Here is a 72,089-nt window from a genome sequence, read left to right as displayed (position 1 = left end):
CCCTTCTATCACCTCCCCTATTACCTCTTTGGTTTCCACCTTGGTTACCCCTTTGATTTCCTCCTCCCACGAAACGAGGAATCCGGTTAGGGTTAGCATTGTTGTTATTATTGTTATAAAACCCTTCATTCCGGTTCCTTTGGTTGTTGTTTTGTGGTTGACGGTTGTTCTCGTAACCGTCATTTCTCACATTCCCATTCCCATACCCATAATCATCGTTCCCCACAAAGTTAGCGTTTTGATAGCCAAGCTCATCATCTTCCAAACCTCTAGCATTGTAGACGTTACCCCTATTCAAATATCCCCAATCTTCATCATCATTGGCCCGATCATCGTAATATCCCCCATCATCCGAATATTCCGTATTAAACTCACATGTTCCAGCGATTGATAACCGGGAACACTATACGGTTCGTCATCGGGGATAGCGTTTCTCAAATCGTCAAAGTTAAAGAACAGGTCTTCATTCGCGGGATTGCCACGATCTCGATTGCCTCTACAGTTGGAATTAACGTTCCGATCATCAAGGTGAATGGGTAAGGAGTTTTGTCGGTGGAGGTTTTGTTGTTGGGGTGTTCGTTGGGTGTTGTTGGGATTTTGGTTTCGGAAAGGTGGTGTGGGTGGTCTAGAGTTGTTATTGCCACCCGGTTGCTCTTGAGGTATAGGTTGGACATTTTGAGCGGGATTGAAATTGCTTCGGTATTGGAATTGGTTTGGGTTTTGGTTTTGGTTTGAGTTTTGGTTTGCCATTGAATCGGTTTCAATAGTTGGTGTGAGTTGTGGTGTTTGGTTGGTTTGATTAGAAGCAAGAGTTGCTTCCAACCGGCTTGCTAGGTTTCTTCTTGCTACTCTTTCGATTCCCGGTTTGTAGACTAATGGTGAAGTCCTCCCGGAGCTTTGCGTATGCATGCACTACCTGTAACCTGCACAAGTAACACACCCCGTGTAACAAGGAAAAAGACAAAGTACAAAAAGAAACTAAACAAATTAAACAGATAATCACACAAATTCAAACAATAATCTAAACACAAAGCGCACGCACTCCCCGGCAACGGCGCCAAAATTTGATCGAAGTGTCGCGCTCCGGTCAAAGATAATATTTATAAGCCCAAATTACCCTTAACAAATAGTTAGTGGTAGCAAGGGGTCGAACCACGAAGAGTATGTGGTTTGCGTGTGGATTAGATTGAATTAGAACAATTGTCACAATTTATGAAGCTTGCCAGATATTTTTGTATTTTTGTTTAGTTGAAAGATGTGAATTTAAACTAATGGAATTGGTTCAATTGATTAACAACTACTAATTAACGAATGCAAGAAAGATTGATTACTAAACAATAATAAGAAAAAGGGATCACACCCGGTTTCGGTAATTGCCAACCTAGGGTTTCTACAAGTTTTAACATTCAACTCAATTGTATACGATTAGCGGATTTAGTGTACCGTGACTTAGGTGCCAATAACTATCAACGTTTCAAAGAACGGACAAAAATGCACTTTGTAATCAACACAAGTAAAACTTAACCAAGACAATGCATAACTACACATAATCATTTCGTAAAGTCATAACTTTTAACATCGTTCGACAATTTACGAATACGAAACAAATGTAAACTATTGTCAAAGGTTTCAAAAATCAATACAAGTTGTCACAAAGTTGAATCAAGAACAATTCAAAACCCTAAATTTAACAACTACCTACACCGGGGTGAAACCAAGGTGATTAGCCGCTCATGATTGAAGAAACTTGATCACCGGATGATTGAAACATGGATTGGACCATCTTGAAGCTTGAATGATGGAGAAATGGTGAATGGTTAGGGCTTTGGTGAATGATGACGGTGGAGGAATAATGGTGGAAGGATTAGGGTTATGGATGGATTGATGATTGTGAATGATGGAGATGATGTTCTTGATGATTTGATTCTTGTTGTACGTTGTAGATCAATTGGTGATGATTGGTGAATGAGAATTGGCTCCAAGGTGAGGATTCAAAACTCACCTAAGTTGTAACTTCCGAATTGAATGCCTCCCGACCAATTAGAATCATTCCACATAACAAAATACCCAAAAATCCCGTTTTGGTGAGTCCCTACCCGTCGCCGACGGCCCTCAACCCATCGGCGACGGGCTCTGAATCATTCACAGCCGTCCGACGGCTTATGTTGCTGGATACGGCGATTCTGGCCTACGGGCATTTCTAAAGGGCGTCGCCGACGGCTTGGGACCCGTCGGTGACGGGCTCTCCAAACTTCATTCTTTGACTTTCCATTTTTCGCTCCCGTTTGATCCGTAATGCGTTCAGGTGCTCCGGTTTTCGACCCGGTGACTCGTAAAACTCCCGAAAAGCTCCTTAAACTTCATTAAACCTGCAAAAACACAAATATAATTAAAAGTAGGCTATTCAAGATTAAAACTCATGTAAAAATATAAAGTTACAAGATTACGAACACCGGTTTTCAACCACGTATCACCACCCGATCGATAGACTATCCGATCGAGTGACAACACTGCTGTGAACCTGTTCTCTGAGAATTACCTAGCCGAACGAACCGTCGTCCGATCGAACCACCGTTCGATCGACCGACCTGAAAGGTAGAGATACTTCTCTGTTTTCAAAATGCTACAACAAAAACTTCAAAAGGCAAACCATCATACACAAACACATCCTTACCAAACGAGATGACAATCCAATCGAATGGCCATTCGATCGGATTGCCATCTCACACTTTTCACTGTGCACCGTTTTACGCGCCGTTTATCGTTTATGCTATCGTTCTGATCAGGCTAAACTCACTCTACCGCTCCCTTCAATCCATCATCGTTGTGAGTATACTCGAACCCTTTTTGCTTTACGCACTTTTGGGTGTTACATACGACTTGTGCACACCCTGTGGGGGTTTTGTACGAGCTTACTTGCTATATCTCGCAGTTCTCGCTTACACTACACTATCACTGCACTCTAATTTTCGAAAATGAACAAGCGATTAGGTCGAGATTAGGTGTGAAAACCGCAAACTCTCGACTAAATTGCTTATTCGACCCGCATTTTTATCTATAAACATGAGAATTTGCGTTGAATCAAGAGTGAAATCCATACTTTGACGCATAATTCTTCCTTATTTTATCAAAACAAGTACGAAGTTGTTAAGTCAGGGGTGAAACCCGAACCTTAACGACTTGTTCTGGTCTCTATTGTGGTTTTTATAAAACTCTCACCAAAGTCTCGACGGACTCCAACGACTTGAAGTTGCACTGTAGCTGTAAGGATGCGTGCCAATCGCCCAAATTCGAGGCGAGAGCACAGTCCAAAGGTTAAAGTGTGTACGAAAAGTCCTTGCGAATAGTCGAACTACTTTGGATAGTCGACGTCTAACAGGCGCAGACAATCCATTCTCGATTTTCATGTGTTTCGATTCTGAGCTCGCAACTGCCGACTCTGATATTCGTCGCTTTTATGTGGATTTTATGTGTTTTATGTGATTTTATCTGTTTATGTGTTACGATTTTTGGTGATTTATTCGCTTTTTGCTATCGCTTTGATCGACACACACGACTCGCACTGCACATCTACCTCAACACGCTACCAAATCGCTACTTGTGGACGATCGCATGCTATGTTACTCGCTTGTGCTATACTACTCGTTGTGTACTCGCTAATCACAATTGCTATTCTTGAACGCTCGCGGACTTCGAATGATAGGTTTCTGTATTCTGACTGCTTCTGTGTTTCTGTGCTTTACGTGCTTACGTGCCTCTGTGCCTATGTGAATCTGTGATTATGTGACCTAAGTGTTTATGTTACGTGATTGTGTTCCTGAGCTTTAGTAGTATTAGGCGTGTGAGGTGAGATTCGATTATATTGTGTCTGAGTCCTATGGCGATGTCTGTTGCAGACAATGTCGTCATCTGGATCCAGTCACTCGCGCGCTGCTCACCAAAACCAGAAAGAGAAACGCCTTGCTGCTCTCGTCGCTAAACAGATAGCGAAGGTGATTCCTCAGATCGTTAGCAACCTACACGAGAATGCTAGCAAGTCGTCTGAAGAGTCCAGGACTGAAACCCCTAAAGCTGCTTTCAGCTTCAAGCAGTTTAAAGCTTGCGGACCAAAAGAATTCACTGGTGAAGTTGGCCCTATGGCCTTGTTTCAATGGTTTGATTCGATCGAGGTCACCCTGCGCCAGAGTGGTTGTCCTGACAATCTCCGCACTCTGAATGCTACCGGCGTCTTCCAGTCCCGCGCTTTAGACTGATGGACGGCCGATAGGAACAAACGCGGAAATGATGCAGCTTTTGGTCTGACGTGGGATGAGTTGAAGAACGTCATGTTGGAAGAGTTCTGCCCTCCCCATGAGCGCCAAAAGTTGGAGGACGAATTCTGGCATATCAAGAAGAAGGATGGTGACAATGCTGCTTTAACTGCTCGCTTCAAGCAGCTTAGCATAATCTATCCTGATCAAGTCAAGACTGCTGATGTGACGATCAAGAAGTATATCCGAGCCCTGCCGGATTGTGTCGCAGATTTTGTGCAAGCTGCAAAACCAGCAACAATCGAAGAAGCTTATCTGCTCACCGCTGAAATCAACGACAAGTGAGTCAAGGCTAGTGTCTGGGACAAAGCCTCGAAGAACTTGCATCAAGCTACCACCGCTGCAACTGCTGAAACCGCCGCCGCTCCTCAGTCTTCAAAGTCCTCTCGTCGCAAGAGGAAAAACAGCAAGTCCAGCAACAAGAACTGTGCTGTCACCACTGCTGCCAGCTCCAAGCTGTACCAGCTCAGCAGCAACCTCAACACCGATCAGCTGCAGCACCAGTTACCCAAGCACCGCCTGCAAAGCGTGCTTACACTGGTCCTTACCCTGCTTGCCCGACAAGTACTTATCATCATCCAGTGGGAATCGCCTGCCGATTTTGTGTGCATTGCAACATGTACGGCCACTTCACCGCCGACTGCCGTAAAGGTCCTCGACAAGCTACAACTCCAGCTACTGCTCAACAAAATCTACTTCCCGCTCCTCAAGGCAAGCAAGCAGCTCAGGCACCCGCGATCAATGATAGAGTTTGCTTTGCGTGTGGTGATCCCAACCACTTCGCAAATATGTGCCCAAACCGAGTTGTGAAGCAAGAGCCACAGCAGCAGCCCCAGCAACAGCAACAACAGCCTCAGCAGCAACAACAACAAGCAGCTCGCGCCCGAACTTTCAACATCAATGTGCGCCAGGATCAGGCTGACAACAATGTGGTTAATGGTACGTTTCTCGTGAATGGTATTTATGCTTCGTGTTTGTTTGATACTGGAGCCGATAACTGTTTTGTATCGTTTGAGTTCGAAAAGCTCCTTAATCGTAAACGCTCCCATCTCCCCTCGACATTCGATGTTGAAGTTACCACCGGAAGAACCGTCGCCGTCAATTCTGTTCTTCGTGATTGTACTCTCGAACTCAACAATCACATCTTTCCTATCGAACTTATTCCGATGCAGCTTGGTAGTTTTGACATCATAGTAGGCATGGACTTTCGTCGTGAAAACCATGCTGAAGTTATGTGCTTTGATAAGATGATTCGATTCTCACTCACGAATGGTGATCAACTTTGTGTGTATGGCAAAACTCCCTCGAAAGGTCTCAAGCTCATGTCATGTGTCCAAGCTAGCAAGTATCTCCGCCAGGAATACAGAGCTTTCTTGGCAAACATTGTAGTAGCGGAGAAGGAAAAGAAAGGTAATCCGGGAGTAAGCGATGTCCCTGTTGTTCGTGAATTTCTGAATGTATTCCCTGATGATCTTCCAGGACTGCCTCCAAGTCGTGATATCGACTTTCGTATCGACCTCGTTCCTGGATCAAATCCTATTGCTAGAGCTCCTTATCGACTCGCTCCGTCCGAAATGCGTGAACTCTCGAGTCAGCTCCAGGAATTGCTTGATAAAGGCTTCATTCGCCCAAGCACCTCTCCTTGGGGCGCACCAGTCCTTTTCGTTAAAAAGAAGGATGGGTCGTTCCGCATGTGCGTCGACTACCGGGAACTGAATAAGCTGACAATCAAGAATCGTTATCCCCTGCCTCAAATCGATGAATTGTTTAACTAGCTACAAGGTGCTACGTGTTTCTCGAAGATCGATTTACGCTCAGGCTATCACCAACTACGCATTCAAGAGGAGGATATACCCAAAATCGCTTTTCGCACTCGTTACGGCCATTATGAGTTCATTGTTATGCCTTTTGGTCTAACCAACGCACCCGCGGTTTTCATGGATCTGATGAATCGCGTGTGTAAACCATTTCTTGACCGCTTCGTCATCGTGTTCATCGATGATATCCTGATCTATTCCAAGTCGAAAACCGAACACGCGCAACATCTACGTTCGGTTCTCGAACTGCTCCAAGGGAATCGACTCTATGCCAAGTTCTCCATGTGCGAATCTTGGCTGGAGGAGGTTCAATTCCTCGGTCATATTGTCAATAGTCAAGGTATTCATGTCGACCCCGCGGATATCGAAGCTGTTAAGAGTTGGGTTACGCTGAAGAACCCGTCTGAAGTCCGTTCTTTCTCGGACTAGCGGGCTATTATCGCCGATTTCTCGAAGGATTCTCTAAAATCGTTGTGCCGCTTACCTCCCTCACGAATAAAGACAAGCCTTTTGTTTGGGGAACTGAACAAGAGACTGCCTTTCAAACCCTCAAGCATATGCTTTGCAACGCTCCCATCCTCACTTTACCCGACGGAAACGACGACTTTATCGTCTATTGTGATGCCTCGAACCTTAGTCTTGGTTGTGTTCTCATGCAACGAGACAAGGTTATCGCTTACGCATCTCGTCAGCTCAAGATCCATGAGAAGAACTATACAACCCACGACCTCGAGCTAGGCGTAGTTATTTTTGCGTTGAAGATTTGGCGACACTACCTGTATGGTACGAAGTGTACGATCTTCACAGATCATAGGAGCCTACAACACATCTTCAGCCAGAAAGAGCTTAATATGCGCCAATGCCGATGGGTGGAAATTCTCAACGATTACGACTGTGAGATCCGTTATCATCCAGGCAAAGCAAATGTCATTGCCGACGCTCTAAGCCGACGAAGCTATTTGCATAGCGCTCGTAATATTGCCGCCCAGCATCATCTCGAAACCCTCATTTGCGAAGCCCAACATGCTTGCTTTACCGAACACACTTTGAAGAAGGAAAGGATTCTCAATGATGGAGCCCAGCTAGTGAATAAGTTGAATGGGATATTCCATTATCTGGACCGAATTTGGATCCTTAAGCGGACCGATTTACGACAGATTTTGATAGACGAAGCCCACAAGTCTCGATATTCCATTCATCCTGGTGCCGATAAAGTGTACCAGGACCTTCGCTACAAGTACTGGTGGCCGGGCATGAAGAAAGATATCGCTCTCTATGTTTCTAAGTGCCTGACTTGCTCGAAAGTCAAGGCCGATCATCAAAGACCCTCTGGCTTAATCGTCCATCCCGAGATTCTCATGCGGCAATGGGAGAGCATAGCTATGGACTTTATAACGAAACTTCCGCGCACGTCATCAAGTCACGGCAGCATCTGGGTTGTCGTTGACCGTTTGACCAAATCTGCTCATTTTCTGCCGATACGAGAAGACTACAAGGTAGAAAGATTAGCCCGAATCTACACCAATGAGATCATTTGTCGACATGCAACGCCTCGCGACATCATATCTGACCGTGATGCTCGGTTTACCTCGCGCCTATGGGAAACGTTTCAAACAGCTCTCGATACTATGCTTAATCTAAGTACCGCTTTTCATCCCCAAACCGACGGTTAGACTGAAAGAACGATTCGTACCCTTGAAGACACGCTCCGTTCATGTGTCATAGATTTCGGTAGTAATTGGGACGCATACCTACCTTCAGTCAAATTCTCGTACAATAACAGTTATCATTCCAACATTCAAAGGGCACCGTTTGAGGCATTATACGGAAGAAAATGTCGATCGCCTATTGTGTGGCACGAGATCGGACACTCGCAATTAACCGGTCCTGAGCTATTGCAAGAAACGACTGACAAAATCCTCCAAATTCGAGACAATCTGCTGAAAGCTCGGAGTCGTCAGAAAAGTTACGCCGATAGACGACGCAAGCCCCTTGAATTTGACGTTGGCGATCACGTACTCATAAAGGTGTCACCTTGGAAGGGTGTGGTCAGATTCTACAAGAAAGGGAAACTCGCGCCTCGATATGTTGGACCCTTTAAGATTCTGGAAAGGATCGGAAAGGTGGCCTACAGACTCGAACTACCGGAGGAACTTAGCAACGTCCACCCGACTTTCCATGTGTCAAACCTCAGAAAGTGCCTGGCTGAACATGATTTGTACGTGCCACTTGAGGAACTTCAAGTGAACGAAACACTACACTTCGTGGAAAAGCATGTCGAGATCATGGACTGACAAACCAAGCAGCTCAGGCGCTCACGCATTCCCATTGTGAAGGTCTGATGGGAAGGCAAACGAGGCGCAGAGTTCACTTGGGAACTCGAAACCGACATGAAGGAAAAGTACCCGCAGTTGTTTGTTATGGCTTCGACCTAATTTCGGGATGAAATTCCCTTAAGTGGGGGAGGTTGTAACACCCCGTGTTTCGAAAGTCAAAGTCAACATTGAAGTCAAAGGAAGAAAAGATTGCTAATTGTGATCTGTCACTCCTTGCTCAATTCCTGTTTTGACTTCTTTTGACTTGTAGATAGTCTTTTTGTGTTGTTACATTAGTTGTATTATGTGGAGTACTTGTTAATGAACGAGGTTTAATCGATGTTTATCGCATGTTTTATCACCTTATCGCTTATCGCATCGCAATCGCAACCCGAATTTATGCGTTCTGGATATTGTTTTACGTGTGTGTGCTTTTTTTGTGTTACTTGTGCGTGTTTACCTATGTTTATGTTGTGGTGATTAATCGAAACGCAATCGCAACTCCATCGCAATCGAATCGCAAACGCTAAACGCAAGTTAATTAGGATGATTGTATATTAGATATAGTAGTTGGGATTAATGGATAACTCTATCGCATCGCAACGCTCAACACGCGAATCGAAACAGCAAAACTCGTCGCGCCGAACACTCAGATCGAGTGGCCAACCGATCGAGTGGCCATCCGATCGGATTGCCATCCGATCGGGTTGACCTCCAATCGAGTTGCCACCCGATCGACCAGCCACTTTCCCACTTTCCTTTTTGGGAAACCCTATAAATACCCTTCATATGTCACATCACTTGATGTGACAGCTCTCACTCGACTCAACTCGCTCCAGCCACTCTTTCTCTCAATTTCTCACGATTCTTGTAAGTTTTCAACTTAAATCTTGTACTTTCACGATCTACACGCACTCCTACCCCTTTCTATCTTTTGAATCAACTTTTAACCGTGAAATCACTAGATTTGAGGTGTTCTAGGATGATGTCATCATGGAGTTCTTATGAACTTCATGTTTTGGTTTCAATCCACCAAGAACAACTTAGATCTGGACGATTTCCACATAAATAGACAAAGTTCTTGCATAGATCTGAACATATTCATGGTGAAAAGGATTGAAAGATGGTTTTCAAGCTTTCTTTCAACTCTTCTACACTCAATGCACACAAAACCGATAGAATCGGAGCTTTTTCTGATCTTCTACTCATTCTTAGTAGTGTGTTAGTTCCAGATCTGAATTCTATCCAAGAGACTACAGATTTCGGGTTAAGCATGAACCACCAGCTCGAACCACGGACAGACCGGACTAGGGTGATTCCTGTCTGATCGGATCACTTGGGGCTTGACGAGGTTCTATTGCTTAGCACGTATCACATCGTCTCGATCAAAACTATAAACTATCAAAAACAACCAAGTGTCAAGGTGGTCAGGCCATCGGAACGGATTGTCGTCCGATCGGATTACCATTCGATCGGACTGCCATCCGATCGGACAGTCGTTCGATCGGCTAGCACCTTAGTCCCACACTTAGACTTTTGTTTTAACTTTTGAGGATCTGAACGTCGAACGGATTACCGTCCGATCGGATTGCCATCCGATCCTATGATGTTTGGGACTTCAACACTTAAACAATTTTCAACATGTACAATGCATATTCAGTTCCAACGGATTGCCACCCGATCGATAGACTATCCGATCGAGTGACAACACTGCTGTGAACTTGTTCTCTGAGAATTACCTCGCCGAACGAATCGCCGTCCGATCGAACGGTTCGATCGACCGACCTGAAAGGTATAGATACTTCTTTGTTTTCAAAATGCTACAACGAAAACTTCAAAAGGCAAACCATCATACACAAACACATCCTCACCAAATGAGATGACAATCCAATCGAATGGCCATCCGATCGGATGACCATCTGTAACACCCTTGCTTGTTTTATACAATATTTTATATAAGTTTCGTATAAATACATGTTTATACGATTACACATACGTATGACAATACGAGTTTACTAAAACTTTTACAATTTAAAAAAAAATTGTAGTACAACATAATGTAATTGAGTTCGTCGTTTAAAAGTTATGACGTAACGCCGTTCGGAAGCTTTAATCTCGTGTGTACGGTTCTTCTTCGAGCTTGATCTTCATCCGGGCACTCTTGGTTATCACCTATAATCAAAACCAACTTAAAAGTTAGCTTTGATAGTCAAATAACAAGTTTAAGCAAGTTATATGGGTCAAACAAACAAAAATTAAACAATTTTCGGAATCAGGAGGGGCTAGACGCTACACCTAGCCCCTTTTTTAACAGCAAGTTGCTTAATTGCTGCTGCATTTGCCCAGCTCCATTTTCGGTCGAAATTCTAACTTCAAAGCTTCATAACTTTTGATCTAGATGTCCGTTTTACGCGATTCTTTTTCCTACGCGTTCGTAATTTAATTCTCCATCTCATGGAGTAAAGACCCGACATCTGAATTCTCAAAATTTTAGATTTCAAGCTCTCGGCTTGAAATTCAATTATGACACTTTTTGACCCGTTTAGAGCGAATTATGTACATTTAAGCATCAAACTCTCTCTTCTCTTTCTACACTTCATATTCTCATTTTTAAATAGCCTCTTATATTTCACCACAACTATTTTTGTGGTGGATTTAACATAATGGACCGCTATCCTAATTTTTACCCTTAGGATAGTCATTTTACGTGATTGACCCGTTCATAGGCATTTGACCCCCAAGGTTTATGCCTACAACTCTTACATGTGTCTAAGAGTTACATAATGATAATACTAGTATCTAAACGACCTCTAAGGGTCGTTTGCCCGATTTACCTATCAAGGGCATTTTCGTCAACTTATTTCCTCCTTTTACGACATAGGTCCTTTTGCTAAGGTATTTGACCAACATTGCATTTTTAACTATAAATCTATATATATGCGTACCTGGCTCGAGTCAACATATAGACCCGTTTTATACCTCGCATTAATTAACCAATATTCAATGGCATCGCATCTATCCAAATTGCTATTCGCTCCTGATAACATACGACTTGACAACCACATTAGTCGATATTGTCAAATGGTGTTATCATCACCATTTGACCTGTTTGGACTATAAGACCAAACATTTACATAAATTAGAATAAAAGCATGGTTTTAAATTTCCAAATTCACCCATTTGCCCCATTTACCATAAACCATGGTTTTTATCATTTATACTTGTTCCGACTTGTATCAATCGTGTCGGAACCCTTATTTCGGATATTACGTTATTCGCATTTATAGTTTATAAAATAAACACGTGTCCTACAAAAAGGGTGTAAATTTTACTTACCTCGTATCCGAGCTACGCTTTTCTTTTCCTTCTTGATTCGTTTGACCCATTTCTTCCCAAGCCTCCACCTTGCTCGTTAAGTGTCAAACTATCGTCATCATTCAAAGGTGGTTAGATTAGTCATTAATAATCACGACTATTCCACCTTCCGTATTTTCTATGTCGAAACTACCGTTCGACCTCATTATTTATTAATTCAACTTATCAAAAGTTAACTACTTTTGATCACATGATTTACACAATTAAGTCTAGATTAACTTTATGCTTAGAACCCTTATCACTTCACATTTAACATAATTTGCCATATTATTCAAATGCGCATTTTATTCGAAATTTCAACATTTAGCTTTCTCTTAGGCATTATATCAAACACCTAGTGAGCATTCTTTTATAAAAGTTAACAATCAAACTTATGGCTACCTATCTTGCCAATTTCAACATCTTTTACTAGATAATCATCAAATTCATGGTTCAATGTCAAGATTAACTTCATAGAGTTCAAATAACACTAGTTTGACAATCATGATTCTAGTGTTTATCATGTTTCTACAAAACCCATTAAACACCCATAATGGATGATCATGAACTTTATAATTTAAACACTAATTCAACAAGTTATTGACTAGGGTTTACTCCTAGACATGTTTTCATTACTAATTTCATCTAAGCATCAATCAATCAAGCTCAGCTTTCGATTTCTAACATTCATCAAAATTTCAAGATGTAATCAAAAGACAAAATTTAACATACCTTGTGATCCTTTCACTTAGGTGATCACTAATATGAACTTGGATTTTGATTTGGGACTGATTTGGCCTTTCAATTTGATCAATTTGAGCAATTTAGGGTTTGAAGATGAGAGCTCCTGGTTCCTCTGGAAGTTTCGACCAGAACACACACTTAGTTTGTGTGTTTTAGTGTAGGGTTTTATTTAATTAAAACAAGTTTCCAGTTTTTCATGTTTGGCCCCTCAGCTTTCCTCAAGTTCTCAAGTTTTATAAAGGTTTAACTAACTCATGTTTTCATTGTTGTTTTAACCATACTTAACTAACTAGGTTGATTCCCAGTTACTTAGTGGTTTCGGGAAAGTCATAACCCGTTTTATTTTTAAGTCCCGTTAACTCGGGCCTTCTATATACTTTGTTTTTCCCAAAGTATTTATCCTCCTTTTAATTAACATCAAGTTTATTTATTTAAATCAAAATATTTACCGGATTAACTTTCACCACTAACGGTACTTTACCCGTCTTTTAGTGTTAACGTGGTTTGATTACCAAATCCATTTTCGGGGTGTTACACCATCTGAACGGATTGTCATCCGATCGACTGGCCATCCGATCGGATTGCCATCCGACACTTTTCACTTTGAACCATTTTACGCGCCACTTATCGTTTATGCTATCGTTCTGATCAGGCTAAACTCACTCTAGCGCTCCCTTCAATCCATCATCGCTGTGAGTATACTCGAACCCTTTTTGCTTTACGCACTTTTGGGTGTTACATACGTTACTTATTCTAAATCACATCGAACACACTACGCAATACTTTAACGCTAACCGCTACCGCATGTTATACGTGACTCGATGAATGCTTGTTTGTTATGTTTACACATAGATTGTTGTCTACATGCCTTAGCAACGATAGTACTATAGTTTGGGCTCAGCACCTATTTACTCAGGGGTTGTTAAGGACTATTAATGTCACACCCCCAAATTACCACCTAGGGTATGTCCCTATTGGAGGTGCAACGATCCAACAAAGAGCCACCAATCATATCAAACACAAGTCATAATGTATTGAAATACCCAATTGAAATAAATATAACGTTTGAAAAGTTTAACCAAAACCAAAGTATTGAGCGGAAGCATAAATGTATAAGTGTGTAAATGTATCGAAACCACATCAATGTAATTGTTTATCATGACCACAACCACTCCAGCAGCATCAGACAGCAAGTTCCCAAGTTCCTTCAGTAATTACCTACAAGCATGTAAACAAGTGTGTCAGACTACGCTGGTGAGTTCAAGGTTTTGTTAACGGGTTGAGTTACCAGATGTATGTTAATGCGATTCAATGTTGCGTTACAATGTTGCTCATGTTAGATACCCTAGGGAATGTGCCCATATGTATCCGGGGAGTGGGTACCCCTTAACGACCGTTTGCTATGTTGCCTTCGTTAGATACCCTAGGGAGAGTGCCCATATGTATCCGAGGAGTGTGCCTCTAACAACAATAGCCATACCCAGATAATTAGTTCACGCCCGTCCTTACGGCCCGGTGTGAGGTTTCCCACCTAATAGCGCTATCAACTAATCACCCCCATTGCCCTCCAGGCAATAACCAAAACCGATTAAGTTATTTACCCAATGTTTCCCTTCCAAATGTTTACCAGTTGTCCCAAACCACCGGGACGCATGCTTGAGAAAAGTGCAGTGAACTCACCTTGATTTGCTCGGCAGAATATTTTACTTGTTAATTTATTCAATACTCGCGACCTAGGAGAGTGTTTGGTAATGATCAGTTTTACAGTTTGTTTACACATAGATCACATCAGTGGTTGTCACGTATGGCACGTATAACAGTTAAGCAACAATTCAAGCAAGAACAATGATTATTCAAACAGTTGATCCAATAGTACATAGTATCGAGTAGCCCAATCAAGTTACAAGGTCCGATCCAATCAACAATCCCAATCCCAAATTACCCTAAGTTGCGTGTCGTCATGCCAATATATTTCATTAGGTAGACAGATCCAATTTCCACATACAAGAGCATCATAGCATCATCCAATACACATAATATTTTGACTGTCAATAAACATCATTAATAGAGTATTCATATTATTTCAATCGTTTATAATCATTGGCCTAAATTATGAGCCAAGACACTATCAACTCTTAACTACTAAACATGGTCTTTAAAACAAAGCCCGGCCCAGCACCAACCAGGATGTGTGCTGCCCAAAGCGAGGTGTGTGATTCTAATCGGACCCGTGACCCAACTGTGTGTGAGACCCGGTAACCCCAAGCCCATAGAATGTGCGACCAGGTTAAGATGTGCAGCCCAATTTATACATTCAGATTGCATGCTTGTGTGTTCAACTGTTTTGTACGGCCCAGCTAACGATTTTTATCCAATAAATTCTTTAACAAATAACCAGCCCAAACTATAAGTGGCCCCTTTTTGTTACTGGCCCAAGTCGTTCACCCTCCCCAAATCATACTGTATGTTTTATAAGTCTAATGCATCATGTACCAGAAATCTATATTATTTACATATCAATCGATTGTATCAAATTAAATACCCACTCGGGTCAGATCGATGCATAATTAATATGACAGGTTCTGATCATGTGTAGCACTAGCGGGCATCACGATTATATCACGTTAGATCATACATCAAACATCAAACCCTTATGTCGTCATGTATAACAATCTCACATATATGAAAAGGGTTTCGGTCATTTATCAGTGTCTATGCACAACATCCATGACTCGGTTGCAACCGAAACATTTAAACCATCATCAAATCTGATATCTTATTATTCACACGATACATGCATATCATAGATAATTCACACAATATATGCATATCATACATAATTCACATAAGATCTATGTAACCTGATTCAATTAATCAATTTGCACACAACATGTACAACCTGATCGACGTTAATATCTACATGGTATAAACATCAAATAGTATGCGACTTGATCGATATTAACATCTACAGAATATAAACATCAATTAGCTTGCATAAGGATTCACTAACCTCACTAGTCAAGAGATTATAAGCAGGGGAGATCACAAGAACGAAGAGGAGGGGCTTCCTTTGTTGCCGTCGTCGAGAGGAACAGGGAAGAGAAGTAAGGTTATTTGTTATGTTGTAACTTGTGATATACACACATGATACGTATTGTAGATATAGACTAACTACACCAGCCACCTAGTTCGCGTATTAGGTATACTAGTTGGGCCAAGATCCAATTGAAACAAGTGGGCCGAGAAGTACTAGCTTCAAGTTTAGTTCATGATATAGAAAATACATAGGAAGGTCCATCCATGTAATTCTAGTCTGAATAAGTGGGCCGAGCCCACTTGGATTACGGTGCTATTGGGCTTCGGTCTGGATTGCATTTGACGGCCCAAGGGTTAGTGCGTGACCCAAAAACTTGCGGCCCAAAGGTGTTAATATGTTAATTTAGCAGAATAACACACACGCTTAACAGATTTACCAAAGAAACGAATAGTAAAGATCATCTGATTAACCGTTACAAACATTGGGAGTTCGGGTTGTCACATCATCCCCAACTTGAAAGAAATTTCGTCCCGAAATTTGGCAAGTAAGCATTGAGGAGTGAAGTGAGGAAATCAAGATTGCTGCGGATTTTGCTCAGGTGTGACATCATCCCCAACTTGAAGGAAATTTCGTCCCGAAATTTAGCAAACAGTCGCTGAGGAAGCTAGTTTTGTTAAGCGTTTTCGCGGGGTGTCACAACATCCCCTACTTGAAAGAATTTTCATCCCGAAAATTGATCTAAAACAATGGCTTGAAGTGAGTTCCGACGAACTCGATCTATAGATACTTTACAACGCCTGGGGGCTAATCTTGTGATCGGTGAAAATCATGGTATGGTGGTTAGCGTTTTGTTCTATCGGTTGCCAATCAAAGAAACAGGGAATTAATGAGGTTCGTACGAAGATTCGAGCGAAACAGGGGTCCATTAAACATCCGAAGGGTTTGGCCAGCAAATTTGTTGTCTAGAAATAATTTCCAGTAGTGGTGCATGGCGGCATGGCACAACAGGGAGGTTCGTTACATTGCGGTCGCGCGAGTGTATCATTTGTCCAAAACAGAGTTTGGTGGGTAAAGATTAGTGTTGCAAAACGACAAACGCGTGTAGCTGTGACTGCTTCACTTCTAGCGGCGATGACAAGTGAAAGTGATAAGGTTCGTCTACAGGGATGCGTGGGTATAGTTCTCCTAATCCCGTGTTCGTTCGGAAGTTCCATTTAGCGATGCCATCACATGGTTAGCTCTATTGAAACAAGGGTGCACTGGAGGCCCTTGTTTTCGGTCTAATTGGTGCATTCGGTACCGTCTAAGTAATGCCTCCCACTTAAATCCGACGACCACGGTTTCCACCGGAGATTGTAGGTCGTGCAGTTCCTCTCCGTAACACCATTACGCAATTCATCACTCTCTCGTGTTGCATCGGCGTGTAACTGGGACTCTGAATTAAGCCATCATGGTACATCGCTGGATCATCGGTACTCTCGGATAGAAGTGATGCTCCGCGTGTTGTAGGGTTGGGTTTCAAAAGCTGAAAAGACGTTCCGCGACTTTGTTTTCCTAAGGATTCACAGCTCCCGGCTGTGCTAAGGAGGTTGAAGTTGCGAACCCTTCGAAAATCCTATGATGAAGCTGTGATAGTATCCAGCGAATCCAAGGGATTGCTGTACCCCAGAAGGAAATCAGGATTTGCATAAGGTCAATTCTAAAATTCCACCTAACGATGTGGAGGTAAACCAGGTAACTCTTTGGAAGACATGTCAAAAATTTCACGAATAACATGAAGATACTCGATCTTCCTTTCTTAAAGTGGCGAATCGGCGACAGGAGTTAGTATAACAGAGTAGCCCTTCCGTAGGCACTTCTGGGCTTTCACGACTGTGACAATGCCAACAACGGCACCACTACGATGATCTTAAACAGATAAGAATTCCCCACTGGGGAGAGGGAACGCACGATTTTCTTTTTGCAGGGGATTTCTGCTTGATGCATAGATAACCAAATCCATGTCAACGACCACGTCAAAACTTACAAGAGTATTGGGAAGTAGGTCAATGTCGAACACTTGACCCATGAGATCAAGTTTACAACCAAAAAGAACATGAGAGGCTTCTATATAAGAGAAGGGGACAATCTTAAGGGTTGAAATGAGGTAAAAGTCGAGTATCACATTGAAATCTACAAACTACCAAGTTTACACACAATAGGGCAGAACCCTTCCCACGCTCGTTAAGCCTCACTGGGACTTGCATGCACCTCGCGTTATTATTATGTGTGCACCCATAATAATAAGACGATTTGCATGCTTATCTCAGTGCCTCTTAACTTGCACTAAAAGGTTCCCCCACGTTCAAATAGCAAGCGAAAGGTTCTATAGGATCGAGAATCACAATAGTCGAAGGGAAGTGTCACACTAGCAGTTCACATAACAGGGGTTGGTAATGTAAGGGCTCATGCTGTTGTGCCAAGTGTGCATTCACGTGTAATGTTATACATAAGTGTACACTAGATATACTATGCAATAGTAAATGAGAAACGAACCTTGCAGTCTGGAGCTGAGTGTCATGGTCATCGTTTGGATCAATTCGGTTATAGTCTGGTTTTATGAAAACATTTTAAAACCGAGTTCTCTATAACCAGTGGCTCTGATACCAAACTGTCACACCCCCAAATTACCACCTAGGGTATGTCCCTATTGGAGGTGCAACGATCCAACAAAGAGCCACCAATCATATCAAACACAAGTCATAATGTATTGAAATACCCAATTGAAATAATATAACGTTTGAAAAGTTTAACCAAAACCAAAGTATTGAGCGGAAGCATAAATGTATAAGTGTGTAAATGTATCGAAACCACATCAATGTAATTGTTTATCATGACCACAACCACTCCAGCAGCATCAGACAGCAAGTTCCCAAGTTCCTTCAGTAATTACCTACAAGCATGTAAACAAGTGTGTCAGACTACGCTGGTGAGTTCAAGGTTTTGTTAACGGGTTGAGTTACCAGATGTATGTTAATGCGATTCAATGTTGCGTTACAATGTTGCTCATGTTAGATACCCTAGGGAATGTGCCCATATGTATCCGGGGAGTGGGTACCCCTTAACGACCGTTTGCTATGTTGCCTTCGTTAGATACCCTAGGGAGAGAGCCCATATGTATCCGAGGAGTGTGCCTCTAACAACAATAGCCATACCCAGATAATTAGTTCACGCCCGTCCTTACGGCCCGGTGTGAGGTTTCCCACCTAATAGCGCTATCAACTAATCACCCCCATTGCCCTCCAGGCAATAACCAAAACCGATTAAGTTATTTACCCAATGTTTCCCTTCCAAATGTTTACCAGTTGTCCCAAACCACCGGGACGCATGCTTGAGAAAAGTGCAGTGAACTCACCTTGATTTGCTCGGCAGAATATTTTACTTGTTAATTTATTCAATACTCGCGACCTAGGAGAGTGTTTGGTAATGATCAGTTTTACAGTTTGTTTACACATAGATCACATCAGTGGTTGTCACGTATGGCACGTATAACAGTTAAGCAACAATTCAAGCAAGAACAATGATTATTCAAACAGTTGATCCAATAGTACATAGTATCGAGTAGCCCAATCAAGTTACAAGGTCCGATCCAATCAACAATCCCAATCCCAAATTACCCTAAGTTGCGTGTCGTCATGCCAATATATTTCATTAGGTAGACAGATCCAATTTCCACATACAAGAGCATCATAGCATCATCCAATACACATAATATTTTGACTGTCAATAAACATCATTAATAGAGTATTCATATTATTTCAATCGTTTATAATCATTGGCCTAAATTATGAGCCAAGACACTATCAACTCTTAACTACTAAACATGGTCTTTAAAACAAAGCCCGGCCCAGCACCAACCAGGATGTGTGCTGCCCAAAGCGAGGTGTGTGATTCTAATCGGACCCGTGACCCAACTGTGTGTGAGACCCGGTAACCCCAAGCCCATAGAATGTGCGACCAGGTTAAGATGTGCAGCCCAATTTATACATTCAGATTGCATGCTTGTGTGTTCAACTGTTTTGTACGGCCCAGCTAACGATTTTTATCCAATAAATTCTTTAACAAATAACCAGCCCAAACTATAAGTGGCCCCTTTTTGTTACTGGCCCAAGTCGTTCACCCTCCCCAAATCATACTGTATGTTTTATAAGTCTAATGCATCATGTACCAGAAATCTATATTATTTACATATCAATCGATTGTATCAAATTAAATACCCACTCGGGTCAGATCGATGCACAATTAATATGACAGGTTCTGATCATGTGTAGCACTAGCGGGCATCACGATTATATCACGTTAGATCATACATCAAACATCAAACCCTTATGTCGTCATGTATAACAATCTCACATATATGAAAAGGGTTTCGGTCATTTATCAGTGTCTATGCACAACATCCATGACTCGGTTGCAACCGAAACATTTAAACCATCATCAAATCTGATATCTTATTATTCACACGATACATGCATATCATAGATAATTCACACAATATATGCATATCATACATAATTCACATAAGATCTATGTAACCTGATTCAATTAATCAATTTGCACACAACATGTACAACCTGATCGACGTTAATATCTACATGGTATAAACATCAAATAGTATGCGACTTGATCGATATTAACATCTACAGAATATAAACATCAATTAGCTTGCATAAGGATTCACTAACCTCACTAGTCAAGAGATTATAAGCAGGGGAGATCACAAGAACGAAGAGGAGGGGCTTCCTTTGTTGCCGTCGTCGAGAGGAACAGGGAAGAGAAGTAAGGTTATTTGTTATGTTGTAACTTGTGATATACACACATGATACGTATTGTAGATATAGACTAACTACACCAGCCACCTAGTTCGCGTATTAGGTATACTAGTTGGGCCAAGATCCAATTGAAACAAGTGGGCCGAGAAGTACTAGCTTCAAGTTTAGTTCATGATATAGAAAATACATAGGAAGGTCCATCCATGTAATTCTAGTCTGAATAAGTGGGCCGAGCCCACTTGGATTACGGTGCTATTGGGCTTCGGTCTGGATTGCATTTGACGGCCCAAGGGTTAGTGCGTGACCCAAAAACTTGCGGCCCAAAGGTGTTAATATGTTAATTTAGCAGAATAACACACACGCTTAACAGATTTACCAAAGAAACGAATAGTAAAGATCATCTGATTAACCGTTACAAACATTGGGAGTTCGGGTTGTCACATCATCCCCAACTTGAAAGAAATTTCGTCCCGAAATTTGGCAAGTAAGCATTGAGGAGTGAAGTGAGGAAATCAAGATTGCTGCGGATTTTGCTCAGGTGTGACAATTAATCACATGATTCACAGTGGTGAATATGTGTTACGAACTGCCTTGCCCAGTCAACCCTCAGTCATTGGTATTGATAGGATCATGTCGATAACTTACGTGCTTCACTTCACACGTTGTACGTGCTGGTTATGCGTAAACGATTTCGAACTCTATTATATCTATTAAACTTGTATGCTCACCTTTACACTATGTGTATTGACTTTCACTTTAACGTATGTGGAAGGTGCTTAAGATGTTAAAATGCTTGGCTTGCTGTGAAATCGAGGCTAGGAATGAGTCTAGAAACAAATAAACGAATTGTCTGTTCTTGAAATCTGAGTTGTCGGATCAGTATTTGTTTATGAGACAATTATTTGTAATAACTGTTTTATTTGGATATGTTATGGTATGGGACATGACGTTTTAAGTATCTGGTAATTAATAGTTGTTATGGATACTCATGGACAATCTCTTTCGTTCAGTGTCGCGCCCCGATGATTCCGCCATCGGTCGGGGTGTGACACTTACCCTCCATCTAGATGCTCCTTAAATATTTTGTCAAAAGCATGAAAAAGTTCCAAGATGGTGTATAATTGTGCCTGAAAGATCAATCAGGGGAATTAATGATAACTATATTACCGTTTCTACAAATCACACACAAATTTTAGAAAAAGGTAAAAAAAATACTGACCCTTGCATCTACTACAATTAGCCTCCCAAGACGGTCCAACTCTGCTTCCATCTCCTTGATACATTTGTTGATCATGGAAACAATGCCTAGTAATTTTGATTTGATTACCCATTCCAAATGCTACATAGGAGAAAGAAGCTACAAATATCACACTTACACCTTCGAAGAGAAAACATACAGACTACATATCAGTGAATAATATTACCTCAGATAAAAGTTTTGCCTAATACTCAGAACCCATTTTATTGGCCAAATGATCGTAGTCAGGACTTGTAGCAAAATACTCACTTCTTTGGCATGTTTAATTGCATCCGATGTGGCAATATCCTGATTAGCGGGAGATATTGCCAGTATGATGGAGTTGGCCGGTATTAAGTTTATAAGTTATAAAACAATTTAAAATTCAAATGAAAGGTTTCGTATACAATTTCACTAAAAAAATCACTGCACTAATACTTTTAAAATTAATCATGCGAGTTTAAAGAGGCTAAACAACAAATCGAGAACTAATATCCAATCTTTTACAGAATACAACTTTCCATTAAACATAATCATGCGAGTTTAAAGATGCTAAACAACAAATCGAGAACTAATATAAAAAAAGTTACCTCGATTGGTGATAAACAGATCAAACGTACATCAAAAACGTTCCCTCTTGATTGAAGCGATAAAATCATTATATCATACTCTACAAGAGATAAAATCAGTGTATATTGTGGCTGGTAAAAAGCAAGATCATCAATCAGAATCCCCTTATCTCCTTTGACTACATCATGTCTCGTGAATCCATTAGGGTTGTTTGGAGAAGTCACGAGCTCAATGTAGGGTTCTTTTTTATTAAACTCGTATGCATCACCCGCCCATTTGTGCAACCCTGACTTCAAGAAATTAAAATCGCCATTAGTATCCTGCATATTTAGAACAGAAACGAAATGAAAACCTATAAAATATGAATTTCGAACGAACTAAAAACTTAGGAAGAATCTTTCCTTGTGCATCGATTTCAGCCAGTGTCTTCAGTTTAACCTCTGTCAATTCGAAGATAAGAACACAAAAGCGCATCTATTAATATGAACACCAAAGCCACACTTGATCAATTTATGCAAAAGTCAGAAAAACGAACGCTTAAAAAGTTACAGTGTGATCTTCGTCTACTCACCCAAAAATTGGGTATATATGATATTTCTCAAATACATTTGGCTTGACCAAAATCTGTTTATACCTACCAGCTCTTTTTTCCACATTTGTCAATAACCTGTCAGACTAAAAGAAAACGGGTCGACAATCGCCAAACTTTAATTACTAATGCATAAAATCCCTATGTCGTTTTATTTAAAAGTTTTTATTGCCTTCATTAACTTATTAAAGAACTCAAATTTTTGGACCAGATTCTGGGTCTACCTGGCTGACCCGTTTGAACCGCTGCACAAAAGTTACCTGTTTTGACCCAATTTCCTCTCAAATTTTTTAACCAGAAAGTGAATTTTAGTAGTATATTTAAAACATTTAAATAAAACTTTGGGCAACTTCAACCCATTTGACCTGTTCGACTCGTTTCAATTTTTTGTAACTTTTTATGTCCAAAAAATCCAGTCCATGATAGATTAAATTTAAGCAAAAACGTATTTTCAAGTAAATGAGTATAAATTACCAAAGTCCTATATTAACACCAGTCGGGATGTATCGATTTAGTTCCTTCCTTCTGAAGGTTTGATTATCGATGTCCAAGCATCACCATTTGTTGCTCCTGCAAGGATCAAGGTCTCATATACATTAATAACTTTAATATATTAAAAAAACAAATGCGTGCCGCAACAACTACGACCTCTTTCAAAACAGATGAAAAATGCCATGTGAAAACAGAGTCAAATCAGATCTCCAATATTTCACCTGATAATCCCAATTGCCCTGTGAAGATGCAAAAAAAAATCACATATTGCTTGTTATCTTTTTCAGGCTCAATTTCTTATTGGTGAATATTAGAACCCACTCGACCTATGTGCTCCTTTTTGTTTATGTCAAATTATAATAGCTTATCTTGCAAACTAATAAAAAATTCAAATAATAACCACAAATGCAGAAGCACCATCAGGATCATCTCATGATACCCATAAATAAAATAACAGCATTAATGTTACGAAGAAAAGAAATTATCTAACTAAGAGATTATCTAATTATAAAAACATGGTTATGCAAAAGGCAAAAATAACCAAAGTATAACAAAGACCTTGAACCGAAGCCATCTCCTTCTCAACTTTTGCGTGCGTTACTTGAAACGTGCCTGCTTTTCTTCATATCCTCTCTAAATCCTGACTTCACAAACAAAAAGATACAACAATAGAATAGAAATTAAGTTAAGGCTTTAACTCCCTTCACATAAATGCATTCAATCCACAAACAACAAAAATACACACCTTGATTGAGTGAGAAATCTCATGTATAAAGTTGAACGAAAAAACCCTAAATCTGTTAAAAGATGCATCATAAATTTGATATTTCGAAATTCAAATCTGAGATAGACATATTTGATACAAAACTGAAACTTTTATACTTATCATGATATTTACCTTGAATCGGTACATGGAATTGGTGTTTAAGAAAAACTTGCTGACCATTCTTCTTGTTCCAACAACCTTGTAGAAGTAGTTTCAAAGGATCAACTGATTATATACTCCACCTACTGCAGTTTATAAGCATATAATTAGGGTTCTTCCTACACAGGTAAAATTAATATAAATTATACATTTTCATAATTCAACACAAATCATCAAAAATACTTATGTGGAGAACATTAAAGATCAACGAAAAAGTTACATGGTTTGTTCGGTTTCTTCAATCGCCATCATCTAGGGTTTGTTCAATAGCCATCATCGCTTACACGAATAGGAGATAGATGAAAATTAGGGTTGTGAATGGTTTGGCTGAAACAAAGAACAATCAATTCGAGCTCTAGATCAAGCCTCAACAAAGAACAATCAATTCTAGGGTTTGGAGAAAACAACGGAAGAGAACCAACAGAAAGATCGATGGTGAAATAAGCTTTGATTAGGGTTTTTTTATTGGAATTAAGATGGAAAGAAAACTGATTTCAAATTTATGGAACAAATTAGGCACTCGTGAAAGTGAAGGAGAATGGAGAGAAAGAAAATGCCGCCTAAAACATAATTCTCTGGCCAAAGAGCATTACCACATCAAGGTCAAAAAGTCAACATTATTTTGCTTTAGTATAAGAGATAGATTTTTTATTTTAAATTTCTTTCCATAAATCACTGGCGGTTACAATTCCTATTTCTTAGCAGATTTTACGTGATCTTCTTTGATTATATTCAAATTCTATCATATACTAGACCAATAGTTTCGAGATTCAATACCTGCTATTAGTTTAATTTTTTGTATCAAATCACGACATCGATCATGGAGGATGCTCATAGTAGCGACTTCAACAGACAAGACCCAATACAGCAAGATGACTTGAATCCAGTCTTTTGCATAACCATGAATCGCCCAGGTTTAGTATTTTTATCTGTTTTGTTCGGTAGTCTACGGAATCGTCCAGGTTTTTTTCTGATCAGTTTCGACATGTCAATCGCCCAGTTCTTTGTGACCAGTTTCCGGTTCATGGCATTTAATGATTTTCATTCCGTTTTGTTGATTTATGTTTGGATTGTTAACGTGTACTCAGTTTTTATAGAATTCATGAATGAGATATTGGATGACTTGTTTACAGATATATTGGAGTAACTGAATATTTTAGGTTAATATAACAGTTGCATGTACACATATGTACTGAACATTCCTGAATATTTTAGAATGACTTGTTTACAGATATATTGGAGTAACTGAACATTTTAGGTTTAGATAATAGTTGCATGTACACATATGTACTAATCATTCCTGTTACCACATATCTTATCGATTTCACTATTTATTATTTTTTGTGTAATACAATAACTGATTTGTTTTGTCGGGGAAACTGAAAGCATGTAATTTTTTTGTTGCCAGCTTTTTTTATGATATACCAATTCGTATAACAAGCTTCCTGAAGCTTAATTAATTATACTTGCTTGTTCTATTAATTATCAGAGTCAGTTGCTAGCAAAGTATACGGAACACCTACGGCAGTAGGTAGTGGACGCCAGCTGTTCCGCTCGGTTTCAAACCCTTTGTCAATGCGAGATTTAGTTCGATGGAAGCTGCCATTGCAATGTACGAGGAATATGCACAACTAGCAGGTTTTTGTACACGGTTGGGTACTTCTAAGAAAGAAAAAATTGGCGACAAAAAAATAACAAATTTGCGATATGTCTTGTGTTCTAGAGCAAACAAACCTAAAGGCACCGATGGTCAACCATCTGAGGTTGATACTATTTCCCCCAAACGACGCTCAAACATAAAAGTTATAGACTCTAAAGCCTGTGTAAAATTTAAACATCTGAAAGATACAGGTGAGGTTGAATTATATGACTGGGTAGAACAACACAACCATGGGTTTACGTCTTCTAGAAATTTTGATTTGTCGCTAAAGAAGAGGAAGCTTCGTAATGCTAACATTGGTCCCACGAAATCCCACAAACTTCAGGTGGTCATAAAAGGTGGTCATCATAACGTACAGGGCACGGTTATGGACTATAAAAATTGTGGGAGAGATATTTGAGATTTCATCGACGAAAGAGACACGCCCAAATGTTAGTTGACAAAATGAACGCAAGATAGAAGAACAAAGAAAATTATACTTTTGATACCCAAATTGTTGATACAGAACTCCAGTTGCTATTTTGGTGTGATAATGTTTCGAAAATGAATTACGAAGCATTTAGGTATGTTTTGGCTTTTGATGCAACGTACCACACGAATATGTAAGTTATAAATTCTCATATTCTAGCTCTTTAGTTGTTTACATTGGTTTTTTACAAATTAATTTTTTTACAGGTACGATATGATTTTTGTTCCGCGTTGATCATCACAAAAAATGCACGATATTTGGTGCTGGCTTGCTTCATAACGAGACAATCAAGTCATACACATGGCTTCTACAAAAATTTCTTCAAGCTCATAACGGCAGACAACCTCTTTTGGTTCTAACCGATCAAGATTGTGCCATGAAACAAGCAGTTAGCAACGTATTCGACAAGTCGCATCATCGACTATGTATGTAGCATATAGTTCAAAAGATACCATCTAAGGTATTTATTTCCAAACTTTCTGATTATAATCTATTTGTACACTTGTGTACAAGTAGTATCATACACCGGTGTTCATTTGATGCTTACTTTTTATTTGTCCTCATACGTGTGTGTAACCTAACTTTGATAACTTTTTCATTTTTTTACAAAATACAGATCAAGAGAGACAACTTGACAAATATCGAAATAAAAGAGAAGTTTCACAAGCTTGTTTGGAACGTCTATATCAAACCTGAAACATTTGAGAAAAGGTGGAATTTATTGATCGCCGAATATGGGTTAGAGTCCCATAAATGGTTGACAGAGATGTTTTCAATTCAGGAGCAATGGATTCCAGGATAGGATACTTTCGCGAAATACCCATGTGCACTTTAATGAAAACGACATCCAGATTCGAAAGTGCAAACCATAGGTTTAAAGCCAACTCGAGCGCCCATCATACATTGGTTCAATTCATGTTGGGTTATGATACGTCCATCGATGGGTTAAGAAACAAGCAACAGGAACTTTGTAATCATACTAAGACCACCAACCCAGAAAAATACAAAACAAGATACAGGATTGAACGTCATTTACACAAGGAAATTTTTCTACGAGGTTCAAAAGGAAATTTTCAAGGGTACAGAATGTTGCTACATTGCGGAACGGTCCCTGGTAGATGGCATTCATTGTTTTACAGTTGCTCATCTAGATCATGAAAAGGGAGTTGTTAACGAGTTCAAGGTTAACCAACTATCACTAGTTACTAATCTGGCGTTCATTGGTTTACAGTTGCTCATATAGATCTACCACTTCGTCTTCACTTAATTGTTCGTACTCTTGGTCATCAAATTACAACTCTCTAACATCACCAAGTCCACCCCCCCCCCCCCGGTTCCTTAGCTCTAAGTCCTTCCGCATACTCATCATATCTTTTATCCAAAAGCTGATTGGAGCTTCCAAACGATCTCCTTCGAATCCTGGACACGTGGTGCTATCCAGGTAAAGCAACTACACATACAACAAAAAACACATTATTCAACTTTACCAGATATATACTATGAATTACACAAATGTACAATACAAATTACATAGGTGTATTTCAAGGTTACGCGTCGTACCACCAAAACAGTCAGCGGACCCCGGAAAAACGAATCACGGTCACTTCTGTCCCAATCACTTTTACATACCCTAATAGTGTCCATAATCAACTGGCACCAATCGTGCTCTTTAAGCTCCTTTGAAAGACAGAACCATCCAAGCATTGTATACATCGCGTGCCCGTTCTTCGTGCTTGCTATCATAGTGGCTATAAATAGCATTGCAAAATCCATTTTGAATATCTCCTCATCTACATAACAATTTTCTCTGATCTTGTCGACGATGTTCTTACAACTAATCGGGACCTTAACAAACCGGTTTTTCCATGTCTCCACAAGTTTCTCAACATCAGCACATCCTTCCGCATCCCTCACCACCTGTATCCCTCCGTACGGTACACCCATTATTCTACGGATGCCCTCTTTATCAACTTTTATTTGTTGGTCCCCAAGATTTATTTCCATTTTTTCGGTATCTAGCCTATCGACCACAAAATACGCCAACGATGCATTTATGTCTGATACTTTGAGATTCAGTATCTTTCCAAATCCCATTTTACGAACCGCGTTTCTCTGCCACCTCGTCAAGATACTAACGGCTTCGAACAATTTGTTCGGAGAGATACGCGTCCTTATCGACGGTAACTCTTTACAACGCTTCGCCCTCGCACGTTTCTTGCTGTTACTTTTTCCTTTTTTGGTGGTTCTTGCTTGCATCCTTTTTTTGAACTTGAAAATCTGGTCAACCGCATTCATCTCACAATCTTCCTCGTAATCTAAAAAATTATCAAACCCGATAACAGCGTATTATAACAGCTTTTGTATACATAGAACAAAACAAACAATACCTCCTTTCACGTCTTCTTCTTGGCTGGCCATGCGTTCCGCGTCAGTCGTCTTCATCATCTTTTTCCCACGACCCTCGGTAGCTACATCAAAATCTAATCAAAACACATTTTCCCGTTGTTGTATACATAGACAATCTTGAAAACTGTTGCGTACATATGTCATAATTTCACTTACCTCTACCAAGTTTTTCCTTCCCATTTCGGGATGTGTGTTCCTCATTAAGTTTGTTACTATCACAAACTTTGTTAGTTATTTCCGTCTTGCACCCCTTGTCATTTCCTGAAAAATAATCCACAACCATTAGGACGCTAAATACAACTTCGGGCGCATACGCACTGATTGGTTACAGTCATAAATATCAATGCATATATGTTATACCGTCCTGTATATTGGAGAACGGCACACGAACCGCTTTAAATGATTGACCACTCGGAAGCCTACATGCTTGTCGTTTTCTCCTCTTTCCTAAAACTGTTTCAACCGTTGTTTATCGTTTGTATTAATTGGAAATAGGAGAAAACGACAAGCATGTAGGCTTCCGAGTGGTCAATCATTTAAAGCGGTTCGTGTGCCGTTCTCCAATATACAGGACGGTATAACATATATGCATTGATATTTATGACTATAACCAATCAATGCGTATGCACCCGAAGTTGTATTTAGCGTCCTAATGGTTGTGGATTATTTTTCAGGAAACGACGAGGGGTGCAAGACAGAAACAACTAACAAAGTTTGTGATAGTAACAAACTTAATAAGGAACACACATCCCGAAATGGGAAGGAAAAACTTGGTAGAGGTAAGTGAAATTATGACATATGTACGCAACAGTTATCAAGATTGTCTGTGTATACAACAACGGGAAAATGTGTTTTGATTAGATTTTGATGTAGCTACCGAGGGTCGTGGGAAAAAGATGATGAAGAAGACTGACGCGGAACACATGGCCAGCCAAGAAGAAGACGTGAAAGGAGGTAGTGTTTGTTTTGTTCTATGTATACAAAACCTGTTATAATATGCTGTTATCGGTTTTGATAATTTTTTAGATTACGAGGAAGATTGTGAGATGAATGCGGTTGACCAGATTTTCAAGTTCAAAAAAAGGATGCAAGCAAGAACCACCAAAAAAGGAAAAAGTAACGGCAAGAAACGTGCGAGGGCGAAGCGTTGTAAAGAGTTACCGTCGATAAGGACGCGTACCTCTCCGAACAAATTGTTCGAAGCCGTTAGTATCTTGACGAGGTGGCAGAGAAACGTGGTTCGTAAAATGGGATTTGGAAAGATACTGAATCTCAAAGTATGAGACATAAATGCATCGTTGGCGTATTTTGTGGTCGATAGGCTAGATACCGAAAAAATGGAAATAAATCTTGGGGACCAACAAATAAAAGTTGATAAAGAGGGCATCCGTAGAATAATGGGTGTACCGTACGGAGGGATACGGGTGGTGAGGGATGCGGAAGGATGTGCTGATGCTGAGAAACTTGTGGAGACATGGAAAAACCGGTTTGTTAAGGTCCCGATTAGTTGTAAGAACATCGTCGACAAGATCAGAGAAAATTGTTATGCAGATGAGGAGATGTTCAAAATGGATTTTGCAATGCTATTTATAGCCACTATGATAGCAAGCACGAAGAACGGGCACGCGATGTATACAATGCTTAGATGGTTCTGTCTTTCAAAGGAGTTTAAAGAGCACGATTGGTGCCAGTTGATTATAGACACTATTAGGGTCTGTAAAAGGGATTGGGACAGAAGTGACCGTGATTCGTTTTTCCGGGGTCCGCTGACTGTTTTGGTGGTACGACGCGTAACCTTGAAATCATGGTTGTAAAAGTCCCGCCTAGGCTCCGAGTACTCCCCGAGTACTCGCTACAAGGTAGGCTGCCGAGGCACGAGTACTGTTCTCCCAGGCCAATTACTCCCCGAGTAATCTCCGCCTAAGCCGAGTACTTCCCGAGTACTCCCGAATCCGACTAGGGAGCGCCTAGCGATTTTTGCAACCATGCTTGAAATACACCTATGTAATTTGTATTGTACATTTGTGTAATTCATAGTATATATCTGGTAAAGTTGAATAATGTGTTTTTTGTTGTATGTGTAGTTGCTTTACCTGGATAGCACCACGTGTCCAGGATTCGGAGGAGATCGTTTGGAAGCTCCAATCAGCTTTTGGACAAAAGATATGATGAGAATGCGAAAGGACTTAGAGCTAAGGAACGGGGGGGGGGGGGGGGGGGGGGTTGGACTTGGTGATGTTAGAGAGTTGTACTTTGATGACCAAGAGTACGAACAATTAAGTGAAGACGAAGTGGTAGATCTATATGAGCAACTGTAAAACAATGAACGCCATATTAATAACTAGTGATAGTTGGCTAACCTTGAACTCGTTAACAACTTCCTTTTCGTGATCTAGATGAGCAACTGTAAAACAATGAACGCCATCTACCAGGGACCGTTCCGCAATGTAGCTACATTATGTACCCTTGAAAATTTCCTTTTGAACCCCGTAGAAAATTTTCCTTGTGTAAATGACGTTTGCATAACGTTCAATCCTGTAGCTTGTTTTGTATTTTTCTGGGTTGGTGGTCTCAGTATGATTACAAAGTTCCCGTTGCTTGTTTCTTAACCCATCGATGGACGTATCATAACACAACATGAATTGAACTAATGTATTATGGGCGCTCGAGTCAGCTTTAAACATACGGTTTGCACTTTCGCATCTGGATATCGTTTTCATTAAAGTGCACATGGGTATTTCGCGAAAGTATCCTGGAATCCATTGCTCCCGAATTGAAAACATCTCTGTCAACCATTTATGGGACTCTAACCCATATTCGGCGATCAATAAATTCCACCTTTTCTCAAATGTTTCAGGTTTGATATAGGCGTTCCAAACAAGCTTGTGAAACTTCTCTTTTATTTCGATATTTGTCAAGTTGTCTCCCTTGATCTGTATTTTGTAAAAAAAAAATGAAAAAGTTATCAAAGTTAGGTTACACACACGTATAAGGACAAATAAAAAGTAAGCATCAAATGAACACCAGTGTATGCTACTACTTGTACACAAGTGTACAAATAGCTTATAATCAGAAAGTTTGGAAATAAATACCTTAGATGGTATCTTTTGAACTATATGCCACATACATAGTCGATGATGCGACTTGTCGAATAAGTTGCTAACTGCTTGTTTCATGGCACAATCTTGATCGGTTAGAACCAAAAGAGGTTGTCTGTCGTTATGAGCTTGAAGAAATTTTTGTAGAAGCCATGTGTATGACTCGATTGTCTCGTTATGAAGCAAGCCAACACCAAATATCGTGCATTTTTTGTGATGATCAACGCTAGTGAATGGAACAAAAATCATGTCGTACCTGTAAAAAAATTAATTTGTAAAAAACCAATGTAAATAACTAAAGAGCTAGAATATGAGAATTTATAACTTACATATTCGTGTGGTACGTTGCATCAAAAGCCAAAACATCCCCAAATGCTTCGTAATTCATTTTCGAAACATTATCACACCAAAATAGCAACTGGAGTTCTGTATCAACAATCTGGGTATCAAAAGTATAATTTTCTTTGTTCTTGCATCTTGCGTTCATTTTGTCAACTAACATTTGGGCGTCTCTTTCGCCGATGAAATCTCGAATATCTCTCCCACAATTTTTATAGCCCATAACCGTGCCCTGTACGTTATGATGACCACCTGAAGTTTGTGGGATTTCGTGGGACCAATGTTAGCATTACGAAGCTTCCTCTTCTTTAGCGATAAATCAAGATTTTCAGGAGACGTAAACCCATGGTTGTGTTGTTCTACCCATTCATATAATTCAACCTCATCTGTATCTTTCAGATGTTTAAATTTTACACAGGCTTTACAGTCTGTAACTTTTATGTTTGAGCGTCGTTTGGGGGAAATAGTATCAACCTCAGATGGTTGACCATCAGTGCCTTTAGGTTTGTTGGCTCTAGAACACAAGACATATCGCAGATTTGTTAATTTTTTTTGTCGCCAATTTTTTCTTTCTTAGAAGTACCCAACCCTGTACAAAAACCTGCTAGTTGTGCATATTCCTCGTACATTGCAATGGCAGCTTCCATCGAACTAAATCTCGCATTGACAAAGGGTTTGAAACCGGGCGGAACAACTGGCGTCCAATACCTACTGCCGTTAAGTGTTTCGTATACGTTGCTAGCAGCTAACTCTGATCATTAATAGAACAAGCAAGTATAATTAATTAAGCTTCAGGAAGTTTGTTATACGAATTAGTATATCATAAAAAAAAGCTAGGAACAAAAAGTTTACATGCTTTAAGTTACCCCGACATAACAAATCAGTTATTGTATTACACAAAAAATAATAAATAGTGAAATCAATAAGATATGTGGTAACAGGAATGATCAGTACATATGTGTACATGCAACTGTTATCTAAACCTAAAATATTCAGTTACTCCAATATATCTGTAAACAAGTCATCCAATATCTCATTCATGAATTCTATAAAAACTGAGTACACGTTAACAATCAAAACATAAATCAACAAAACGAAATGAAAATCATTAAATACCATGAATCGGAAACCGATCACAAAGAACTGGGCGATTGACATGTTGAAACTGATCAGAAAAAACCTGGACGATTCTGTAGACTCCCGAACAAAACAGATCAAAATACTAAACCTGGGCGATTTATGGTTGTGTAAAAGACTGGATTCAAGTCATCTTGTTGTATTGGGTCTTGTCGGTTGAAGTTGCTACTATGAGCATCCTCCATGATCGATGTCGTGATTTGATACAAAAAATTAAACTATTAGCAGGGATTGAATCTCGAAATTATTGGACTAGTATATGATAGAATTTAAATATAATCAAAGGAGATCACGTAAAATCTGCTAAGAAATAGAAATTGTAACTGCCAGTGATTTATGGAAAGGAATTTAAAATAAAAAATAAATTGTATAATTACAATCTTGCCCTTTTTCTCAAGTAATAAAACGAATGGTTGAGATTTGTTCACAAGGTTCACAACCAAGGATGATGTTCACTCATGAACCTCATCCTATATATATATATATATATATATATATATATATATATATATATATATATATATATATATATATATATATATATATATATATATATATATATATATATATATATATATATATATATATATATAAGATAAGGATCATGTGAGAAGTAGTAGGCTAATTGAGAAAATTGAGAAGCATTCTAGACAACACATTTTCCCTAAGCAAAAAAAAATGCAAAAAAAAAATATAGAAAAATGCAATTGGGTTTGATGAAAGGTGTAGAAGCCATCGAACATGAAGTGTGTTTTGTAGGGTAAAAGTTTTATTGGGTTTGATGAGAATAGAGTTGGTGGCTGCTTGAAGATGCGCTAATACTGTGAAGATTGATGGCAGATGCGCTAAAACTGAATATGGAAAATGACAGGTGAAAACTGAAGATGATAGATAAGCTAATACATGAATATTGCGTATGTGCGCTAAACTGAAGCGATAACAGGTGGTCTCCGATCAGATTGTGAAAGCCAGCTGTTGTGGAGCGGCGATTAGAATCGTTGTATTATTATATGGAACTAGAATTGATTCCGCTGCGTTGCAGCGGCTTGACGAATACCAAGGAAAAACGTAAAATCAAAACACAAAGTTATAACACCAAGTGATTCACGCGAAGTAAAGCATAGACGATGGCGATCGAACTTATACCGACACATATTAGAAAGTCAAAGAGGATCAAACAGAGAATATATAAAAAATTTAGAAAGCGCAGGGGGAAATATATTTTTGAAAGTTGAGGGAAGGAGGAAACTCTTTCACTAATAGATGGAAAAAAAAAACTTAAAAGGATTTAAGTGACTTTATGGTATCGATACGGTGCTGACACTCAGTATAACAATCGAATGAAAAACTCCGAAAAATAAAGTTGCTATATCGAAAACCATAAAAACAAATAAGCAATAGCAATACCATGATACTTAAATTATTTGGACGGCACCAACTCGATTCCTCAAGTTCTTTCAAATTAACGAAATATAACATAGAAATTATTATTTAAATATATGTTTGTTAAGGTAAATGAATTTTATTACGTTTAATAGTTTCTGTCAAATGCTTGTTCACAAAAATCATCACTTTGCACAAAATGATGTAATCGTTATTTTTTTAGTTCATACGTCTGGCCTTTACGAATACAGTGACATATGTTAAAGAAAGAAAAAAGATATATTTTTCTTAAATTATCAATAATTGTCATTCTAACAGGGATATATTTTGAAAAGAAAAATTATGTTAAGTAAAAAACGGATGGGCTGGTGAAGAGTAATATTTGTTTATTAAAAATGACAAAAAAGAACCCAAGTTTCAAAATATGTGAAAACTGAGAACCCTCTTTTCACCTTTCAAAACTTGCAACCCTTTTCAATATCTATTTTCTCTACACCCACCACCATAACATCACCACCACCGGTCACCACCGTAAAACCGCCACTACAACCACCTAATATATTTAAAAAAACCATCAATTATTAACCTTTTCACCTAACACACATAATTAAGAAATTGGGTGGCAGCTCTTGCTCTTGTGGCTTTTTCCTGCGGCATACAGCGGAGACACGGTGGCACTAAATCGAGGCCACCACTTGGTCCACCCTCTCCGGCAAACATTTTTCTGGCAATCCACAACCACCACTTTGGCAACCTCCTTTTTACCCCACAACTCACCTTCTCCGACGAAACCATCCACAACAGCTTCAAGTCTCTCGTTGTCGTGCTTAGGGACAGTGGCGGAGGCAATGTATAACGAAGGGTAACCTGGGCTACCCCTCAACTCCGTCTTCGTAGTGTAAAAATACCCTTCAACTCTGTCTACGTAGTGTAAATTTTTTTATCTTTTTATATAAATGATACCCCTAATAAAAATAAATGGGATACCCCTGAACTTTTCGGCTAGCTCCGCCACTCCGCCACTGCTTAGGGACACCACCTCGTCGTTCTGCCTTCGCACACCGACTCGTCACCGTAACTCTGCTACACTATTAGTCAAATTCCCATGAAGAAAACCGGGATATTAAGCTGATTTAGAAGTCAGCTTAATCAAATTAGGGAAAACGTTTCATAAAAGGATGTAGGGGGTTTTTTTCCTCATGCAGAACAAAAGATAACTCCATGACAGTCCATGTGGCAAGATATGATTCGTTTGTTAGTCACCTGCAAGTTGTTTTAGCTTTACTGTAGGGTTGCTCTTTTATATATATATATATATATATATATATATATATAATAATAATAATAATAATAATAATAATAATAATTATATAGAATACTATGATTACAATATGGATATATAGAATTCAAATTTACATTTAGGGCCCTCTACTATCTTATAATACATATCTCATCTAATACTAACAATCATAAATTTCATTTAAGAGCAGTGTGTGGGAAACAAACCTTAGGTAGAACTCATCTACAAAGAATCCAATCTAAAGCGTTAGGAAAGCATTGGTTGATGTTTGATGCTACACTTTTGAACTGCGACCAATACCATGAGAAGCCACCTGGCAAGAACGATATCAATGACATTGACAGAAAAATTAAGAATCAAATAATAACTAATTAATCGAAAAATAAAAAAGCACTAAGGTGTCACAAAAAGTCAAAATCTATTTGGTATTCAATTGTTTCACTAACGATATAAGTGGGATAGCGATACCATGTGACTTAAGGCCGCATAGCGTTCTTCATTTAAATATAACGGCTTTCCCCTACGCATTCCAATGTCCTGCAACAGTGGATATGGCATAAATGCATAGTTAATAGAAAAGTTTAAACAATGTCCATTTGCAGAGATGATATAAAACAAGCAAAAATAATTTCTAAAAACATAAAGAGCAGAACTTTATGTTACCTCTTCACCAAACGCATCCAGGTAAGGAGACGGCCAAAATGCTTGATGAGCTGATCTTTGAAGTAATATTCTAGTTTCCTACACAGATAAAGTTTCAACTATATGATTTATATTCACCTTTTATACATAGTTATCAAAAGCGTGCGCTTTTGGCGCCTAGGCGTTTTTTCTGGGCGATTCCTAGTAATTGCGCCTTTGATTCCTAGCTAATTATAGCGCAGCCTAAATCCTATTGATATTTAATATTTTTCTTTATTAAGTCGTAATATCCCCTTTTTCTGCAGTATTTATAGGGATTTTACTAACAAATGATATCACTAAAGATCAAAATCTCGTTTAGTAATATTCAGTTTGTATTAATTCGTAAATTCCACTTTTTCTGCAGTATTTATAGGGCTTTCTGCAGTATTTTTTTGCTTACTCTTTTATTACTTTAATGAACTATTTGTTTTCGAATATTAACATGTTGGTTTTGAGTATTTTGTTATCTGAGACTTTTTAAATGGAGTATGAACATTTTTGTTTAGGTTTTGAGTACTTTATTGCTTTAATGAACTTTTTTATTTTTTTTTATTTAAGTGCGCTTTTTTTTTCTCAGGCCCACGCTTTTTTTGCGCCTATCGCCTAGGCCCTAAGCGCCTTGAGTGCGCTTCACGCCTTTGATAACTATGCTTTTATATGATCAGTTCAAATTGCAAATGTTTCATTTCATGCAAAATAATGTACAAATATACAGTTTCTCTTACCCTAATCAACAGAAATACACCAGTACCAGCACCACAAGACATTGCATGAGTTTGGCATGTGTCATCCCTGAAACAAACAACTCATGTCACATTAAGTTTAAATATTATATAAATAATCAAAAAAGGAACCTGCAGCACGTCTTCCATCTTGGTGAGCACAATAAACCACACAACAAGCATAATGCAGGTTTATCCTGAGCAGCTCCACAGTTAACACACTTCCATTTCATGTATCTAAATAAAAAAAATAATTAAAAAAAACACCGGTGAATTAGATGAAGATCAAAATCATAGTGGAAGCAAAAAAGAGCGTTGTAGAAATTATAAGGAACCTTTGCAAGAGATCTTGGTAGAGATAAGGCAAGACCATTAACTTAACTGGGACTACAGGGGTTAAGTGCAAAACCCCTGAAGGATTATTAACTTTAAAATCCTTTGCAATGTGTTGCAACCATTTCTTAACCAAAGATCGTGACAGCTCATCATTAACTATGTTGTCCAGTGGTGGAATCTTAAACACCTTCTCCAACTCCTCGATTTCAATAGTTTCGTTAAGCGTGCCAGAAGCATGATCCATTCTATCTTCAAATGTTTTTGATGATCTAAGGACCCCACTAAATGGTGATGAAGTTGAAGAGTTCATTAATTTCCACAGGATGGCACACCTTCGTAGAAACGGAAAGCTTAGCCTACGAATAGACTCGTTGATATCACAAGAGTTGTTGATATAGTTGCAAACAAAGTACTGTTTTAAGAATCCATGTTCACCCACGAATTTGAAAATGTCACTGAGAAGAGAATCATGGTGACGGAAATCATGTATAGATTCATTTCTTCCGATATATGTTATTGCGGCCTGCATGCGAGAGAAATCTTATAAGATACACGTGAGATATATAAAATAAGAAATTATATTGTTAAATCAACCTGAGTTATGGAGACAACATAGCATATATGAACAAGAGGAAAGAATGTTTTCTCAGAGTACATAAACGGGACCGGAAGACAAAAAAGGATCCACATTAAAGTTGAAAACGCATCAGATGCAAGTACAGGATACGATGCCATCGCCCAAACTTGAAGATTAGGGAATCGTATGCTCATGTCAGTGCTTCCCAACGTGCTCGTCATATATTCTGAATACAACAATTTTGACACGATTAGTTTCATAAAAACATAAACAGTCCACTAAGACTTGTATAATCACTAGGAATATACCCCCAACTCTATAGGCGTCATTGCGTGGTTCATTGAGAGTGTCAACACAACAAATAGACTTTGCGAACTGCTGAGTACACCATAATCTTAAGGGAATATCAAGAGAACTTTGGACTCGGTTTTTTTGAGCAATTTTCAGTAATAATGATAAAATAAACCCATTCGAAGATCTTAGTTCTTCATACAAGGCACCAGTGCTAAGAATGGTAGCTGAAGAAGTCTTTTCGGATCTAGCAGCTATTTCTGTAGATACAAGGGAATATTTGAGGGTGTCCCACATGATCATCGAGTCACTTACCCGACTCGATCCTGAAACTTTGTCATTTCCCGGGAAATACAATTCACGTAGCAAAGGAACCATATATTCTAGATTTGTGTCTTTTTGTCTTTTTTGTTGCACTGGAATAGCCCTTAAAATTTCATTTCTTCTAGAAACATCAGCTGCAGCTTGCAAAAGAGAAAGTGGTCGTCTAAGGAGAGAAACATTATTAACATCTGAAGGGAATAGATTTTGACTTTTTGATTGCCAGATGTCCTTTGTTTCTTCTCTAGGTAAATCAGGTAAAATAGAATTTGCAAGTCCACGACAAGCAGGACATAAAAACTCCCCCTGATCATTAAAAATTAATACTATCAGTAATAATTGGCATCAAAAAAAAAAAAAAAATTGGATTTAAACAAAACGCACCTGACGTGGATCCACAATATGACCTCCTTCAAGATCAGTTCTTCTAGAATCTCTGCAGATAATTATATTATACAATGATGATATCTTAAAATAATAATTTTAATAATTTTAAAAGATTCTACCTTTCTTTCAGTGACGGTAGATAACGATCAAGGCAACCCTGATGCACAGCATGCCCACAGGAAGAAACATAAATTCCATTGCAATCTGACGGGCCAAAACCATCATATGTCATACCTAAAGTTACTGAACTCGGTGTTGTGTTACTATGGGACCCTCTAGTTTCTGAAGGTGACGGATTATTCGCTATTTCATCATACAAAGAAGCAACGTATTTTCCAAGCAAAAGTGATTCATTTGAACTGCCATATGAACTTGAACTACAACTAGCAGCTGACAGATCCTCGGACTTCATCAAATCATTGTTCAGAATATGTGTATACATACTTTCTTCAAACAGATCACCCAAAGACGTGGCTGCTTGACTGCTATTATCATGTGATGATCGAGGAAAAGCATTAACCTCATGTGGCAGACTGGTGGAAGCAAATTCATTAATTGCATTCTGAACCGAATCCATCAACTGGGATGACGTTAGCGTTTCTACACTACTTGAAGATTGATTATTAAACGTATCATCATTATTTAAAGCTTGCTCCTTCCCAGACCTTTGAACGTCTTTTTCCCATGATGGGAAACCTTTATCAAGTAAACTCGCAACACTGGATTTCTTTTATCAGGTATATATCAATAACATATTGTCAGTTTGAAAAGTCAACAATTAATATGACTAACTGCAAATAAAAAAAAATAAAGGAATAAAAGCGTTCACCAACCTGGAGAAGAATTAGAAAAGACACAGGTGACTTGGAATTGGCATCATGACAAAGAGAACAGATTACTTGCTCATGTCCATCTGAACCGTTTGCAACATCGGAAATTCTTTCTTCAGCATCACTAGAATCATTTAAGCCACTCTCTGCAGTTGAATTTATGTTCTCCATGAATTTTGACTGTTGTGCCTTCATTTTTTCCTGCATGTAACATAGTTAATATAATCTTAATGGCTGTTCCCATTCAGAGAATCAATAATTTAGAAAAGGGGAATTGGCCTGTAATAATCCCACCTAGACCTTATTGGCCATTAATAATCCCACCTCAGAATATTCCCCCCACCAGTCCCACCTTTCACCTATTTTTCCTACAATGGTCCCCCGTTAAAAAAACTTAACGGAGTTAAGCTTTTTTCCAAATTACAAACAGATTTTTTAGGCCTTTTGATCAGAACGATGATACGAGTCCATTGATGTAAAACTTACTTCGAAATGGTGCTCCAAGTGACTTGATTTGGGTTAATTGGAAATTTAAACACCCGAATTGAAGCGCCGTTTTCATCATTTGGAGCACCGTTTCGAGGCAAGTTTTACATCAATGGACTCGTATCGTCGTTCTAATCAAAAGCCCTAAAAAATCTGTTTGTAATTTGGAAAAAAGCTTAACTCCGTTAAGTTTTTTTAACGGGGGACCATTGTAGGAAAAATAGGTGAAAGGTGGGACTGGTGGGGGGAATATTCTGAGGTGGGATTATTAACGGCCAATAAGGTCTAGGTGAGATTATTACAGGCCAATGTAAATGATGAAAACTGACCATTATTGTAGCTTGTCTCTCACGAGCTTTGGCCTTTCGTTTATCACTGTCGGACATGGAAGCGCTATTACTTGTATCGCTACTAGGCTTGGAATGAGATAGCAGATTAACAACCTCAGGTGCTAATATTTGCAATTTTTTTAGGCATCCAGAATCCAGCTCAGCAAATTTCTGAAGAAGATCCTTGATCAAAGAAGAGAGGTCAAACCCACCAGATTCCACAAAACCGTACGTGTTTTCTTTTTGATTTTTTCTCATTAATGACACAAGAAGTGATAATAAGCTTTGATGATCATGTCCATCATTGAACCCCGTAAATATTTCCTCACCAGCATAGCCTAAAAGAGGAATAGAATTATCCATATCACCACCTTGGATCTGCACTTGAGAAATGTCCAATGCTAATGATAGCAAGTGTAAAGATGTTACAAGAACACCGTCCGGAGCACGTGATTCCATCAACTTATCAGTAAAAAGTGCGTAAAAGAGAACAGCCCGAATGATTTGTAGAACCGTTTTACATGTAGCTACTTTAGCTAACCCGTTAAGAGGAGGATAAATCTTTGACCACTTCGGAAGCTGATTTGCCATAGCCGAAGCATTACAAAAACGCAAGTATCTTTCTTCTGCAGCTTGTAAGTCTTGTAAATTCCAACGAGGATGGTACAAATCTAGTTCTTTCCAGTACTCTAAACGCAATTGGTACATACCCTAAACAAAGTAATATATATTAATTCCTGCATATAAATAAAGTTATTTTGGTCTAAGGAATATGCTTATTTTCATAAAGTCTTACCTGTTTGGTTCCAGATGGATACGTGTACTCAGCTACGGTATCCAGAACTTGTTGAAGTTGGTCAACATTAGAAAGGTCACGAGGAAGGGAATTGGCCAGTTCACTGTGAGTAGCGTTGCCGGATGATAACTTATAAATTAACTCACGCTGCAGACATTGAGCTGTAGTCAATCCACAAAATCGTCTTTCTTTCAATATTTGTATGATAAGATTTAGCATCTCCTGCACCAAAGCCGGTTCATACCTGAAAACATCATTCCATATGTCTTAAATTTTGTAATATATTTTTAAATTTTGTAATATATTTACTGCGGTTGCTGGCAGAATCAGGTACACACGTTTTATCTTCTTGTTTCTATTATGTTTGATAAAAAAAATGATCAACAAACAATAAATCCAAACTCAAGTAGAATTAACGAGTTTCCGAAAAGATACGTACTCGTTAGCTCTTTCCATATTCAAAGAAAGGTAATCTGATAGACCAAAACGTTCTACGATTCTAGCAATATAAAAGTCTGCTGGAGCTAATGCAGCACAGCACTGTAGAAGAAATATATCAAGTTCCAAACCCTGCTCTGACCTGCATTAAGCAAAAACAAAAAAAAAAAAAAAAAAAAAGGGTACTCAGACTCAATCCCATAGAAGGATTCCACCAGATAATTAACTGAAACTCTTCTCCTACCATTTAACAAAACGATACCACTCGTAAGATGCTAGTGCTGCATCACCATTCTTCCGCCACATCCCCGCACGAACTTGACTACAGAAAACCCTAATACGCAGAGGATGTTCCATCACAAAAGCAGAGAATCCGTACGGGTGGCAGCCACCTAACACGTGGCCAAAAAAATCACCATAAGCAGATGACTCAGATTCACCATAACACCTCTTCAATGCTCTTTGTAAAGCCAATGAGAGCAAACGATGCAACGGGATATGCACCGATATCTCTTGTGAACTAACATCATATTCAATTTCTGGCCAATCTGCCAAACTTAAAACCTCTAATTCATTTGTATAATCCCCTTCCACCCCATGACCTCCAAAACCTGTAGAAATGGTGTCACGTTGATGAGCACAAACTTAAATAATGTTCTCTTTAATTTAAAGGAATTACTACAGAAGCATTATCAAAAGTATTGCTTGTTGAAGTAAGGAGATTCAGAGTCAGAAGACCTGATGTATTGTTAGCTTTCAACCAGTATTCAATGGCCCGTAAACACTCGAAGATTAACCATGAAACTGAAGTCAAAACTGAAACACGAGCATCATTTCCTTCAACAGCCTTCATTTCATAATCCAACGAAGTTAGACTAGAAAAAGAGTCCTGTTCATTAACTACCTTCACATTTATAGTGGAAACTGATTCCTCTTTGGTGGAAAACGCACCAGCTACTAATAAAACATTAATATTTGCAATGGAACCGACTAAAAGAAAAGGTAAATCGATATTTTCATTTTCTTCTTCTACATGAATATGTATTTCTCTTTTTTCAGGGTTCATTCCCTGCAAAAAACCTAATAGTTTCATCCACGTTCTGGAAATGCCACGCCTCTCACATGTCATGTATTTTGGTATAGTTGAATGGCTCATGACATATTCAATATGTTTAACAACATATTGTGTTGTTTTGTACATATCTTCCCACTCTGAAACCTGAAAGAAATCATCGATGAAACACAAACTGGAAAATTAAAAAAAGAGTAAACTTCCGTTTTGCTCCCTGTGGTTTGGTCACTTTTGTTGGAAATCCGAATTAACATCACGATGAATAACTGGATGAACATCATGATGAATAACCGGATTACCGATATCATTTGCAGCGGAAGTGTTTGTATGGAAAACAGACATCTTGCAAATAATGAAACAACAAACAAACAAGAAATGAATTTGCAGAGAAGAGAGAAATGAAAGAGAATGAGCGGACAAACTTGTCGAATACAAATTGTCTTGATAGTTAAAACAGTTCCCGGCAAAACATATTTAAACATACAGATTTGGCGGTTACTTTTGGCGGGTAACTGTCATATATAATCGATCATCCGCTTATCGTTTGATCTGCATATCTCCCTATCTTAACCGATCTAATAATAAGTACATATCGTTATATATATATATACATGTTCGAATACTTAAATAACATAACCTAAGTTTAATAATGATAATAATAATAATTCTAACATAACCCCCTTAAACTTTGGTTATGTTGTAATTGTTCTGCATAACACTGCGGTTTGCATCATCCACAGCTTTCTTCGCGTGATCGAAGTTGAAACGCTTCCTTTTCTTGTGTATGTTCCAATCATCTTCGCTTCCCTTTCGTGTGAACAATGCATACTGAGTTCCATCTTCATGACTGTGGACTGCTGCTGCTTCCGCACTCTTTGTTCTCCGGTGATGACCTCCATTAACTTCTGTTTCGTCCGTTACCATCTCTTTTGTCTGCACGCTTTCTTGTAAAGATTTGAATTTATAATAGTACTCCAATATATCGAGATACATAGCATAGATAATCCTTATGTAATCTCCATCTTTATAATCAAAACCCAAATCTTTAGCAATGATCGGCCACGTGTTTTCAGTCGTAATTTCTCTATATCCTCCGTCTCTTATGACTAAAATAAACAGACTCAACAAGTCAATCTTCTTCCGGTTCGGAGAATAAGGAGGTATTGGCCTGTGTGTAATCCCCATGTATACTTCCATGAACCACCGAATCATTTCCTCGAATTTCTTTTGGAGATCTACTTGATACTTGAAGACATATTCTCTGTCATCGAGCATGTCTATTAACGCTTTGCAATCGGCAAATTCGTTAAACTTTAATGCCCTCAAGATCAGCAAATTCCAATCATATTCATTCTCATCCGAAACGTTTAGCGTTTCAAAGTAAGAATTCAGGTATTCTTCTTTGAACTGTTCATCTACGGATCCCATTTCCTGCAATCTTCGTTTCTCATATTCACCCAATTCTTCCTCCTTTGTCAATCCAGTTTTATCGTTTATCGAGTTTATTACCGGGGTTGAAAACATGGGGTATATCTTGCATTTATCTCCGGACCTTTTGACCGTAAAGCCTTGTAAAGTAAGTTGATCAAGGCTTAAAACATTTCGATCAATCTCCGGAGAGTAGTAAACACTTTGTATATTAAGTGTTTCGTTCCCAGTTTTCAAAACAACCGACCCTACCCCTCTTATAAACAAGAAATTGTTCATACCCGATCTAGTCTCTACACCCATCATATGTTTCACCCTTTTGAAAGCACTTATGTTACCAGAAAAATGATGATTGAATGTCGGATTAACATACCAAATTCCTGCCCATTGTCCGCCGTCGGTGCCGGAGACAATCATTTCATCGTTGCAGTGAACATCTTCTTCTTTCCGTCTGATCCCAACATTAATAGCCTGTTTTAACAGTTGAGATGTTTCATCATTATCCTTCTCTATGCAGTTGTAGATCTGATGGCCTGGTGTGTGACAATAATAACAGAGTCGAACCCGAGAGTTTCGCTTGTTCCTTTCATTGATTTCATCAATACAATGCTGACAAGGAAGTGTGTCTGCAGTTTCATGAATTTCGGTTCGTTTTCCATGAGTGGCTCTGATACCACTATGTTGAAAATCCGAATTAACATCACGATGAATAACTGGATGAACATCATGATGAATAACCGGATTACCGATATCATTTGCAGCGGAAGTGTTTGTATGGAAAACAGACATCTTGCAAATAATGAAACAACAAACAAACAAGAAATGAATTTGCAGAGAAGAGAGAAATGAAAGAGAATGAGCGGACAAACTTGTCGAATACAAATTGTCTTGATAGTTAAAACAGTTCCCGGCAAAACATATTTAAACATACAGATTTGGCGGTTACTTTTGGCGGGTAACTGTCATATATAATCGATCATCCGCTTATCGTTTGATCTGCATATCTCCCTATCTTAACCGATCTAATAATAAGTACATATCGTTATATATATATATACATGTTCGAATACTTAAATAACATAACCTAAGTTTAATAATGATAATAATAATAATTCTAACAACTTTAACGGTTTTGCCCCAACCTTTCAAAATAGCCATTTTACTCCCTGATCTATGAAGGCCTTCATGATTTTGCTCCCCGCCCTAAACGTCATCCATTTTAACAGTTAGGGTTTTAAGCTGGAATTGTAAAGGGAGGGTTGGGAAAAGACATAATTGCCCCTCAGGTGTTTTGCACGTGACAGACTTTAACTGTTAAAGTGGATGACGTTTAGGGGCGGGGAGCAAAATCATGAAGGCCTTCATAGATCAGGGAGTAAAATGGCTATTTTGAAAGGTTTGGGGCAAAACCGTTAAAGTGACCAAACCACAGGGAGCAAAATGGAAGTTTACTCTTAAAAATAAGTGTATATTAATAAGAGGTTGACTTTACTTCTAGTCGATGATCCTGTCCAGAACAAGAACTGAATATCTTGCTCAAACACTCCAAAAGCATGGTTAAAAGATCCATTTCCTTAACGAGACGTGGAGTCAGGGTAGGGACAGTGAAAATCTGAACCCCGAATGTTGATAGTAGTGGTAGGTTCTGAAAAGTAGCATCTGTACTCTCTTGCAAAACGTCATTTACGACTGTGGGATAATACTTTATAAAAGCCTTTGCAAACTCGTATTTGAAAAAAGGATCACTTAGCAACTTTAAAAGTAGTTTGTGAAGCTTTGAGACAGCATCCAAGCTCAAAAACCGCTCTGCCCTTACGAGAACGTCCAGCAAATCAACCTCATAGCATAATCTTCCGGAAACAAAACCAAGCAAGCTTTCACTGCACTTACAAAATTCCAAAAGCATCCCCACCACTGCTGATGTCAGCACATCTGCAACCGCTTTTGGTTCTGAAGCATTATCCATGAATAATAAACTGTTTTTCCAGTGACGAAGAAGACAATCCAAAACAGGACCTAGAGTCTTTGCAATATCTTCTTGAAGTGGTTGTATTTGTTCTGCTCCTTTATGTTTAGAACAAAATCCGCTACGTTTCCATCCTGTCACGTCCCCACAATCACAGCATCCACTGCCTGTTTTTATAACTGAGTAATCATGATCTTTATGATCACCGTTTACAAAACACGGGACGCAAATTGCACAAGTGGGATCAATTTCGCATGTTCTACAACGGTATGCCATCTCACCACTGGCCCACACGGATCCACAAACACCACGTTGCCCAACATTCAACAACGCCAGTCGTTGTAGCATGTCAACAGGATCACCATCAAACATCAACCACTGCAACCAAACCATGCTTTCATGTAGTAAATCCTCAATGCCAGGGTCTGCCTCTGCTTCAATGGCGGTCTGAATCTCATAATCAGATGGTAAAATCGCATTAAAAATTTCTTGTAATCTGGAACTGTTTCTTTTAACATATGCGATTATCCCGGGCTGCATATGCTCAAGACTCTCTTCAGACACATCTATTAGAGCTAGCCTCTGAAACAAAAGAATATGACAACATAATTAACATTAGACTCCACGTTGTGGGCGTTAAACCCACCGGTGCCAAAGCCACATCATCAACTTTAGGCGTTAAACACCAAAAAGCAAGCGTGAAAGGGGGCCATCAAGAGGGGAGGCGTTACCCCCTTAACGCCTGTGAGAGAATTGTGAGACGGGGTCCACCTCAAATCAACCAATCACTTTTTTTTTTATTTTTAATATTTAGTTAAACTATAGTTAAAAGGGTGGATTAGTTAAAGCTCATTCTTTTCAGTTAAAATTCTGAACAAAATAGTGAAAATCAATCGCATTGAATATTTGAACATATTTTGAACTAATCTAAACCCATACAGCATACTAATAGAATGATCATAAAACCCCATGATTGTCACTATAAACAATGCCCAAATTTCGTTAAAAATAAAGGGTGAAAGATTGGAATATAAATTAGTACCTTGAGTATACGATCTTTTGGTGAAAGAATAGGTGCATCAAGTTCAGATGATGATGATGATGATGGTGAATCAATCTCCATCCTGAACATAACAGTTGCCGATTTCACAAACTGTAAGGCCTCTTCAAGTGATCAAACGACTTCTTGCGTGCAGAAATTCCCTTTTTTTCTGCAATTAAATTATGTAGCCGTCAGTAATTTCAAAACAAAAATTGGCAATTTACACCCTTCGTCTTTTTAATACTGCCGGTTCTCATCCTTTTAGGCTTTAGCATGTTAGGTAGAAATGATTGTTGAACAAACTTTGAGAATCGGGTTGAGCAGGGGCGGGCCGGATCAGGTTGAGATCGAATAGGAAGGATGACCTCAAAACAAATAAATGTATACCGAAAGCTAGACCGTTAAGAGGTTGATCCGTCGGTCCTCGTTTGGTTTGGGTTGGTTATCCGTAACACATATCTGTCTAGACCAGTTTTAATGTTTATAACTTAAAAAGCCATCGCATCACAACTTTGGAATTGAGCCGCTTGAAAATGCTATCATTTTGCACTCGATTCGGTATAGGCCATGATATAAATACATCATTTTGTTGCCAATGCTCTAGCCGACATGATGACTAGATATACTGAGAGGGTCGCTTTCGTCAACTACATTATCTGCTCTCATCTTTTCCCATCAAGCTCGTTATCTTTTATGGAGTCAGCTAGAAATTTACAATTACTTTATTATAGGCTTATCAAGTTATAGGAAAATAAAGTCAAAAGGTAATAGTTAACTAAAGTCAAACAAAGTTAGAGGAACACTTGCTTATTTCTAATAAGTCCAGGGACTAAAGTTGCAACTTTGCAACTTGAGTTTGTAAATGTTGTTATGGCTGGATTAGTATAAGATAGATGATTAATTGTTCATTGTTTAGGGTTTTTTCAACTGTTTAAGTAATTTATTAGTTCTCTTTTGTAATCGTTCACAATCACTTCGCTGTGTTCCCGAGTTTCATTTAACAAAGAAAAAGAAAGGATTTGGAATGATGTCAAAAAAAAAGTCGTGTTCCAGAGTTTTTTTAAGGAAGAAAATAGAGAGAAATGGAATGAAAACTTATGTCTTTTTCCCTCATTTTTAATCCTTCCAAGTTGGAGAGATTTGGAAGGAAAATGTATTTAATAAATAAAATCCTTACTTTTCCTTTGATTTCTTTCTGACGACTCGGGAACAAGGTAGGTAATTAAAATGTTCATCTCTACTCATTTTCTTTTCTCTCCTTAATTCATTTTCTTTTCTTTTCTTTTGTTTATTAAACTCTGGAACATAGCGTCAGTTCAATAAGAACATGTTGATTTTGAGTGTTAATTGATTGTTCTTGGTGTTGATATTACAACAATTGGTATCAAAGCCTGGTTCGGGCTTGATTAGAGAATAATTTCATATATAATCTATATGTATTAAAGATGGTGTCACCGAAATTCGAATTGGAGAAATTCGATGGAAGAAACGACTTCTGAGTCTTGGATACAGAGTATTACATGAAGTGTTGAAGGAAACCTCTCAGCTGGAATTTGGTCAAAGTTAGAGACTCTATACATGACTAAATCTCTTGCCTTAGGTTAAATATGAATAAGAGATTGTATACATTTCAGATGGAGTCAGGTAAAACACTTGAAGAACACACTAATTCAAGTCCCAATCGAAAATCAAACCGAATAGAAAAGATGAAGAAAATAATTTAGATCGAATAACTCTCAATCTTATTAATCAGAAAATAATTCAAAACTGATTACAAACTCGTAAACCATAACTCGGTTTCTCTCTAGTCCTGTCTCTTAATAATGTGTCACGGCCCTCGGCCCCGGTTTGACCCGGTCCAGAGCCGCGAGGCAGGAAATTCTGTGGTATTAAATTTAAGCGACAGCAGAAGTCCCTTTTTTTTTAAGCAGGATCTTGTAATATTAAAACTGCCCGTTTTCATAACTTAGGGATAAATCCCATAATTTACAATAAGGTGATTTCACTGGGAAATCTTTATTTCTCAAAACATGTTTCTTTATTTATTTACATTGAGCCACTTTTCTAAGCTTGTAGTGCTTCACGGCACTTTTCTTTGCTCACAACAGATCACCTGAAACATGTTTGAAAAAGGTTTTGTCAGCGGGGAAATACTGAGTGAATCATTCCGTTTTACTAAAATGACTCATTTGTTATAATTCACAGTATTAAGAGAGATTACAATGTTTCTGATATCAAACCAACTACCCACAGTATTTGTCACTCGACTCGTTTCGGTGACTGTGGTCATATCCCCCATTGGTTGCCCCAATGGTGACGGGTATCACTAATTAGGTTCGCCCACCTAAAGTGATAGAAACAATAGTAATGTGCACAATACCCCACATACCGGCTGTAATTTGGTGATTACATAAACTTAATCACTGTAATTATAACTTTGGAAAAATACTTTGGAGTATTGTAAAACAGTTGATAAAAAGAGAATGACTCACATTGCAGATTTAACGAGCAGAGTATAAGCCTACTGATTAGCCTTGATTAACCTAATTTAAATAACAATGCACACACAAACGGGTTAGTAACTAATACAGCAGTTACGACAATTCACGAGATTAAACCCTCACAACGATTAATAAGGTGTAATACTTACAATTCAATGGATTCACAACGAATGACAGAGTATAGTCCGAGTTCGAACAGCACTTAAACATTCAAGTCGAAATCACGATGAATAACAAAGTATAAACTCAATTTGAGTAGTACTTAAACAATCGTTGGATAGTTACAATCGATCGGACGTTGAATCGTAATAGCGATCGAGTTATTACCCTGATTGCGGCAGCGATTCGTGAATTGTGTGTGTTTGTGCAGTATACAGGCGATATCTCCGTGTGTAATTTGAGTTTTAACGTCGTTTTTGTGCCAAAATTTGATTGCCAACCCCCTCTATTTATACACGAATTTTGACCCCCGTCGCGTGACGCGAGGGGTACCCCTATGGGCGTCGCGTGACGCGAGGGGTCACCCTACTCCATAGGGTAGCCTTTCGTGCATGTAGCTTTGCTGAGTTGACAGATTCTTAAAATTCGAATTCAACAGATAGTTATTAAGATAATTGTAACTAGGGTTTTACCCCCCCCCCCTGAGTTTTAGGGGCCCTGATCCTGATTCTGATTGTTCTGAAAATTTCAAGGTTTATGCAGAATTACTTGGGTTTCTTAATTAGGGTTTCCTTATTAGATAATTAACATCATAAGTAATGTTTTTAGTGAGAGTTGTTACATCCTCCCCACCTTAAGAAAAATCTCGTCCTCGAGATTTATTGGAATAGATGAGGGTATTTCCGCTTCATTTCTGATTCCAGCTCCCAAGTGTATTCTGGTCCTCTCTTTGAATTCCATTTGACTTTGACTAATACTAGTTGTTTGTGTTTGAGAAATTTGACTTTCTTGTCTTCTATTTGCAGTGGTTTCTCTATGAATTTTAACTTTTCATTTTACCTCTACATCTTGAAGAGGTACTACCAGGGATTCATCGGATAAACATTTCTTGAGATTGGATACATGAAACACATCATGTACTCCAGCTAATTCTTCTGGTAGTTGTATACGATAAGCAACTGATCCTATTCGTTGCATTACTAGAAATGGTCCTACGTATCTTGGACTTGGCTTTCCTTTCTTACCGAATCGTACTACTCTTTTCCAAGGAGAGACTTTCAAGAGTACTTTGTCTCCTACCTGAAACTCTAGTGGCTTGCGGCGATTGTCTGCATAGCTTTTCTGGCGATTTCTAGCCGTCTTCGGTCTTTCCTTGATTTGCGTTATCTTGTCTGTGGTTTCTTGTACAATTTCTGGACCTGATAATTGACTTTCTCCTATTTCTGCCCAACAAACTGGAGTTCTGCACTTGCGTCCGTACAGTGCTTCGAATGGATCAGCTTCGATGCTTGAATGATAACTATTGTTATAGGAGAATTCAATTAATGGTAAGTGGTTATCCCAATTACCACCAAAATCAATTACACATGCTCGGAGCATGTCTTCCAAGGTTTGTATCGTCCTTTCACTTTGTCCGTCTGTTTGAGGATGATATGCAGTACTTAAATTGCGTCGGGTTCTCATTGCTTCCTGGAAACTAGTCCAGAAATGGGAAGTGAAACGACTATCCCTGTCTGATATAATGGAGAGTGGGACTCCATGTAAAGATACTACTTCATCTACGTACAACTTGGCTAGCCTTTCCATGCTAAAGGTTTCCTTCATTGGTAGAAAATGAGCTGATTTGGTTAATCGATCCACAATTACCCAAATCGCATCATTACCTTCTCTGGTTTTGGGTAACTTAGTAACAAAATCCATTGTTATGAGTTCCCATTTCCATACAGGCATTTCTAACTGTTGTAGTAGTCCTGAAGGTTTCTGGTGTTCTGCCTTAACTTGGGAACAAGTAAGACATTTTGATACGTATTCAGCTATATCCTTTTTCATTCCTATCCACCAGAAATTGTTTCTTAAATTTTGGTACATCTTATTGTTTCCTGGATGTACGGTATACCGAGATTTATGAGCTTCTTCTAAAATCTTATTTCTTAATTCTCCCTGCTTAGGTACCCAAATTCTTTTCTTGTGGAATCTCCAAATTCCATCATTTCCTTGCTCTAGTTCTTTTACATAACCTTTCATTCCTTCAGCATCGTCCTTGATTGCTGTAGCTTGTACATTTTTCAATTGTTCCATTAAATCTAATTGTAGATTTAACCTAAGAGCACGGACTCGCTTTTGTTTTTCATGATATTTACCACTTAAGGCATCTGCAACTACGTTTGCCTTTCCTTCGTGATATTGAATATCACAGTCGTAATCGCTTAGGATTTCCATCCATCTTCTTTGCCTCATATTTAACTCTTTTTGCCCAAATATGTACCTTAAACTTTTATGATCTGTATAAATAGTAAACTTACTTCCATACAGATAATGTCTCCAGATTTTAAGGGCAAAAATTATGGCTCCTAATTCTAAGTCATGAGTCGTATAATTTTCCTCGTGTTTTTTCAATTGCCTGGAGGCATACGCAATTACCTTCTTGCGTTGCATCAACACACATCCGAATCCTAATTTTGAAGCATCACAATATACTTCAAAATCTTCTGTTCCTTCGGGTAAAGCTAAAATTGGAGCATTCGTTAATCTGTGCTTTAAACTCTTAAAAGCTTCTTTTTGTCTAGGTCCCCATTCAAACTTAACGGCTTTACAGGTCAACTTAGTCAAAGGTACAGCTATCTTAGAGAAATCTTTAATAAATCGTCTCTAGTATCCAGCTAAGCCTAGAAAACTTCTAATTTCCATAACTGTTTGCGGGACCTTCCATTTGGTGATTGCTTCTATTTTAGCAGGATCTACGTGAATTCCTTCATGATTCACCATGTGACCTAAAAATTGCACTTCCTGTAACCAGAATTCACACTTCGAGAATTTGGCATAAAGCTTTTCCTTTCTTAACAAAGTTAAGAGTGCATGCAGGTGCTCGCAATGTTCTTTCTGACTTTTGGAATAAATAAGTATATCGTCGATGAATACGATTACAAATTTATCCAAGTATGGTTTACAGATCCGATTCATCATGTCCATAAATGTTGTTGGGGCATTTGTTAGTCCAAAGGGCATGACTGTAAACTCATAATGACCATACCTAGTTCTGAAAGCAGTTTTAGGTATGTCTTCTTCTTGTACTTTCAGCTGGTGATATCCAGATCTTAAGTCTATCTTAGAAAAATACCTAGCGCCTTGAAGTTGATCGAAAAGATCATCAATCCTAGGTAATGGATATCGATTCTTAATTGTAACTTTATTTAGTTCCCTATAATCGATACACATCCTCATCGATCCATCTTTCTTTTTCACAAACAACACTGGTGCTCCCCAAGGGGATGAACTAGGTTGTATAAATCCTTTGCTTAGTAATTCGTCTAACTGCTTTTTCAATTCTAGCATTTCGGTGGGTGCTAATCGGTAAGATGCCTTGGCTATTGGTGTAGTACCCGGAATTAGATGAATTCTAAACTCTACTTCTCGATCGGGTGGTAACCCAGGTAATTCTTCTGGAAAGACATCTGGGTATTCTGAGACTATAGGGATGTCCTGGAGTTCCTTACTTTTAGTGTTAATGTTACAGAAATCATATACACCATTTCTTGTTTTCTTGAATAACTAGCCAACTTCATTACTGAAATGAATTTCTGTGGCTTTCGAGGTTTATCTCCTGTAATTAAAATTACCTCTCCTGTGGGAGTACGGATTTCTACGGAATTCTTATCACAAAGGATTCGAGCATGGTTGGCTACTAACCAATCCATTCCTAATACTACATCGAATCCGGCTAATTTCATAGGTAACATGTTTGAAGAAAACTTATGGCCTAAAAGTTCTATCTTTCCTTCTTGCAAAACTTTATCTATGTTAATAGAATTCCCATCCGCCGTTTCGACTGTAAAAATCTGCCTAAGGGTGGTTAAAGGTAAGTTAAGAGCTTGGCAGAATGAAGTATTGATAAAACTTTGGTTTGCACCAGAGTCAAATAATACTTTTGCAAACACGTCATGAACTAAGAACGTACCGGCTATCACATCTGGAATGAGTTCTGCTTCCTGGGTGGTTAGCTGGAATGCTCGGGCATTCTTCTTTGTTGTTCCATTAGCTGATTTGCCTTTATTGTCTGTGGTTTTGATCAATTTAGGACATTCTGTTTTGTAATGTCCTGTTTCTCCACAGTTATAGCAGACTATGGTTTTCTTTTTGCAATTTTCTTCGCTATGTCCCACAGATTTGCAAAAATTGCAGGTCACATTGCACCTTCCAAAGTGCTTCTTCCTACAATTTCTGCAAAAAGGAGGATTTGAGGATTGCCTTGTTCCTCTTTTCTTTGTATTACCCATACGAAATCCTTGGGTAATCTTTTGAGCCAAATCCTTCTTCCTGTTTTCATCTCTTGTGCGTACCAGTTCATCGGTTAGGGTATTAGCTAATTCCACAGCATCGTCAATAGTACGAGGTCGTGCAGCCTTAACGATGTTACGGATTTCACTAATTAGTCCCCAAATATAGCGAGAAATGAGTACCGATTCTGGCGAAGCCAGTATTGGTACCACTCTAGCATATTCAAAGAATGTCGAGGTATAACCGCGACACTCTACGCCTACCATACGATGGCTTAGGAACTTATTCGCCATTTGTTCCTTTTCATATTCGGGACAGAATTTTCTTTCTACAAGATTCTTAAATTCTTCCCAGTTCATAGCATAAGCCATCCTTCTTCCTTTTGCTTGTAATACAGTGTTCCACCACTCTAGCGCCCCTTCTTTGAACAAATTTGAAGCATACATGACCTGATCTTCTTCGGCACACTTACTTATTGCAATTACTGCTTCGGTTTTCTCTAACCAACGCAGTGTTGCAGTTGCCCCTTCATTACCTGCAAATTCTGCTGGTTTACAGGCAAGGAATTCTTTGTAAGTGCAACCAGGCGTTGCAGCTTTCATTTTCTTAGGAAGTGGGGTCTGTCGTGGATTATTATCGTCATGATTGCCGCCTCCATTTATGTTGTTACTATCGTTATCTTCCGGAGTACGTTTACTAGGAATGATTTGTTGTGGTTCAGCAGGTTTCTGAGCAGCAGCCATAATTGTTGGAATAGCATTGGCTATCCCTTGAGCAATAATATTTTCAATATTCTGCCTAGTCATATATTGATTTTCTTGATTTTGCTCAGATTGGTTTACTTCATTAATTGGTTCATTTGCGTTTTCCATCTAATAATTATTATAGATATAACTATTAGTATCAAATGATTGTAAATAAAACAATGGCAAGTAATCACATAAATCTTTTTCACAACACACATTTATATAGCCAAAATTGTCGATGTTTCGACTTCTATTTTGCTTTATAGATTATATAGGCATCCATACACACTACTTATCTTACAATGTTTTATTTCCCATTTTACAGAGTTATATTTTTCTACTACTGTTATTATACAGACATTCTTCCCAACCCCACTATTCTTTGGTCAACTGGCAGTTTAGTAGCGACGCTCCCTTTCGTCGTATTTCCAGGAGATTTGTTCCCCCATTTCCTGGATCCTATTCCCTGTACCTATCAGCTCTTCACCGAACTGACGAAGTTCGGCTAAGTTTTCGTTGCTCATTGGAGGATTGGGATAGGTTCTGGATCAAACTGTGGGAGGAAGGAATAAGGACTATTAATCATGTTTTGGAATTGCCAGTCATTCGTCCACCATTATTCCATTTGGCCTAAAGGTCGAGTGTGGATTAGTGGGTCTGGAATAGCTGGTTCCAGATTTACGGGAAGTTAGATTTCGGCCGGGTAAGGGTATAGATTATTGTTGATAGGGCTAATGACATCACAATTTGCAAATAGACGGTCTATTTCGTCTTGAAATGTGATTTCTTCAGGTTGTCTAGAGTTCTCTCCAATTTCTATTCCTTTTTGTTTAGAATTTTTCTTGATTTCTATTTCTGCTGGCTTAGAACTCTCTCCGGTTTCGATTCCTTTTCCTTTGTCTATAGGGTTTTCTACTTTAGGGAGTTTCCTAGTGGCTGGCTTTCTCCTGCGCACTTTCCTCCATCCTACATATCTTCTTCTCTTTTTAGGTTTTGCTTTTTCCAGCGGTGGAGCTTGGAATTCCAGAGGTTCCTTTATGTCAGCAATATAACCAGTAAAGTCATGGGAGACTTCAATTGGTACTGGGTAGAGGTTGAGATTCTGAAATGCTTCCGATATCTCACTCATGCTGTATAGCATATATGCAAAATGCACAAAAATGCTAAGTTAAAACTTTGGAACAAAGTTTTACAAATAAACATTGAAGTTTTATTGCATACTAATTTTTACAAAAGACAACAGGAAAGAGAACACACTAGGATTTATTTATTTACTGGATAGTAGTTTTCTACTAGACCAGGTTTATTGGTAGTTAGAGGTTTGCATTTTCTGCTACGGTAGCTAGCATATAAAGATTTGCCCATTTTTCATCTAATTTGTCTTCCCAAGGTGGACTATTGCCTAATTCCTGGATTTCCGGATTAAACCTCACTTTCTTGACTTGGGGTTTCTGGCCTTTTCTAATAATCGAATTTCTTTTCTCTGGGGTAAGAGGATTCTCATATTGTGCTTTCCGGACAAAAATCCCTTCTTTTAGATCTGCTGGGTATTTGGAGGAAGAGGTTCCTTTTTCTGTGGGTGCAGTATCTAATTTGTGGTATATAGCAGAAAGCTTTTGTTTACCCATACTGTAACTTAACAATTAATTAGTTTAATAAAACAGATATTCACGGAATGGCAATTAGAATTCCTAAGTATTTCTCAATAGGCTAAAATCAATAGTAAGCTTAAATCAGTGGCTCTGATACCACCTTTTTCCTGTCACGGCCCTCGGCCCCGGTTTGACCCGGTCCAGAGCCGCGAGGCAGGAAATTCTGTGGTATTAAATTTAAGCGACAGCAGAAGTCCCTTTTTTTTAAGCAGGATCTTGTAATATTAAAACTGCCCGTTTTCATAACTTAGGGATAAATCCCATAATTTACAATAAGGTGATTTCACTGGGAAATCTTTATTTCTCAAAACATGTTTCTTTATTTATTTACATTGAGCCACTTTTCTAAGCTTGTAGTGCTTCACGGCACTTTTCTTTGCTCACAACAGATCACCTGAAACATGTTTGAAAAAGGTTTTGTCAGCGGGGAAATACTGAGTGAATCATTCCGTTTTACTAAAATGACTCATTTGTTATAATTCACAGTATTAAGAGAGATTACAATGTTTCTGATATCAAACCAACTACCCACAGTATTTGTCACTCGACTCGTTTCGGTGACTGTGGTCATATCCCCCATTGGTTGCCCCAATGGTGACGGGTATCACTAATTAGGTTCGCCCACCTAAAGTGATAGAAACAATAGTAATGTGCACAATACCCCACATACCGGCTGTAATTTGGTGATTACATAAACTGAATCACTGTAATTATAACTTTGGAAAAATACTTGGGAGTATTGTAAAAATAGTTGATAAAAAGAGAATGACTCACATTGCAGATTTAACGAGCAGAGTATAAGCCTACTGATTAGCCTTGATTAACCTAATTTAAACAACAATGCACACACAAACGGGTTAGTGACAATTCACGAGATTAAACCCTCACAACGATTAATAAGGTGTAATACTTAACAATTCAACGGATTCACAACGAATGACAGAGTATAGTCCGAGTTCGAACAGCACTCAAACATTCAAGTCGAAATCACGATGAATAACAAAGTATAAACTCAATTTGAGCAGCACTTAAACAATCGTTGGATAGTTACAATCGATCGGACGTTGAATCGTAATAGCGATCGAGTTATTACCCTGATTGCGGCAGCGATTCGTGAATTGTGTGTGTTTGTGCAGTATACAGACGATATCTCCGTGTGTAATTTGAGTTTTAACGTCGTTTTTGTGCCAAAATTCGATTGCCAACCCCCTCTATTTATACACGAATTTTGACCCCCGTCGCGTGACGCGCGGGGTACCCCTATGGGCGTCGCGTGACGCGAGGGGTCACCCTATTCCATAGGGTAGCCTTTCGTGCATGTAGCTTTGCTGAGTTGACAGATTCTTAAAATTCGAATTCGACAGATAGTTATTAAGATAATCGTAACTAGGATTTTACCCCCCCCCCCCGAGTTTTAGGGGCCCTGATCCTGATTCTGATTGTTCTGAAAATTTCAGTGTTTATGCAGAATTACTTGGGTTTCTTAATTAGGGTTTCCTTATTAGATAATTAACATCATAAGTAATGTTTTTAGTGGGAGTTGTTACATAATGCCTTACCCTAACTTGGTTTATATAGGCTACCCCTAACTTGGTGGCCAAGACATTACCATATTAATTATAATGTAATTAGGTAAATTAACTAATTTAACCTATTTGTTAAATTTGGTCTCCTAAGTTCACCGACGACTTGTGACTTGAAGTTCGTAAATTACCAACAATCACCCTGTAATTTTGGACTCAAAATAGGTGGGTCTTTAACTCCAAGCATGTCTTCAACTTGATTCTCTTGGAAGTTCTCTCGATCTCTAACTGTGTTTTTTGGCTCTTTCCTAGCTCAAACATTATTGTGACCTTGTACTCGACTAGTCATTTCTCCACGACTCGTCCTTTGGTTATAAGAACTCGCATCATCATTGATGTGTGTAAAATGCAACATATAAATCACATCAATTAAGGCATAAAACTAACCCTTTTTAAGTACTAATGTTGGAAAAAGAGTGTTTTTGTCTTCCTTTTGTATTTTCAGGATGAAATGAGCTCAAAATCACAAAAGAAGCAAAAAGACAACTAATTCTACCATAAATACAAGAAAAGGAACAAAAGTGGACTGCCCGGACCCTCAACGGCACCTCCCAAGGCAAAGGAGAAGAAACAGAGTCTGAACACGCCCCGTGTCCAGCGAACACGGGGGCGTGCCCAGGAAGCAGCAGAAAAGACAAACCAGTAGAAGCTTCCATTGCCCACCACGGGGCCGTGTCCAGCGAGCACGGGGGTGTGGTGAAAGTACAGCAGGCGCATTAATTGTAATTCGCAATTACAATTAATGAAGTGAGAGAATGTCAGACGGGCACGGGGCCGTGTCCAGCGGACACGGGGCCGTGTCCAGCCTTCTGTTCAGCCTATAAATAGAGGAGCTTGGCTTCATTCTCTCTCATCCCTTGGCACACCACCTCTTTCACACTTCATCCACCACCCACCACCACCATAACACCATCATCCACCACCATCATCCATTGTCCATCATAGAGTGTGTGAGTCGTCTCGGGATCCAAGATTGATCGTAAGAGTTCTTGACAATCAAGGCCATGTTTGCCTAAGTCTCTTACATCACTTGGTGAAGACAAGTGTTTAGTATAATACTTTTTATTTTTAATCTTTTGCACTTTTTATTTGGTTTTGTATTAATGACTTTAATAACTAGTTACTTATGTTGAAGGTGATCTTTCCTTATCGTTTGTCCGTGGTGTCTTGGCATTATCTTACTGTCTATATAAAATAAAAGATTTTCACCATTCATATCTCCACGGTCTATATGGAGGTATGTTGGCTACCTGGTCGGGGGTTAAGGGAACGGTTTGGTAAGGGTCTTGCCCTTGTTCAGCGTTTAGAGGTCCTGCTTGGGACCTGGGTCAAATTTAGTAGGATCTCCTTCAATGCCCATAGGTATTGGATGGCGGGGATCCAAACTCTTTGACCCCCTCATAAGTTAACTACTATTAATACTATAACCCGGCTATTTAGGACTGTATCCCTGCTGACTCAGACTACTTAGCTGAGGGTAACGTCACCGCCAAAAGCGGGGCCTACCACAATTTGCATTAATAACTTAATTCATTATCTTTCAATAATCCGACCCTTTAGGATTGTATCCTTGCTGACTCAAACTACTGGGTTGAGGGTAACGTCGCCTTCAAAAGAGGGGCCTACTACAATAACTAAGATACTCTCTTAAATAAGTGCAAAAGTGCGAAAATAATCAAAGGTTATACTAATACACGTGTCGGATCCAAGTGATTCATCTTGTCTATCTGTTTTTATTTTATTTTTATTTTCAGCATTTAGTTAGTTTTTATTTTTCTTAGTTTAAAACATTTTTCTCACTTTTTGATTTGATTAGACGTTGAGGATAAACCGGTATTAAAAGCTCTTGTGTCCTTGGACGACCTCGGTATCTTACCAACACTATACTACGTCCACGATGGGTGCACTTGCCCATATGTGTGTTTAGTGTTAGTGAATATCGTGTTTTATAAATTTAAAACTTGGCTAAAAGTGTAAAAAGGGGCTTAAATACTCATCAAAAATATAACACAGTTCACGCACATCAAGTTTTTGGCGCCGTTGCCGGGGACACAAGGATTTTAAGAAAGTTAGGAATCAACGGCCTAATCATATTTTTATTTTTCTTTAATTTTTAGGATTTTTTTTTAGATTTTTAGCTTCTGCAGAGCTCAACACGGGGCCGTGCCCGCTGAACACGCCCCGTGCTCAATCATTGGAACTGGCAATCCTGTTTTAAGTCAGACAGTAGGCTGAACACGGGGCCGTGTCCACTCAACACGCCCCCGTGCCCAAGATTCAGTTGCTGAAAACAGAACCGTTAGATCCCGGCGGTTGGTAATTTCTGACACAAACATGAGTGATAGTAATTCTTTTTACTTTCGGCACTCTTATGGTTTGTGGTGTCGAATATGTGGAGGCGAACATGAGGAATTAAAATGTTTTTTCCTCACTTATAGGCCCCACTATATAGACCCACCGAGTAACCTTAAGAGGGGCGAAAGTAAAAATAAGCACTATTTCTCCCTCGAATGCGCCCAACCAGATATTCTAGGAGAAATGCTCCTTGACGAGTTATTTCAACTAGAAGAACTACTTCTCAATTGGTCAAAAGAACTTAGGAAGGATTTTTTAGATCCATCCCAAGATGATGACCATGAGGAAATGTTGGAACCGCATTCCGACAACCTCGTTGCTCCCGAAAATACCTTCTTACCTAGAAAAGACGCGGACGATAGTCGTCCCTGTGCCAATTGTGTCGTGAAGGACTCCCCATCGACTTCGTTCGATGCATACATAGACCTGAGCGATTCGGCATACACCTTCTTTAACGAGAGCCCGGGAAAGGGTTGGACTTGTCCACCTAGAATGAAAATAGGAATCACCCTCACCGACAACCTCTTGCGTTCTCGCCTTAGTATAGGACAATTAAGGTATCTTAGGCACTTTGGGGTTGTTCCAACAAGTCAAGAGCCACCCGATATAGATTAGCTCCTTAGTAAAGACAAAACTTCATAAAACAGCTTTCCGACACGGGGCCGTGCCCGGCCAACACGCCCCCGTGTCCACCAAAAGATTCCCTTCTGATCAGAACGTCAGAATACGGACAAACTGTGTCAGAATTTTATCTGCACACGGGGCCGTGTCCAGCGGACACGGGGCCGTGTCCAGCAGGTTGTCGTTTTCTATAAATGCAGCCAAAAATCCTGCACATTTGGACCAACTTGGGGACAGAGATTTGAAGGAATCTTCTCTCAAACAATCCTAGGTAAGTCTAAAAGAAGTTTCCAACAACCCATCTTGTCCTTTCCTCTTCTAGACATTTCCTTCTTCTTCATCTTTCTTCAAGAACTACCATGAAAAGTTTGAATTTTCAATCTTTGTGGTAGGGAACAATGAGTTTTGATCATAGAATCTTGGTAAAAACATGTTATGTAACATTGTTTAGAGTTATTTACTGTCAAAAAGCTTGCATAAACTCAGAAAATAACTTAAAAACCCAAGATTCCTTGCTCCAAAATTCTGCAGAAAGATGAACACGGGGCCGTGCTCAATGAGCACGGGGCCGTGTCCAGAAACTGTTTCGTCATATAAACTGCTTTTGGTTTATTTTTCGTAGAATGGCGAGTGAAAACAGCGAAACATCATCCGTTCATTCCTCAAACAGCCGAAGGGGAAGGAGGCCCTCCGTTGAAGCTACACTTGTGCACTACGTGATAGCACTGAGGGAAGCTCTCGACGAAATGACGTCAGTAGAGGAGGTCCTCATTGACCATATTAACGATCTTACAATGGGACTTGAAAGCAGCTTCCAAGAGATTAACCTTTTGCACCAAAGGTTAAACATTTTGGTAGCACCTCCTATGGAACCAGTCCTTCCACAACAAGACTGGAACTTGGCACTCGGTGTTAACAACCCTACCGGGTGGGGAGACTTTCCCGCAGAAACTCCTATGGAAAACCCACAAGAAGTTCCAGCGGAAGTTGAAACTCCTCAAACTAATGCGAACGAGCCCTCTTTTCTCCTTCCAAGGGAGGTAGAGGAGTGGCTTGCCGACATATGAGGAGAACCACACCCGAAAGGAGGAGTTCTACAAAGCCTTATCTAACCAAGATTAGTAGCTTCTTGGAAATTTTGCTAAATTAAAATAAAACATAGGGCTAGAACTCCATAAGTTAAATATTTATGTAATTTTTATCTTTATGTAATGTCTCTCTATTAGCAATGTTATGATGGTTTTTAAGATTGATGGTTGTTTTGAGAATAAAACACACTCATGGTGGTAATAGATGAAAAAGGGAACGAGAAAAATGGAACCATGCACGAAGAACAGAGCAACCCGACAAAAATCTCCATCACAGAAGGCTCAACACGGGCCGTGCCCAACCAATACGGCCCCGTGCTGAGCCCCTGCAGAAAATCACCCAGTTCAGGTAACTGGACACGGGCCGTGTTCAGCGGACACGCCCCCGTGTCCAGGCTTCTGTTTCAATTCTGTAATTTTTGTTACTGGCACTTGACCACGGGGCCGTGCCCGGTCAACACGGGGCCGTGTCCAGGATGCCAGTAACATAAATCTTTGCTTTTTAACCCACTTTTATACATTCTAATCAACCAAAAACTTTATTTTTGGACACATTGAGGACAATGTGTAATTTAAGTGTGGGGGGGATGCTAAAACCTTGAAATTTTGCAAAATCCTAAATACAAGCCTAACACAAAACTCTATTGGAACCGCTAAACACCCCAAATTTTTTTCAAAAACTATTTCATTTTTTTTATTTACTTGTCTTAGTTTAAGTTGGGAATAACAAGTTCTAAAAAGGTTATATTTTTACAAGTTTACAACCGATAGCGTCGTGATAAAAAAAAGAACCAACATAAGAAAATTATGAAACGGTATAACAAGTCTAGTTAAAAATTCGATTATATATACTTGGTCACATTAAAAACCCATTCCCACAAAAGTGAGTTTTGAGCCTTTATTGAGCATAAAAATACACATATTTAGATTAAATGCTCATTTTTTCGTTTCTTGTGTGAATAGCCGCTCGGTTCTTACAAATCTAGAACTTGCCACGACGATACATTCCCGGTCCTTACCAACTTAAACCCAAGTAAGTAAATGATGGAGGCATTAGGACTAACCATTTTTTTCAAAACCATTATTTTTCATTTTTTTTACCTACCCAAAATCCCCCTAGATAGCCCCTTTGAGCCTAAACCTTTCATTTCATTACCCCAAAACCCTTTTTACCCACCAAAAACCTTTTTATTTTTTTCACCCTTTATTTTAGTAACAAGCTCGCTTTTTCGTAAACTCACCTTTTTATGTGACGATCAAAAAAAAAATGATGATGAAGTCAAAAACAAACAAAAGCTATAAAAGCTTGTTTGGAGAAATACTTCAAAATAAAAAGTCACTAAAAACAAGGTACTTCACGAAAACCGACGCTTGTTACGATTTTCGCCCTTTTTACTAACCACTAACCAACCACCCACCTTTAACCCAAGCCTAACCCTTCACCCCAAAAGTCCTCTTGATATTTACAAAGGTAAAAAGTTAAAAAGGAGGAGGATTGATTGCTTGGCAAGCCTATGGAAGGCGTAAGTTCCGTGCCGCTCTCGAGTGATTCACTAAAATACACACCTTCGGCCGAGTGTTGAGTGATCTCCCCTGAGGTATGTGAACTTGTATATAAATGGAATTTTAATAAGGCATGCTATGCCCAAATAAGTAATTTATCTTATGAAACGTTCAAAATAAATCATAACGAATAGGATTGTAAATAAATAAAAATAAAACTTACAAAGACCTTGGATTCCCGACACTCTATGACAAGCCAAAAACTTTCTCTTCTACCTATTCCATTTGGGAGTGTAAGCCACATTTAAAGAGTTTTGCTTGAGGACAAGCAAAAGTTCAAGTGTGGGGGTATTTGATGTGTGTAAAATGCAACATATAAATCACATCAATTAAGGCATAAAACTAACCATTTTTAAGTACTAATGTTGGAAAAAGAGTGTTTTTGTCTTCCTTTTGTATTTTCAGGATGAAATGAGCTCAAAATCACAAAAGAAGCAAAAAGACAACTAATTCTACCATAAATACAAGAAAAGGAACAAAAGTGGACTGCCCGGACCCTCAACGACACCTCCCAAGGCAAAGGAGAAGAAACAGAGTCTGAACACGCCCCGTGTCCAGCGAACACGGGGGCGTGCCCAGGAAGCAGCAGAAAAGACAAACCAGTAGAAGCTTCCATTGCCCACCACGGGGCCGTGTCCAGCGAGCACGGGGGCGTGGTGAAAGTACAGCAGGCGCATTAATTGTAATTCGCAATTACAATTAATGAAGTGAGAGAATGTCAGACGGGCACGGGGCCGTGTCCAGCGGACACGGGGCCGTGTCCAGCCTTCTGTTCAGCCTATAAATAGAGGAGCTTGGCTTCATTCTCTCTCATCCCTTGGCACACCACCTCTCTCACACTTCATCCACCACCCACCACCACCATAACACCATCATCCACCACCATCATCCATTGTCCATCATAGAGTGTGTGAGTCGTCTCGGGATCCAAGATTGATCGTAAGAGTTCTTGACAATCAAGGCCATGTTTGCCTAAGTCTCTTACATCACTTGGTGAAGACAAGTGTTTAGTATAATACTTTTTATTTTTAATCTTTTGCACTTTTTATTTGGTTTTGTATTAATGACTTTAATAACTAGTTACTTATGTTGAAGGTGATCTTTCCTTATCGTTTGTCCGTGGTGTCTTGGCATTATTTTACTGTCTATATAAAATAAAAGATTTTCACCATTCATATCTCCACGGTCTATATGGAGGTATGTTGGCTACCTGGTCGGGGGTTAAGGGAACGGTTTGGTAAGGGTCTTGCCCTTGTTCAGCGTTTAGAGGTCCTGCTTGGGACCTGGGTCAAATTTAGTAGGATCTCCTTCAATGCCCATAGGTATTGGATGGCGGGGATCCAAACTCTTTGACCCCCTCATAAGTTAACTACTATTAATACTATAACCCGGCTATTTAGGACTGTATCCCTGCTGACTCAGACTACTTAGCCGAGGGTAACGTCACCGCCAAAAGCGGGGCCTACCACAATTTGCATTAATAACTTAATTCATTATCTTTCAATAATCCGACCCTTTAGGATTGTATCCTTGCTGACTCAAACTACTGGGTTGAGGGTAACGTCGCCTTCAAAAGAGGGGCCTACTACAATAACTAAGATAATCTCTTAAATAAGTGCAAAAGTGCGAAAATAATCAACGGTTATACTAATACACGTGTCGGATCCAAGTGATTCATCTTGTCTATCTGTTTTTATTTTATTTTTATTTTCAGCATTTAGTTAGTTTTTATTTTTCTTAGTTTAAAACATTTTTCTCACTTTTTGATTTGATTAGACGTTGAGGATAAACCGGTATTAAAAGCTCTTGTGTCCTTGGACGACCTCGGTATCTTACCAACACTATACTACGTCCACGATGGGTGCACTTGCCCATATGTGTGTTTAGTGTTAGTGAATATCGTGTTTTATAAATTTAAAACTTGGCTAAAAGTGTAAAAAGGGGCTTAAATACTCATCAAAAATATAACACACTTCACGCACATCAATCATTAACTCGGTTGCGACCTTGAGCAAACACTAGCTTTCTTGGATCATTAAATGTACTTCCTTGGGTTTGAATCCCTTGCTTAACCTTTTCTTTGAATTCTTGAACATTTTACTTTGGACTTTGAATTTTGGGTTTCTTTATTAAACTTGGATCTTTGAGAAGATTTTGACTCGTACCTGGAATATCACCTTTTAGTTCAACTCTTTGTAGATCTCCACCCGCAAATTCTTCATTCCAATCATGCTAACTTGTGTACTGGAACTTGCTATCTTGAGGTTGATCTTGTGTAAATGGTTCTCGGTCCTTGTCACCTTTATCATAAGCTTACCTGTATCATCATGAATGGTTAGCAAATCACGTTTCATGTGAATGCCGCATCCACCTTTCGTTGCTTGACCAAGACTTATGATATTGCTTTGCAAACTATCGGTTAACAGGCGTTTCTCCCCCGTTTTCCCTTCAAGTAATACTGGTCCCTTTCCATGTATATCAATACAAGAGATGTCTCCAAATTTCACCTTTCTCATGATACCTTCATTCAGTTCAACGAAATAAGCTCGATTACCCGTCATGTGATTTGATGCTACGTTGTCAAGATACCAAGTGTCTTTCTCCATTGGCTTAGTCTGGGAACGCTTTGGAATCACCCATTCTTCATTTAGAAAAAAAAAATATCTCTTGATCACATCTCATCATAAAACAATGATGGATTAAAATCATCGGTTTTAGCTAAGTTAGCTTCAACTTGTTTCTTTATACGATCTAGAACAAATGTAGTTAAACCTTTATGGTTTAGAAATCATGATGATATTCAGCAGTTGCATTCATTGTAGCTGGGCAAGAATGCATCAATGAGCCCTTGGCATATGATGAAGCAATAAGTTCTAAAGAAAAAGTCAAGTGATGTAAAGCTATGCTAGAACATATGGCTTCTTTAGTAAAAAATAGAACTTCAGATTTGGTGGATAAACCCAAGGATCTGAAGATAGTATCCTGCAAATGGATACGCAAAATCAATGAAGGTGTTCCAAATGTTGAAGATACATGATTTAGAGCAAGGTTAGTTGCTAAGGGGTTTACTCAAAGAAAAGGGAAACACTATACAAATATTTTTTCACCCGTGGTAAAACATACATTAATTAGAGTAATTTTGCCTATTACAGTTGCATTGGATCTTGAATTGGAGCAATTGGACGTAAAGATAACCTTTTTACATGGTTTTTTAGATGAGAGAATCTATATGGCTCAACCTTTGGGTTTTGTGGAGGAAGGTGATAAGAAAAGATGTGTCTATTGAAGAGGTCATGATATGGACTCGAACAATCTCCTAGAGAATGGTATAAGATGAGTTCATGGTAACACATGGTTTTTCTATAAGCTCTTATGATTCTTGTGTATATTTCAAAAAGTATAGCCATGGTAGCTCTCTGTATTTGATCTTGTATGTCGATGACATAATTGGTGCGTGTAAACATAAAGAGCAAATTGAGATCACTAAATCTATGTTAAGATGGAATTTGAAATGAAGGAATTGGGAAAAGCTAAGAGAATTCTAGGAATGGAAATTCACAGAAACAAAAGTACAAGATAACTCAAACTTTCACAAAGTTCTTGTGTGCAAAAAGTGTGGCATAACTATGGTACGGAATGATGTAAGGCTATTAAAACTCCTATGGCTACTCATTTCAAGTTATCTTTACAAGATGCATGCTCCAAGTTAAGATGAAGAGATAAGGTAAGGTATATGGAAAATATTCCTTATGCAAATGTAGTAGGGAGTTTAATGTACTTAATGGTCTGCACAAGGCCAGAATTGAAATATGTTGTAAGTTTAGTAAGTAGGTATTTGGCAATTGGCATCACCAGGAAAGACTAACTGGGATATAGCTAAATGGATCTTAAGGTACTTAAAAGGTACTAAATATTAGGGATAAAACTTTGGTAAGTCAGCTGTTAATCAAGTTCAAGTAGCGGGATTTGTTGATGAGGATTACGATAAAGACCTTGATAAAGGTAGGTCAATAAATGCGTATGTGTTTATAATCCTTGGGAATGTTGTTAGCTGGAAATATCAGTTGTGACATGTCGTTGCTTTGTCAACAACAAAATCTGAGTATATTGCCCTAAAAGAAGCAGTTTGGTTAAAAGGGCTAGTGGTTGAGTTAGGGGTTGGATGAGTTATTATAGTTTTATGTTGTGATAACCAAGGTGTTGTGTAGTTAACTAGGAACAATGTGTTCCATGAGAGGACTAAATACATCAATGTAAAGTTGCATTACATTAGATAAGTCGTTAGTTCAAAAGAAAAGAAGTTGAAGTGAAATGGGTTGATACAAGTGAAATGTGTAGTTAACTTTGTTCTTTTTTTTTCCAAACACTCTTTAAATTTACTACTAAACTATATAATTTATCCACCAACAAAATTAAACACTCACCACTTAAAAAAAAAGAGAGAAAATTTCTTATTCAATAGTTTGGTATCATCATGGTCAAAAAGGCAAATTTATAGTCAACTTATATCTAGTATATTTTATTCTTGGCTTTTTGTGTATGTTTAATATTTCTTTCTTTCTATTTAATATATTTATTAAAACGTTTCAAAGTAGTTTTTAAAAATGCTTATTTTAATACTAAAAATCAAAACAATAAAAAGCAATGCAATTTTTTTAGAGTAAATTTCACTTTTTGTCCTTTATGTATTATCTGCATTTTGAAACATGCCCTTTAAAAGTTTTAATTTCATTTTATGTTCAAAAAACACATGTTTTATATCACTTTAAGTCCTTTAAACAAATCTGAGTTAAATTACTCAGTTAGGTTTATTTAAGACAAGGATATTATTGGTATTTCCAAAAAGGTATAGAGTTCTTCTTTCTGAAATTGTTGAATAAAAGTTTTCAAGCTTTCATTTTTTCGAAATAGCTGTCTCCGTTCATCGTCATCTCCACTGACATCTTCACCCTCCATCATACACCATCCTCTCCATCTGCGTTATAGTTCATCACCTACATCATCATTTCCGATCATCACACCATTGTTCAACCTTTATAACCACATTATCTCCGGTCACCAGCTTTAACATCAATCATCGTATATCAATCGTTAAGCCGACATCGAGCACCAACTCCGATCGGCGTCACAACCTGCAACTCTCCATCTCTAACAAGCTTCATCCGAAACACGGTTTAAAGTCATCCGAAACACAACTCTGTTCCCGAACATACCTTTTGAAATAGATTTAAAACACACCTTTCGAAACACATATTCGAAACCCATTGATCCGAAACACTTCAGATTCGAAACTCCATATCTTCATCATCGTCATCAGCTACTTCTATATCGGAAACACCACTCCTTGTCCGTAACATCATCTCTGTTCTCGAATCTTTTCTGAAACACATCATCACCATCTTCTCCGACTACCACCGCCTATCATCTACATCATCATTGTATCTCCACAACTTGCAACATCATCGTTCATCCGAATTCAGGCAGATTCGAAACCGGTCACCGGAACCTGCAACTTCACGTATCCGTCATCGAAACCTGCAACTTCATTTCTCCGTCATCTTACCATCATCTCTGTTCATCTCCATCTTCCGTTTCGAAACCTCCATCTTCACCATTTCAATTCTTTCAGTCATCATCATCCATGGTTACACTTCTCGTCTCCGGTAATCATCTTCATCCGTAAATCGACCACTTCCATCGTCTGCATCCTCCATTTCGTTTTGCAGGTGGTTTTTTATTTTAGGTCTGGTTTTTTAAAAGAGATAGGTTTTTTATTTTAGATTTGGGGTTTTTTAAGAGAGAGAAACAGGGGAGAGATGTGATGATTGATGGAGAGAGAGAGTGTGTTCTTGATCTTTGTTATTAAAGCAGAAAATGTAGAAACAAAATAACTAAGTTGAAATACCAATAATACCCTTGCCTTAAATAAACCTAACTGAGTAATTTAACTCAGTTTGGTGTAAAGGACTTAAAGTGATATAATACATGTGTTTTTGGATATAAAATGAAATTAAAACTTTTAAATGGCACGTTTCAAACTTCAGATAATACATAAAGGACAAAAAGCGAAATTTACTCAATTTTTTAACTTGTATTTGCTTCTTTTTATCGATAAGAATGTACGGAATTAGGTCGTAATGGGTCTTCCCAACTTTTTTCAAACAATTAAATAAGGGTCCTAATAAAGACATAACCCAAAACCTTAATTTCACACCTTGTGTACGGGTCGTCTAACGTTATACGACCCGTATAGAATAATATGACATGGCAAATATTTGGTCATATAATGCTATACAGCTTGTATAGATGGAGAAAATATTAGGTTGTATAGCATTCTATACGAGTCGTATAACATTATATAAGGTTTGGGTCATATAACATTATATGGGTCATATAATATTCTATACAGGTCGTATAATGTTATATGACCCGTATACATGGAGACAAAAAAACATTCTCTGACATTTTTTGTGCAACAATCAGTTATACGGCTCGTATAACTCTATACGAGCCGTATACATGTAGGGTTGTGAAAATAAGATTTTAGGCGTGTGAAAATAGTGGGAGCCTTAAATGATGACTAATTTTACAGATATACAAAAGAAATCGAATATGCTTGTTGTTTATTAATTTAGAGAAAGTTCTTAATCATCTTATAATACTTGCAAGGTGTACGCACGATGCGACTAGGATGATACTTTGTATTGCGGTACTCATTTCTGTTAGTTTTCTTAATCGTATAATATTTATTGTAGCATCATTGTACGGTTAGTCCATTTCATTGTGGTTTACATGGTTCGTTTGGTTATTATCTTTAGCTGAAGCCGAAGCCATAGTTAGTTATCAGTTAGTCTATTTTATTAAACAGTCAGTTTTCGGTTAATAAGTTCAGTTTATTCAGTTAGGTTGACGATTTTTAGTTCGCTATGTTTAATAATTAAAACCAAACCTGGGCTAAAACTTTTGCTTAAAAATACATAAAATGGAGATATAAAATATGAAATACATAAAGTGGATGCATAAAAGCTAAATATATATATATATATATATATATATATATATATATGAAAATATGAATGGTTCGATTAATCTTGATGAGGGTGCAAAAAAATTGATAACTAATTCTTGGTTAATTCGGGTTTTGGTTAATCGATTTTCAGTTAATTTAGTTTTGGGTTGATTTCGGTTCGGTTTCGTCTGTATTCGATTTCATTTCGATTAACAATTCAGTTATTGTTCACCAGACATTGTTAATCACATAACATACCAAATTTTTTAATTAAAAACATGTAGCTATACTATACTCAAATTAAAGCGAATAAAATACTCGTTTTTAGTTTTTAGACTGTGATTTTTTTTTAATTTTTAACTTACGTAAAAGTTGTAAAAATTATGGTCATTTAAAAAATGTGAGGATAGTTAGTTTTGTAAGGGAGATAAAGTGTAACTACTAATTAATTATTCATAATTTGATTAAAGGTGTGGGAATTCAGAGTAATTTAGATGGGTGATTAAAGTGTAATTAATGTTTGAAAGACTAATTTACCATTTAGGGTTGTGCCTTATACATTAAACTAAAAAAAGTTCTTAACTTTTTGGTATATTAAAGGGTGATTCTATTTACACCAAACTTTTTGCTATTTACACGACATTAATAAATTTAAATTTGTGTTTTTCTTTTATAATTTCCGATATATAATGTTATTAAAAAACGAACATGGTTTTGTGATTTGCTTATTTTTATCTCTGTTTTGATATAAGTTTTATAAAAAACGAAATATAAAATTTGATAACGACTTATAAAACATTATATTTGATACGACACCTTTTTTATAAAATTTATATCAA

At 38.5% G+C, this 72,089-nt stretch overlaps 3 protein-coding genes across 28 annotated transcripts; all 3 read right to left on the bottom strand.

The window, feature by feature from the left end:
* Positions 1–21,218: 21,218 nt before the first annotated feature.
* LOC110865533 (tryptophan aminotransferase-related protein 4-like) lies at positions 21,219–24,786 on the bottom strand. Of its 22 annotated transcripts, XR_002550780.2 has the most exons (11): positions 24,422–24,785; positions 24,175–24,287; positions 24,022–24,073; positions 23,835–23,920; positions 23,433–23,515; positions 23,259–23,354; positions 22,767–22,870; positions 22,216–22,669; positions 21,813–21,934; positions 21,608–21,727; positions 21,219–21,515 (listed from the first exon to the last, which is right to left on the bottom strand). XR_002550780.2 is itself a non-coding variant. In XM_035974562.1 (5 exons), the coding sequence occupies exons 2-5, from the start codon at positions 22,603–22,605 to the stop codon at positions 21,441–21,443; spliced, it is 504 nt and encodes a 167-aa protein (XP_035830455.1). In that variant the 5' UTR covers positions 22,606–22,669; positions 22,767–23,252; the 3' UTR covers positions 21,220–21,440. The 22 variants fall into 22 exon arrangements, 1 of the variants encoding a protein (XP_035830455.1); XR_004860724.1 differs by having other exon boundaries at positions 21,220–21,515; positions 21,813–22,669; positions 24,175–24,320; positions 24,422–24,786; XR_004860722.1 differs by having other exon boundaries at positions 21,220–21,515; positions 21,813–22,669; positions 24,422–24,786.
* A 6,187-nt stretch (positions 24,787–30,973) lies between these two features.
* LOC110865535 (protein FAR1-RELATED SEQUENCE 5) lies at positions 30,974–32,419 on the bottom strand. The gene is made up of 3 exons (XM_022114812.2): positions 32,164–32,419; positions 31,829–32,090; positions 30,974–31,669 (listed from the first exon to the last, which is right to left on the bottom strand). The coding sequence occupies exons 1-3, from the start codon at positions 32,394–32,396 to the stop codon at positions 31,193–31,195; spliced, it is 972 nt and encodes a 323-aa protein (XP_021970504.1). The 5' UTR covers positions 32,397–32,419; the 3' UTR covers positions 30,974–31,192.
* Positions 32,420–32,545: 126 nt separating this feature from the next.
* LOC110865534 (E3 ubiquitin-protein ligase PRT6) lies at positions 32,546–47,875 on the bottom strand. 5 transcript variants are annotated; one of them, XR_002550789.2, is made up of 19 exons: positions 47,699–47,850; positions 46,183–47,238; positions 42,929–43,409; positions 42,435–42,801; positions 42,192–42,332; positions 41,753–41,996; positions 40,957–41,667; positions 40,145–40,342; positions 39,431–40,038; positions 39,309–39,360; positions 38,621–39,230; positions 38,330–38,538; positions 37,735–38,258; positions 37,532–37,636; positions 37,403–37,469; positions 36,657–36,734; positions 36,462–36,530; positions 36,200–36,306; positions 32,546–32,924 (listed from the first exon to the last, which is right to left on the bottom strand). XR_002550789.2 is itself a non-coding variant. In XM_035974561.1 (19 exons), the coding sequence occupies exons 1-19, from the start codon at positions 47,786–47,788 to the stop codon at positions 36,268–36,270; spliced, it is 5,592 nt and encodes a 1,863-aa protein (XP_035830454.1). In that variant the 5' UTR covers positions 47,789–47,875; the 3' UTR covers positions 36,030–36,267. The 5 variants fall into 5 exon arrangements, 3 of the variants coding, with proteins under 3 accessions (XP_021970502.1, XP_035830454.1, XP_035830453.1); XR_002550788.2 differs by lacking the exon at positions 32,546–32,924 and adding an exon at positions 35,115–35,956; XM_035974561.1 differs by lacking the exon at positions 32,546–32,924 and having other exon boundaries at positions 36,030–36,306; positions 42,929–43,037; positions 43,095–43,409; positions 47,699–47,875.
* Between the last annotated feature and the right edge of the window lie 24,214 nt (positions 47,876–72,089).

Source organism: Helianthus annuus, chromosome 6, assembly GCF_002127325.2.
Source record: "Helianthus annuus cultivar XRQ/B chromosome 6, HanXRQr2.0-SUNRISE, whole genome shotgun sequence".
Lineage (NCBI taxonomy): Eukaryota > Viridiplantae > Streptophyta > Magnoliopsida > Asterales > Asteraceae > Helianthus > Helianthus annuus.
Note: the sequence above shows the minus strand (reverse complement) of the source record. Positions and strands in the feature narration are given on the sequence as shown.

Bases quoted from the DNA above. Each gene is read 5' to 3' on its own strand.
- LOC110865534 (XM_022114810.2), bottom strand. From the start codon at position 47,788: ATGTTCAGGATGGAGATTGATTCACCATCATCATCATCATCATCTGAA. The intron at 39,231-39,308 runs GTGCGTTTTGTT...TTTAATGATCAG, and splicing joins ATATTGTGGATCCACGTCAG to GGGGAGTTTTTATGTCCTGC. The intron at 36,307-36,461 runs GTATCGCTATCC...CGTTCTTGCCAG, and splicing joins ATGCGGCCTTAAGTCACATG to GTGGCTTCTCATGGTATTGG.
- LOC110865535 (XM_022114812.2), bottom strand. From the start codon at position 32,396: ATGGGCTATAAAAATTGTGGGAGAGATATTCGAGATTTCATCGGCGAA. The intron at 32,091-32,163 runs GTAAGTTATAAA...ATTTTTTTACAG, and splicing joins GCAACGTACCACACGAATAT to GTACGACATGATTTTTGTTC. The intron at 31,670-31,828 runs GTATTTATTTCC...TACAAAATACAG, and splicing joins TTCAAAAGATACCATCTAAG to ATCAAGGGAGACAACTTGAC.
- LOC110865533 (XM_035974562.1), bottom strand. The intron at 21,728-22,215 runs GTAACTTTTTTT...TCTCCTATGTAG, and splicing joins TCTGTTTATCACCAATCGAG to CATTTGGAATGGGTAATCAA. The intron at 21,516-21,607 runs GTCAGTATTTTT...TTGATCTTTCAG, and splicing joins TAATTGTAGTAGATGCAAGG to GCACAATTATACACCATCTT.